The 72,089-nt window shown below is 35.1% G+C and overlaps 1 protein-coding gene across 1 annotated transcript; it reads right to left on the reverse strand.

Moving 5' to 3' along the window:
- Window positions 1–14,991: 14,991 nt before the first annotated feature.
- Window positions 14,992–17,301, reverse strand: LOC145040388 (uncharacterized). Its single transcript, XM_078988326.1, has one exon. It carries the CDS (start codon window positions 17,299–17,301, stop codon window positions 14,992–14,994), a length of 2,310 nt encoding a protein of 769 aa, XP_078844452.1.
- Between the last annotated feature and the right edge of the window lie 54,788 nt (window positions 17,302–72,089).

A 72,089-nucleotide genomic window follows, 5' to 3' on the forward strand; every position in this document is an offset into this window, starting at 1 on the left:
CAGACTCAGCGAGTCTAAGGCAATCTCCCAATCTTTGAAGATAGACTCGACGAGTCGTACATACAACTCAACGAGTCATAGACTGAACGTGTTCATATGAGGGAGATTAACTCGACGAGTTGTTCATACAACTCGGCGAGTCAGATGAAGGCTCATTCGGAGTTATTTTAGAAGGAGAACTCATCGAGTCGTTTTCAAACTCAAGGACTGGAGGCGTGAAGAAGGACAGATGAAAGGATAGGGACTCGACGAGTTGGCGGCCTAACTCGACGAGTCGGTTCAAATAGAAGTTGACTTTGACTTTGACTTTGATGTAGTTAAGGGTAAAATAGTCATTATACCCTAAGAGTAGTTATCGGTGTCAGATTAAGTGTTTTATGGATTAGAGTCGGAGGACCGCCAGAGCAGCAGTCAGACATCTGCATATAAGCTTTTCAGCAGTCAGCCTTGCGAGGTGAGTTACCTTCCAGTAGCGGTGGGTCTACGACCACAATATCGGTCCACCAGTACGAGTTGTATGTTAGATGATTGTCTTTGTGATATCATTTAGGTTTGCTACTACCTGATATGTTATATGCTGGCATGATATGTTATATGTGATAGTAGTAGAGTTCGGCTGTTAGGACCGAAGGGTAGGTCAGGCACCCCAGATATGTCTGATAGTATGTGATGATATGTTTATATGCTGGCATGATATGTTATATGTGATAGTGGTAGTAGGAGGGGAATAGTCCCCAAGTTCGGTTGTTAGGACCGAAGGGTAGGTCGGACACCCCATGTATGTCTGACAGTATGTTTATGTTATGTTATATATAATAGTAGCAGTAGGGGGTGAAATAGTCCTCGAGGTTCTGTTGTTAGGAACGAAGGGTAGGTCAGCACCCCAGAAGGGCTTGGGTAGGTCGGCACCCCAGAATGGCCGTATCGGGTAGGTCAGGCACCCTAGAATTTCCCGACAGTATGCATGCTACGTGATTGTATGGTATGTGGTACGTTAGGGGAACTCACTAAGCTTCGTGCTTACAATTTACAGTTTTGGTTTCAGGTACCTCTTCAACGAAGCGGAAGGAGATGGTGCGGTAGCAGCACATCATACACACACGCATTGGTTTTCCACACTTGAGATATTCTAAGATTGTACTCTGACATGTTACTATTTAATGGGTTGGGTTTTCAGACATGATATATTGATCTACGAAATGATATATTTTTACGAAATTTTCTTATGGATGTTTTTATAATCAGTTAGACAAAAATGAAATTTTTGGACTCGAAATTTGGTATGTTACAGAGAATACATGGTTAAGAAAGATGTTTGGTTTGGGGAGACTGTGGATTCCTGCATTCTTCAACAATGTTTCAATGTCCGGTTTGATGAGAACCACGTCACTCTCAGAAAGTCAAAGCTGGTCTTTTCAGAACACTACACTATCCAAATCATATGTAACAACGTAAACTTCAAAACAAAATTTTCATTTTTCATTAACCAAGTTCATATAAAAACATTCTCAAATATTTCCAATATTAGTTTTTTGAAACATAACATATCCCATGATCATAAAATCAAGCTCTCTCTCTAGTGTGTACGAATCATGCCGGCACCTTCCCACGGTCCTTGCTAGTACCTGAAACACATAACACAACAACTGTAAGCATAATTGCTTAGTGAGTTCCCCAAAATACTGCATATAACACATACACCACTCGAGGTTATAATACGACCCTCCGATCGATGTGTTTCAGCGGGACCCTCCAGTCCCGTAGCTCGTTGGACCCTCTGGTCCGGTCATAGCTCGTTGGACCCTCCGGTCCGGTCTATAACATCATACAACATACATATATCACATAGCACATAATCTCATACGTAACACATAAGACCCTCTGGTCAACACATAATACCACTCTAGGTAACGTATGGTGAGAAGACTCACCTCAAGTGTCTCGGCAAGTCTCTGACTCGGTAAAAATGTGATCTAGCCTCCGCCTAATCACATAAAGTAAATACTCTCATAAATATAACTATACTCAAACCTTTCTTAACACTCTCAGAAGAGTAAAAGACCATTTTACCCCTCTCTTGGCTTAAAGGCCTCACTGTTGACCAAGCCCTAAAAGTCAACAAAAAGTTAACGGTCAAACTCTGACCCAACTCGTCGAGTGCACTTGGGCAACTCGGCAAGTCTACACGTGTCCACTGACTCTCTTCGTCCCTCTTGGGATGTCGAGTCCTTCCCCTTACTCGACGAGTCACACCTGGCATGAATCGCGGGGCCACCCCGACTCAACTCGCCGAGTCTCAAGAACAACTCGACGAGTTCCACCTTGAACTCTAGTCTCCTAACTCTACCTGACTCACCGAGTTATTTCCCTAACTCGGTAAGTCTACTCACGGAGTGATTTACGGGAAACCCTCATCCAACTCACCGAGTCTGCTCTTCGGACTCGGCGAGTTCATGCCATGCACAAACTCCATAGGCCTCCTAAGGTCAGATCAGTTCCTTAAATTCATAGATCTGGCCTTCCCAAGCATGATAATCACGTAAAGTTCAGACCTTGAAACTCATATAACATCTAAATGGTCTAACTTGGTGATTTAGCCCCAAAAATGACATCCTAAGCTCATGGCTCCCAAAATAACTCATAAAGCTCCAAGGGTTAAGGCCTCTGGACCTCTTTGGGTCCAGATCCAAAGCATAGACTCGAGAAGGGACCAATTGCTCCGCATATTCATCCTCTAAAGGGGCTAGAAAACCCTAACTCTAAGAATCAACACCAAAACTGAAAAAGGTCCGAGAAAATACCCCAATATGATCTCTATGAACTCAGAAGTCACCAAAATCGCACTCCCTTCAGCCTGCTCTTGCCTTTGTCACTTCCTTCTTGCAAATACACCAACAAAAGGATCAAGAATGGCCTCTCCTTCTTCACAAACGCTATAGATCTCTTAGGGTTTCTCTCTGGGGTTTGGTAGCCGCAAATGACAGCCTTAAGGGCCTTTAAATAGGTCCCAAACCCCAGAAATTAAGGTGTCATTAAACAGCGTGGACTCACCGAGTCCACTCATGAACTCACCGAGTCCGACTATGAACCCGGATACAAATTCGTGACCATACTCGGCGAGTTTAAACACCAACTCGCTGAGTCTCCTCACTACATCCAAAATAAAAGAATAAAATATTATACCTGGGAATCCGGATGTTACATCATATATTGTCAATTTTATGATGGCATTTGACTTGGTCATGGAAAGACAGAGGCACAATCAAAATTCTTCGGATTTCACAACTACAACAACATTTTCGAAGAACATTACATATATTCCTTATGAACCACACACAACAAAGGTTTACACCAGAAGAATATTTTATCAATTTTAGGAAAAGATTTTTGAATCTGAAATATCATGCTTTATCACAAAAGTCGTATCTGATTCTTCTGATGGTGTCGACATGTTTGATGTCATGGAGAGAAAGAAAATTGTTAGCACACGGAAAAAGGAAGTTGTCCCCGACCAACCTGAGGAGGAAGAATATCATTTTGATAGTCTTGTAAAGGAAAAAGATTTTAAGGTATGTTTATATTTATATTTTTTAAAATTCACATCATAGAAATATTAATTAATATTGAAATTAATTAAAATTTCACCAATAAAATGTATGTTACTCACGACAATAGTGAAGGATCCTTCTTGTGTACATGCATGCATTTTGAACATGTTGGAGTTCTATGCAATCACATATTTTATGTTACGAGGTACTAAAATCTTGAAAAAATACCCGAAAGATATATCTTGAAATGTTGGTGTAGAGACATAATTCCACCAGAATTATTGAGGTGGCAGTTTAAGACTTTTCAAATGGACGGAAATTTTGACAAGGCAGCAATCGACATCTTTTCAAATGTTGATCATTGTGTATCATTTTTGAGTCATGATCTAGTGAAGCTGCATGAGTAATTTGAGGAGATAATAAGTTGAGAATGAAGTATTGCCTTTCATCTTCGTCTGATAATTTGGTTAACAAGAATTATTTTGAACATATTATAGGTGTTACTCTTCCAAAGGAACGTGAAATTGAGAATCCTTCTATAATCAGCAACAAAGGTTCTGATAGTCGTGGAAAAAGACTTAAAAGTAAAAAAGAGATGTTGACAAATCAATGTTAGAAACCAAAGAGAATGTGTAACTCATGCTAACAGAAGGTTAATCATGATAAGATGAATTGTCCCTTGAAGGCTAAAGTAGTGTAGTCTTATTTTGTCCTATTAATGCAACAAATGATTTAAACAACTTTATGTTTTCATTTAATTCCCTTTTCAATAAATATTACGTGTTATTTGGATTGTTATAAATAGGTAAGTACTCATTGTTATAAGTAATTAAGTACTTTATTCTTTGTTTTGTTATTTTACCTTCACCTGTTCTAGTTTATTATTCAATACAGAATCATTTTTAAAACAATAATTTAAAACTAATTCTTTTAGAATATATACTATCACAAGCTATTCTTGGATTTATTACATGTAAATGTAGCATACTTGGGAACCATTAGTTACACATAATACCAAACAATTTTTTTCTAAGAATCTATTACAAATAACGAACATTTTTACATTCATGTTTTTCTTATTTAATACCAAAATATTACAAAAATATCTACTAGAATGTCCAGGTAAATGTAATTAAAATTATTATTTAATACCATATTTAAACACAATATTCTTAGAGATTATCCATGTAAATGATATATATTTTTACAAACTATTATTACTGATTGTCCATGCAAATGGTACATTCTAGGAACCACCGATTTCAATTAATGTTTAGTCATATTTCTAATGAATCAACCATATAAAAAATCATATTCCACAAATATTTGTTTGAATCACCAATAAAATTATATCTTAATCATATAGGAGTTCAAAAAATTGTCACCACCCAAAACCTTTAACTTTTATTTTAATCATAACTTCCATAAACCATCATTTTTTTTCATAACTTAACTTCAAAATAAAAAGAGGTTCCATTAACCAAAGACTGACAAAAGTTAAAACAAACGACATACAAAAACTTAAAGCAAACCAAACAATATAAAAACTAATGTTTTGCAAACCAGACATTCAAAACACTAACATTCTTCTATAACCATAACCTTTTCAACCACTTTTTCCCATTCCTTTCTTTTTATTAAACTTTTTTCTTTTATTCTTTGCCAATTCCTTCGCATCATCAAACAAAATACATTTCTGCAATATATCTAGCTTTGAAAACTTATCAACTTCTTCCAACAACATGTGTTTCTGCAGGTTGTGATCTGAGGTCATCAGTCTATACATATATTTGTACCTTAGTCTTGATAATACCGCAAGATCACTATGTTTTATTCCTTTAAATCCTGTCTCCCACTTCCCTTCTAAATCTCCCTTACATCACTCCATGTGCCTCATCAAATATAGACCACAGTCAGGACCAATATCAGGGACTTCCCTATAACGCCCGTAGATCAGGGCTAGTCAATTTAGAAACAATAAGCGTCAAAAAAGACTTTTTGATAGAAGATTATTTAGGATGAATAATCCTAACTAAGTTGTAGTATATGTTACAAGGTTTCCGTGCATATAATGAACGCTAAAATCCGAGTTATAACGAAGAAGTTATGATTTGTTAAAGTTTCGCGACAGAACCGGCACAACGCTGAATGACGTAAAAAGTAAATTTACGTTAGAGTGATATTTAGCCTTAGCGATCTAAACGAGAATCGAAGATCTCGTTGTTAGTAGCGAAACGACGAAAAGTTAGGCAAGAACGGACGTCGGACGAAGAATTTATGAATTTATAACAAAATTTTCTGTCCTGGCCTATTAAAAATAAATAATAAAAATAAAGTCAAAAATTAGCCGACGGAATCTAAACGAAAGTTGTAGAGCGTAGTCTCACCTTCGCGTGGATATAAAGAATGTCGAAAACGGAGTTCGTATGAAGGAGATATGAATTTCCAAAGTTTATTAAATATTAATAATTAAAATTAATTATTAAACCCCGACATTATCCGAAGAGGAGTCAGCGGTCCGATCCGAAGTACGCCCCGCGTACAGCGAAGCATGACGAACTTCGCACTCGAGTTCTTCGGATGACGCATGCAGTGACGAATTCGGACGCGTACGCCCCAAGTACGCCTGTACGCCCCGCGTACTCCGAGGCTCCAGCCTCCTATAAATAGGATGCGAGGGCAGCCGGCTTCTTTGCTATTTTTCTCCATTCTCTCTTCCGTTTTGCCTCGATTTGCGTGCCAGAAATATCCCGAAGCCCCGGTATTATTCTCGAGCCCCGAAGCAAGTCCCGAGATCCCGAAGATCTCGAGAAGTGCAGTTCCCGAGCTGAAGCTCTGCCCGCGAGAAGCTCGATTTTTGTGGAGATCTTCCAGATCTACCGGAGAATACTACTTCTGCAAGTCGTAGTGCTGTACGATCATCTTCTGATCAAGTGAGTGTATACTACCTTTCATAAACACGATAATAATACAAGTATGGTTTGAGTGTATTAAGTTTATTGTTGTTTATATGTGTGAGTGTGTAGTTACTTTCTTCTAACATACAAATATGACGTATTTTCTATGGAATACGTGCTATGTGTTTATATGTTATTTGTCTATTTGAGATGGACATGGAAATTTGGAGTTTTATATAGGTGTTAAATGATTTAAACTGTGTAAGTATTTATATCTACAAAATTGTTGGGTAGAACATAGGTAGATGGAATAGTTGGTGACTATGGAGTTAGCGCCTATTGTATAAACCTTGGCGACGATGTGGAGTAACCCTTGGCGACTATGGAGTTAGCGCACGTTGAGTAAACCTTGGCGACTATGGAGTTAGCGCTTGTTAAGTGAACCTTGGTGACTATGGAGTTAGCGCCAGATAACTATGGATTTAGTACTTGATAAATAAGCTTTGGCAGCAATGGAATTCGTGCCAAATTCCTTACGAATAAATGAATGAAGGATAGTTGGTTCTTAGGGTAAAACCTTAAGAAGATAATGGGGATGGGTAATTGGGTTGATTGTTTGCTGATTACATATAATAATTATATTATTGTGGGTTGAAAACCCTATATGCTCACCAGGCTCCCAAGCCTGACCCACTCAGTTTTCTTTTCATTACAGGTAATGGCACAAGGGTATAAGTTGGGGGACTTGACGAGAGATTTTGGATTATAGATCAGTAGTTGAATAACTATTGTAAGGTCTATTTTATATTGTTTATGCTTTTGGTCTGTATCGAACATGACATCCCAAGGTTTTATTATTTAATGAAAATACATTCTTTTCGAGAAATGTTTTGACAAATGGTTATCATATTTTATACTGGGAACAAATTCCGCAACTCTTTTAATCAAAAGATTACTCTGATTTTATAAAACAAAGCATAAACAAATCGGTCTTTTCTGGCTGTGAAATTGGGGATGTCACAGTTGGTATCAGAGCATTAGTTTAAGCGAACTAGGAAATTGTAAGAAATTTCTAGACTTAAACTTAGAATGGTAAGCAATGATTGTGAGTTGAGTGTGTCCATTATATTTTAGGTAGTACACCTAAATTGACGCAGGCACTATTTTATTTTAGGAAAATTGCCTAAAATGCTATTATGTGTTAATTGTTATATGTTTGCCATATATGATGTTAATTGTTCGGATCTATGGTCTGTTGCCGACCGGATCTGGAAACCTTATGTGTTTAGGATTCTAAGCGTGTGTCTATGATATTAGAACTAACATGTAAACGTTTCGGAGTGATAAGGATGATTTGAATATCTATCGTGACTAAGGATCTAATTTCACCTTATTCGGTGTATAGATCAAAAATGGTGAGAACGAGGAGTGGAGTTGGAAATGCTGATGAAAACAGGAATCAAATACCAGTAATTGAACAAATACCTGTTGTAGCAGCAGTGCCTGAACCAATGACAATGGCCGGAGTTCAAGTGATGATCCAGGCAATGTTGAATAATCAGATGGAAGAAACCAGACGTCTGATCAGGCAGAATCGCGAGGAATTGTCAATTCAAGTTGAAGAGCCCGAAGTAAATGGAGGGCAGTCTGAAGGAGGAAACTACAGTGGGACCGTTGGTCAAGCCAACCCACCAATAGTTCGCCAAAACAACCAGGATAGAGGAAATGATGGATGTGGATGCAAGTACAAGGATTTCATGGCATCCAAACCACCATGTCTTTCTGGGAGCCCGACACAGGTGCAGGTCATGGACTGGATCTCCGAAATGGAGACAATGTTTGAAAGTTGCGAGTGTAGCAACAGATAGAAGACCGCTCTTGCAATCCCTCTGTTAAAATTTGGAGTATTGAGCTAGTGTAAGTTACTGGCTGGTTCGATGCCCAAGGGGGAAGCTAGCAAGATGTCATGGGAAGAATTCGTGGTGCAACTGAAATTGCAATACTGCTCTGAGCAAGATCTTCTGGAAATCAACAATGAGTTCCAGAATCTGAAGAAAGGAAAATTGAGCGTTACTGAATACGCTACGAGCTTTACGGAGAAGATGAAGCTTATTCCACACCTAATTCCAACTGAGCTTTCCAAGGTCAACATGTTTGCCAATGGATTACCAGCGAACTTTGGTCCGATAGTCAAACAAGCAACCACTCTGAAGGCTGCCATCTGGGCAGCCAAGAATGTTGAGACCCAAATAAAAGAAAAGGGTCTGGAAAGGGTTGAAGTTGGAGAGAAAAGGAAGCATGAAGGATCTTCAATAATCGACAAAGAAAGTAAATTCTCGAAATCTGGGGGAAGAGATGAAGCTAAGTGGTGTGAGAAATGTATGAAGAAACACTTCGGGAAATGTAGCGAGGAGATGACTTGCTACAAATGTGGGAAGACAGGGCACTACGCCTACAAGTTCGCACCTATCAAGAAGGTGTGCTATAGGTGTAACGAAGAAGGTCATATTTCTAAAGACTGCCCACAGAAAAACACGCCTCCACAGCCAAGGGCATTCAACATGTTCCTCAACGAAGCAGAAAAGGATGGGAGGTTTAAAAGATGAAGACTTCATATTAATATATAAAGTCTGTATCAGGAAGCATAGCCTGTTAGAGGCATAGTATATGGTGAACTTGAACTTTTGTGTAATAGTTTCAAGATTTAATATAAACCCTGGTTTTGTTATCTGATGTGTTGAATGATTATATGATTTATGTATGGTGACTTGGTTAACTGCGAGACAATACTTAGGACGAGTATGAGTAGGTGTGAATGGTAGTAGAGATCTATACTACCGGAAGCACAGGACTCACGCTTGGATCAGGGGAAGTCACAAGATTATCAAGAAGCTAGTAATTGATTTCGTTTTATTCAAGTTTGTCATTTCCCTTGTTTCGGAAATGACTAATAGGATGATGGTTATTCCGACCCTAGTGGTCATATTAATTGAGTCCGACCGCGATGAGAGGTCATCGGGGCACGACCCATCGGTTAGTTACAATAGATAAATAAACGTATTTATCCTTAGAAGAAGAAGGAGTCCACAATAAGGATTTATTTTGTAACTTAAAGATGTCGATCTAAAGTCCAACGTAGTACGAAGAGCAGATGCAGGGTTGAGCATCAAGGTTATTACTTAGAATGGAGAGATAACTTATGGATTCAGTATACAAATCCTAATTTCGTTGATGATTCCGGGACGTAATCATCCTAAGGGGGAGATAATTGTAACGCCCGTAGATCAGGGCTAGTCAATTTAGAAACAATAAGCATCAAAAATGACTTTTTGATAGAATATTATTTAGGATGAATAATCCTAACTAAGTTGTAGTATATGTTACAAGGTTTCCATGCATATAAAGAACGCCAAAATCCGAGTTATAACGAAGAAGTTATGATTTGTTAAAGTTTCGCGATAGAACCGGTACAACGCTGAATGACGTAAAAAGTGAATTTACGTTAGAGTGATATTTAGCCTTAGCGATCTAAACGAGAATCGAAGATCTCGTTGTTAGTAGCGAAACAACGAAAAGTTAGGCAAGAACGGACGTCGGACGAAGAAGTTATGAATTTATAACGAAATTTTCTGTCTCGGCCTATTAAAAATAAATAATAAAAATAAAGTAAAAAGTTAGCCGACGGAATCTAAACAAAAGTTGTAGAGCGTAGTCTCACCTTTGCGTGGATATAAAGAACGTCGAAAACGGAGTTCGTATGAAAGAGATATGAATTTCCGAAGTTTATTAAATAATTAATAATTAAAATTAATTATTAAACCCCGACATTATCCGAAGAGGAGTCAGCGGTCCGATCCGAAGTACGCCCCGCGTACTCAAGACGCCCCGCGTACAGCGAAGCATGACGAACTTCGCACTCGAGTTCTTCGGATGACGCATGCAGTGACGAATTCGGACGCGTACGCCCCACGTACGCCTGTACGCCCCTCGTACTCCGAGGCTCTAGCCTCCTATAAATAGGATGCGAGGGCAGCCGGCTTCTTTGCTATTTTTCTCCATTCTCTCTTCCATTTTGCCTCGATTTGCGTGCAAAAAATACCCCGAAGCCCCGGTATTATTCTCGAGCCCCGAAGCAAGTCCCGAGATCCCGAAGATCCCGAGAAGTGCGGTTCCCGAGCCGAAGCTCTACCCACGAGAAGCTCGATTTTTGTGGAGATCTTCCAGATCTACCGAAGAACACTACTTCTGCAAATTGTAGTGCTGTACGATCATCTTCTGATCAAGTGAGTGTATACTACCTTTCATAAACACGATAATAATACAATTATGGTTTGAGTGTATTAAGTTTATTGTTGTTTATATGTGTGAGTGTGTAGTTACTTTCTTCTAACACACAAATATGACATATTTGCTATGGAATACGTGCTATGTGTTTATATGTTATTTGTCTATTTGAGATGGACATGGAAATTTGGAGTTTTATACAGGTGTTAGATGATTTAAACTGTGTAAGTATTTATATCTACAAAATTGTTGGGTAGAACATAGGTAGATGGAATAGTTGGTGACTATGGAGTTAGCGCATATTGTATAAACCTTGGCGACGATGTGACTTCGTGCCTATTTGAGTAACCCTTGGCGACTATGGAGTTAGCGCACGTTGAGTAAACCTTGGCGACTATGGAGTTAGCGCTTGTTGAGTAAACCTTGGCGACTATGGAGTTAGCGCTTGTTAAGTGAACCTTGGTGAATATGGAGTTAGCGCCAGATAACTATGGATTTAGTACTTGATAAATAAGCTTTGGCAGCAATGGAATTCGTGCCAAATTCCTTACGAATAAATGAATGAAGGATAGTTGGTTCTTAGGGTAAAACCTTAAGAAGATAATGGGGATGGGTAATTGGGTTGATTGTTTGCTGATTACATATAATAATTATATTATTGTGGGTTGAAAACCCTATATACTCACCAGGCTCCCAAGCTTGATCCACTCAGTTTTCTTTTCATTACAGTAATGGCACAAGGGTATAAGTTGGGGGACTTGACGAGAGATTTTGGATTATAGATCAGTAGTTGAATAACTATTGTAAGGTCTATTTTATATTGTTTATGCTTTTGGTCTGTATTGAACATGACATCCCAAGGTTTTATTATTTAATGAAATACATTCTTTTCGAGAAATGTTTTGACAAATGGTTATCATATTTTATATTGGGAACAAATTCCGCAACTCTTTTAATCAAAAGATTACTCTGATTTTATAAAACAAAGCATAAACAAATCGGTCTTTTCTGGCCGTGAAATTGGGGATGTCACATTCCCAAACTACTCTCATGAGTTTGGCTTCCTTTGAGTATAATTCAGCATGCATTGGATGGTTTTGTGTGATCAAGTAGTTGCAAAAGAACCGTTGTTGCAGCCAAAATCAAATACATAATGTTAACCATAGGTTATTTATATATAATTTCCATATTTGTTAAAATATAATATACTATTATTTCTTACAAGTGCTCTTCGTATTTTTCCATATCTACTTTCAACTGTACCGATATGTTTCACATGATCAATAATCAAATATCTTCCCCTATTTAAGTCGAAACACAACAGATAATACTTGTCAACATCAACTATCAGGAAGAAAACTTGCACAATTGACTAAATTTATTAGCATGCTATTTATATCAATGTTTTTGAAATTTGTATGTTTCATTATAAAAAAAATACAAGTCCTACATCACTTAAGTTTGTTTTGATATCCAAATTTCCAATGAATATTTCAAGCATTAAAGTGAACTCCTTAAGTCTAGAAAACTCAAGTTCTATTTTGTCCACCACTAATTCGTTCTGCAAGAATCAGTTAACCAACAGTTAACATAATAATAAATTTCATTTATAATGAACTTCAAATATTAAAAATTTTCTGCATACCATAAAATAGGTAGTAAAGTATACTCTTGTTGTTGTTCCTAGTTCTCTGTATCATTCCATAGTGTTTAACAATGTTGCCCAACAATTAATTATCGATCTTTGAATGAACATTTTGTCTTCAAAGAAATATACATCACCTTGAAGAAGGCTTTCTCCTTCATCGAAATTACTGGCAACGTTGGATCGACAAAATCATCATCGTTGTGAATCTGAAGTAGCGCTGATGTTGTGTTTGTGAACTTCGTTTTGAAGTTCTCTCTTAATCTTGAGCATGATGGGCTTCTCATTGTTCGATTCTTCAGCTAGTGGTCGATTCTTTGATTTGAATGTAAACCCTGTATTACTCCTCTTATACGTTAAGTCGTCTACTGTATTTTTGGAATTGGTGATACGATAACTTTTACAAAGTGGATGATTGATTTGTTTTGAAGGAAATCGTATATTCATTTCTTAATATCATACACATTCTTGCCTAATAATATTGGATAATATTAATCTGTGGAACGAAACAATCGGGTTATACGAACGTAATATTTCGACTTCCTAATTTAAAATCCTACAAAAATACTGAATTACCCTTATAACAATATTATTATCGATTTAATTTAAAAATTAAATCAAAAAAGTAAGAAAATCAACATTAATTCTTAATCACACGATGCTTTTCATCCGATGGACCAAATTTAATCTTAGATTCACACTATATTTTTCATTCACATTTAATCTTAACTATATATATATATATATATATATATATATATATATATATATATATATATATATATATATATATATATATATATATATATATACACACACACACAAATACACGTACACTTTAGGTATACAATCATTATAATAATAAATAATTATAATAAACCTAATATTAATAACAAAACGTATAATTATAGTGTAATAAATATATTTAATTATAATAAATTTAATAAGAAAATTATAACAAAAATAACCAAATAATAGTAATAATAATTATATTTATATGAATAATAATTATTATATTTTTTTTTAAAATGATATGAAATAATAGTTTTTGTAATAATAATAATATAAAATAATAGTAGTAATAATAATATAAAGAGTAAATTACACGAATGGTCCTTATGGTTTGGGGTAATTTGCGTGTTTGATCCCTAACTTATTTTTTTAACTCGGAAGGTCCCTATAGTTTGTTTCTGTTGCGCGTTTGGTCCCTATATTTCCTAAAAAGACTATTTTCCCTTGGTTTTTTTAATTTATTTAAATAAACACACCATCAACCCCACTCCCCTCACCCTACCTTACCTACTCTGTCATTTTTCTTTATTTAAATAATAGTTTTTTTTTATGTAAGACAGGGAACAAACGCGTAACAAAAACAAACAGTAAGGACCAAGCGCGTAACAAACACATACATTAGGGACATTCCAAGTTAAAAAAATAAGTTAGGGACCAAACGCACAAATTACCTCAAACCATAGGAACCATTCGTGTAATTTACTCTAATATAAAAGAAAAGGCGAGGAAAGGAAAAGTAAATTAATAAATAAATAAGAATAAAAGGGGGGGGGGGGGGGGGGGAGCTAAAAAGAAAATGATGCACTTTTTGTCATTTTCTATGAATTCCAATAAAATTGTATTTTTAAATATTATTTAATATTTAGTAGGAATTGTATTGGAAATTAGTTTTCCAACAGACTTTTCTTGGTTTCTAATTACGTTCGTATTTTATCAGAATTTTGTTGGAAATTTGATGGAAATTACCTACAAAATATACTTGTAGGTAACCTTTTGTAGTTAAACCCTAGTTTCCTAGTAGTGAATGTTAATAAAAACAAACAACATACAATACTTAAAAGGGGAGTTACAATGACTTTTTACATACAATAGTTGATAAAAGGGAAGTTACCAATGAGTTTCTTAGAATCTAGTTGTACATATATCCGTTAAATACAAAGAAAAATGAATTTAAAACAACCGGCGAGTCATATAATTGTTGAAGTTCTTATAAGGGCATCTACAATGTATTCTTGTAAGAGCATCTACAATGTATTAAACTTGTTATAGTTTAATAGATTGACATATTATCATTTTAATTGCTATGTAACGTTATATTAATTTTCCTACAATGCATTGAGCTCAATAGAGTTCAATAGAATATATATTTAATAGTTAAAATGTTTTTTTTTCCATTGAAAAATTTAATGGTCATTGAACTTCATATCCATTGAATACCAACATGACATCCCACAATAGTAGAATCTCATTCAACTTTCCCATTAAACTATTCATTGTGGATGTTCTAAGTTGAACCAACCTATCATAGGTAGAAAAATTATAACTTCTTCGCAAACACTTCAAACAACATGATAATGTCACAAAAGGGTTCCAGCGAACGTCTTAATAACAAGTATCCAAGGAAATCACATGCCTCATAATTAATCAGTTGGAAAGCAAATAAATGTGTCTTAAAAACAAGTATCCAAGGAAATCACATGCCTCGTAATTAAACAGTAGAAAGCAAATAAATATGACATAATTCACTCTTTAGGAACACAAATATACAAATTACATATAAATATTTATAAAAGTACCTAGTTACATGAAAAACACAAATGATTTATTAAGGACAAGGATCCATTAAGTAAGAACGCCACTTGTCAATAAACGCCATGTCGTTTGGATTCAAGCTTGGAAGTTCTCGATCTTGAAGGGTGTAAATTATCTGCATAGTCTCACCAAGAAGTTGGGCTGCAGCACGCACACTTGCCTCCCTTTTCTCTATGGCACTTGTGTGACATTTCATTGCTATGACTTGGGGTAAGTTTGTGAGACAAGCTGCCAAAATGTCAGAAATCATTGATAATAATTCTGCAAATAGTTCTTCCTGGCTAACCTGACTTATGTTCTCATGATAGGAGCACAAAATTGTTTCACTGATTCGATACATTGAATTAGCAGAAATAGACTTGCATTTGGAATTACCATTTGGGACTCCAGTATGATCCGTCCTTTCCATGTCACTAACAATGTTTTTACCTGTATCCCTCAACCATTGAAGAATCTGTTCAGCTGTATTTGCTTTTGGAGTAGGTTTTAGTAGCTTGTTTCCTAACCATTTGTGGTATACTTCAACTTCTACCCACAAAGTTCTAGCCGCCTTTTGAATGCTTGCATGATCATCGGTAATATTAAGGCTTTCTTCCACAAGTGTAACATATACAAGACCTTCACTCACACCACTCAACAAGCAATCGACAATGTTCTTTTGGATGTTAGGAAGAGACATGGCAATGGTTGTCAGAGTTACCAGGGGCAAGCTCCAACAACGGAGATATTCTTCTGAAAGTAAAGACGGAACATGATGGCTGTCGAACTTTTCAACTCCTTCAAAACCTCTGGATTCTGTTAGAAGCTTCATAAGATTCTTGGGCTGTTGTTTTTCAGCCTTTTGGATTAAGCGGTTCACAGATTTTGAAATTTGTTTTAGTGTTCTCTCAGCAAACTCCATATCATCTTGAAGTTGCAAAACATATCCGCTAAGATCATTATCTTCTTCTAGTTGCTCAGTATTTTGTACCAAGTTAATACTCGAGGCACTGAACATGTCCTTTAACAACTTCCAACAACGTAGACAGTACACCACACATATGACAAAGAAAATTAGAATTACTCTTATCATCTTGCATGCCACCACGACTGTTTTCTGGAATCCAATACAAATGCTGAGAAATAGATTTTTCAAACTTTGGATGACGAACTTGCATTTGCGGCTACTGTATGGGAATGGTATGCTACTCTCTTTCCAATCATATAACTTCTGAGTCCAGTAGCTCTCCACGTTAGACACCTTGATATGGTTCACAATCCATTTTAGAGACACCTTAAAGCTTAAGGCTGCAAAACATCTAGAAAGTGGGGCAATTGTACCCAATATGATTCCGATGAATTGAGTAATGAGAATCACTGACAATGACCACTTATAATCCGACTTAGAGGTCCTTGGAGCTGGAATACTGAAAAACATAATAACAGTGTGGAAGGCAGCGCTTAAGGCGCATATTGCCCCAGAAGCAGAGGTTGTTGCTGAGGAAACTATCATGAACTGGGGGTTTCCGGTTCCTGCCATGATCCAGTAGTTGCTCACATGCTGCTTTAGCTTCTCAATAGTTAATCTTCCTGGGTGTTGGAAGTCGTCATTGATCTTTAAAGCTTTCTGATGAGCCACTTGGTATTTCGATTCTAGAATCTGTTTGGATTTTAGAATTGCTAAAGATGAACATGCATATATTATAAGCAACACGAGTAACATACCCACATAAAGTGTTGCTATGAATCCATTACCCGCTGTGTACATGGAATAATGTGAAATTCCTGCGTGATCGGTGTTATAAAAGAATAGATCATCGTCTTCATAATAGGAGATAACTCCGGTGTTAATTTGAATGCAGACGTTCACAACCAAGGTAATTACGAGGACAGCTAAAGCGATGGTGTTTGATACAAGTTCCTTGCTGCTCATGGTGGCTAAAGAAGGCAATAAATTAGCCATCATAGTGCACATAAAGGAGAGGCTTCCAAGCTTTGAAGCCCGGTCTGGCATCAGATTAGTTAGATCCATGGGTAGCTTTATTGCAACAGCTATCACAGTGAGAGAAGCAGCATTCAAAGTGAAATATTTACATGGAAACCAGAATTTTCTGTTCCTAAAACCATGTAATAAATCAGCCACCATTGAAAGGATGCAAAACAGAGAGGCGAAGGTGATATAGATCCCAATCCATGGCATAGGTTCGCTGAACTTGTTTTGCTGTTCTGACCGATATATGAACACGGCGTATGACTGCAAGGAATATATCAACGTTTTTGGAACATTACTGTATGATTTTAGCTGTTCCAAAATATGAAGATATTCAAATAGGCCGGAACCCATACTTATGTTCCTCTCGCGGATAGAAACTGATGATCTTAGATAAACAAATTAAGATGGGTGTAGGAAGATGGTTTAAATATGCATGCAAGATGTGTTCAGAATGACGTAAAAAGGTTTAGTTGTAGTTCAACCGAAGGAGTGGCCAGAAATATGGAACAATTTAAGGTAAGGAAGTCAAAGAGGAAGAACTTCATATAGACAGGTTATGAACAAGCGGATTCATGTTAATGTTGTGTAGTTCTTAAGCATCCGCTTAGTCAATGACAAGGATGACTTTTGTTTGTTTCTGGATGAGGTCCTTGTGGTATCTAAAAAAAATAAAAAAGGTCCTTGTCATATTAAAAAAATAAAAACAAAAAGACATAAATAAAATACTTAATAAAGAGGGAAGAAACTATCAGTGAATTTCTTGGAAGCCGGCAGCAAATGCATCGGTAAAAACTCCAAAACTCCAATAAAAATAAATTTAAAACAACATCTTAACTTTAAAGCTCTTGAAAAAATCAAGTTGATATGGGTTTCAGACTAAACATTAACATTGATGTGACTGTTTTCTTTGTTTAGGGCATCCATAATGTAATATTTAATGTTTTAAAAACACGTTCATAATCGTTTGACCGGAAATCAATGAAAGAAGCAACTCAACTAGTACCGATTTTATTTCTATTTATGAACCGAAGTGAATTGGCCGACTTTTATAAAAAACAGATCGAACAGATTACGAATCGACCAGGTTTTATAAAAAAAAATTTCACTAGGTTAAAATGAACAAAAACAGATGAAATGACGCATTTTGGATAACAAAATTTGGTGGTATTTTCACATATATTTGGATTTCTCTTAAGTTTAATTAAAACGAGTCGAAATTCTTATTAAACTATTTGATGTGTTTATTCATATAAAACTATATTTTATTTCGTACTTATACTTTATTTTGTTTTTTAATTTATGTGAGTTGATATAAAACTTATGGTTATGTTACTTTTTTAAAGGTTATTGGCACAAAATCATCCCAACTTACACAAAATGTTTGGTTATCCTTGATTTTTGTTTTTGGGTACGTTAATACCTCATATTCAGAAAAATTTGTTCACTTACGTTTTTACCTTATACACCCACAAACCCTAGTGTAACATACCCTAGTGTAACATACGTTGACCGGGGAAATTACTATTGACGTGGCAGCCGATGTGGTCACCATGTTGTTGTGTCTTTGCATTTCTTAAAAAGAATTTATATAAAAACATCAGTAGCTTTGCAAACCATTTGCAAGGCCACTTCTATCGAAAGACTTGCAAAAGCTTTGTGTTGCTACTTTCATTAACATTGCAAACCATTTGCAAGGCCACTTTTATTGAAAGGCTTGCAAAAGCTTTGTGTTCCTACTTTCACTAACAGTTAATATTTTTTAATGTTTTTATTTAGTTAATTAATTTTTCTTTTTCTCATTTTAATATATATATATATATATATATATATATATATATATATATATATATATATATATATATATAAAAGAAGATAGGTTGCTTCTCAACTTTCTTCTTATGTTCTCCATGCTTCTAAAAGGCTACCAATACTTTATGTTATTGTAATATACATGTATGTATTTATATGGGTATCTATGTATGTGTATGTGTATGTATGTATATGCGTATTGTATGTAAATGTATGTGTAAGTATGCCAGTGTATGGTTAAGAGTTTGGTATTTAGGGTTTAGCGTTGAATATATATGGGTTTAGAGTTAAGTGTATGAGTATATGGTTCAGTGTTAAGTGCATATATTTGTATGTTTAAGTATGCAAGTATATAGTTTTGAGTAAATTGCATGTATATGTATAGATAAGTATGTGTGTATGTAAGGGTACGTGTATATGTATGTATATCTTATGTATATGTATGTGTAAGCATGTGAGTATAGGGTTTACTGTATATATGGGTTCATGGTTCATCGTTTATGGTTAAAAATTTAGGTGTATGTGTATGCATGTGTATTTACATGGGTATATATATATATATATATATATATATATATATATATATATATATATATGGGTGTGTGTGTGTATATGTATATGTATTGAATGTATATGTAGGTGTAAGTACGCAAGTATATAGTTTAGGGTTTGAGGTTTAACGTATCTATTGGTTTAGGGTTAAGTATAACTATGTGAGTATACAGTTTAGGGTTAAGTGCATGTATATGTATGTGTACGTATGCAAGTGTGGGTGTGTATGTAAGGATAACTATATATATATATATATATATATATATATATATATATATATATATATATATATATATGGAAAAGTGAATATACCATTAATGGTATATAAGCTTAGGTACCCAAACTCACTATATTATGTCGTTATATATCATATATACATTGTAATCGTCCAATGTTCTTATAATTCAACTTCTACCTTAATTTACTTCCAAATTTTTTATAAATTTCACATTTATCTTCCTCTAACATAATTTTTATTTTTAACAACAATCTATATACCAAAGTAGGTGTTTGGCAAAAAGATGTGATATAAGAGGAAGATAATAGTGAAATTTCAAAAATTTTGAAAGTAAATCAAGTTAAGGGTCGAATTTAAAGAACATAATAATGAATATATCAAACAAAACGACGTATTATGGTGAGTTTCAGTACCTAAGTTTATATAACCTTAAGGGTATATATATATATATATATATATATATATATATATATATATATATATAGTGAGAGAGAGAGAGAGAGCGCTAGGTTCAAATGTTTCAAACAACTATTGTGTGCATGTGTACACCAATGAGAATTCAGGAAATAATAAATCATTAAATAAATTTAAAAATGGTATAATGGTAAACTTAGTATATCTAATTATGGTAAAAATAATAAATCATTTAATGCCTCCTTTAAATAATGGAAATCAGTTTAAAACCCTAGATATCACCCTCTTTTTCGTCATCACCATCGTTACAGGTCGTCGCCCAATTCTTATTCCTTAGAAAACTTGATTTCATGATTCTTCTTTATTTCTTCTACCCACTAATCTCTTGCACCATCGTACTCCTCCACCACCGGCGTCACTTTACTTCTTCCTTGTGGATACATATGCTACCATCTTCTTGCTCATAACTATAATAAAACCAACGGAAACCGCTCAAAGCTCTGTATAATTTATTGGTTTTCGGTGATCAGTAGGTCATGGAGAACCTGCAACCTACGATATGGAGACCGGTGCTGTGATTGTTGTCGGAGGATCTCAGTGGCGCCACCCTCCTCTTTTTCTCCAAGCATCGGGCAATTCATTTTAAATAATTTTTGTTCACCTTTTTTTTTTCCCAAAATTCTAATTTATGTTCTTGCATTAATACCACCTAATGTAATTAATTTCACCAAAAAGTCTAGGTTTATTAGTATCAGATACCAATCATAGGGATAATATACGTGTAAAGTGGGTGAGGTGAGTGCCTAAGTGGGATAAACATCATCACAGGAATTTTATAAATTCATTTGGTGTGGTGTTAATGCAAGAAATGTAAAAGATGGTCAATGGACAAAGCGATTCATTCTCATCCTAATTGATTTTTCTTTTAATAAGCTACAAATTAAATGAACCATGAAAGCATTCCATGATCAGCTTGGTTCTTTCATAGATCATCATTTTTCACAACAAAAAACTTGTGAGCCGAAGATGCTTTATATATTCTAGTTTTTTTTTTTCTTAGTCACCTTATATGTTAACATGATCTTTTCATGCATTTATATTTCAAATGTCTTGTTCGTTAGGTATATGCTTGATAATACAAATGTTTTAAGAATATTCAAAACCATTATGCAAGAATAGATTATTCTATAAGAATATTATTATTGTATTCTGATAGAATTATAGTTAATTAATTATATGTTTATTGTGCAGTTGTTACAAGTGTATCACTACAAAATATTTGGTAATGAATTTGTGATAGAAATGGCTTGAAGAATGACTTGAAAACCTGATGGGAAAAGCTTGAAGAATGAATCAAAGAATGATCACTCACTGTTTAAGAATGTTGTTATTTTTTAAGAATTACACTAGTTATTCTTTCAGAATATTGTTATTATTTGATGAATCACAATCATACAATATAACTATTTGGTATATTATAAGTTCAATTTTGTGTATTATTTCAGAATATATTTAATAGTTTATGGTTGACATTCTGTTATTCTAGCAGAATGAAATCGAAAAATATATTTACTATTTTATGGTTAAAATTCTATCATTCTGACCGAATAAAATCGGATTTTTAATTTTAAATTAATTTAAAATATTCAGATTTTTAAAAATAAATGAATTAACTATCCCTAAAAATCCAAAATTTTCCTTTTTTAATATAGGTTAATTGACTAAAATGCCCTTTTGTTCAAATTTTTGTAATTATGTGGTACATGTTATCCTATTCTACTATCATAGAACCTCAGATCATGACCTTTGATTATATTACATCCAATGATCCAAATCTATGCATTCTGACACATAATAGTTATTAGAAACAAAATAACCTAACCCTATATATATATATATATATATATATATATATATATATATATATATATATATATATATATATATATATATATATATATATATATATTTGTGTATGTGTAATGTAACATCATGATTTTTCACCATTTTTTTTTATTTTAAAAATATTTATTTAACAAAATACGTTAGCGGAAGTCTTATTTTGAATTTTATGAAAACATCAACAATGTTACTTTTATTACCAAAAACATTATTCTTGAAAATATTAATATTCATAAACCAAATCAAAACAAGTTCTATAAAACAAGTGTTAAGAAAACTTCTCAACATGTCCAAATGGTATCAATACTAAGACATAAATTGGAAGGTAACTAACTAAAATCTCCATCCTCACCAAGCCGTCAAACTATGTTACATGTACCAGTGCAAGGCAATAACAAGAAAAGAAACAAGTGTCAGCAAATGCTAAGTGAACCATAAGTACAATGTTAAGAAAACACACATAGCATATTATCACATATATCTCATGCATCACCATGCCACATATACACCACATATATCACACACTATATGTTGGATTAAGTGTCTAAGCCCATAACTATAATTGGTATGTACTTGACCCGAGAGTAGCATGGTACATTTCGGGTTGCATATCACCAAGACAATTTGATAGGATGGATATTTGAGTTAGAGGTTATTTATGATTTACTAATATATTATAAGTATAATATATTAATGGAGAAAGCATAATATATAATTAGTATTGATCAATAATTAATTTAGTGATCAAAAGGGACTAATTAAATTAACGGGAACTAATTATGTAGATTAGTGATACATATGGCATGGGCTTTTGATCCATGGAGGACTAAGTTTATTTAAGAATCTATAAAGAGTTATGAGTTATGGATCATAAGCCTATGTGTATGGATTAGGGTTTACCCATGACCCTTGGAATCCTACACTATATATATATATATATATATATATATATATATATATATATATATATATACATATATATATATATATATATATATATATATGTTATCGCATAGCCTAAAATCGGATCTAGTGTTCTTGGAGTTCATATAGCCGATTTTGTGCCTAGTAACCTCTCTCTCAAGTCCTCCATTTGTTAATGGTGTGTTGTGAACCGTTTGAGGCATCACACTTGGGGTGCTAAGTTCTTAAATGCCAAAATACAACAAGCTACAAAAGGAGGTAATTTTCTGACTAGTTTCATTTATGATTCAAATATCAAATTGTATGCTAGTCGTAGGCTTCATGCTTTGGAAAAATTTACTGCATGTAGAACTAGAGAAAACTTAGATCCAAAGCATTAAGGTTGTATGTGCACCATAGGATTGTTGTAATACATAAAACACAACAGTGGTAACAGAGCCATGGGTTGTTTTCTGTTATATTGATGCATGCTTAATTGTTCAAAGCTAGAAAAGTCGAAAATCTGTACTCTGCAAAGGGGGACTCGACGAGCCCACTCATGAACTCGAGGAGTTCATAGTGAAGTCGACAAGTCCACAATCTGACTCGACGAGTCGGATAACCTAATTGTAGTTTTCGGAGTTTTTGGCCAGAATTGGATTTGGATCATTACCTTAAACTATTTTGTATCATAAAATCTGTTGTTTATGATATGGTAATGGCTATCCTCGTCCAATTAAAAGATAGTTGTCAAATTTTTAAGATAATTGTTAGTTTGAAACTATATTGCTATATGAGATGCATTAGGTCAAAGTTTTAAAAGATAAAGAATATATGATTACTTTTATTTGTTTTAAATTTGATTTAAATGTTTTGAAGAGTTACAAAACTTGTCATCAAGTTTTGGAACCCAAAAGTTTTTAAGGAGTTACAAAAATAAGTCCATAAGTTATGGAATCAAAAAGTTTTCAACAGTTTCATAACTTGTCCTTAATTTATGGATAATGAGAAGCCACATTCATGAAAACATTAACTCTTGTAATTGAAAGACTTCATAAGATGCAACTCTTAGGTTCATAACTTAAAAAAATTAATTAAATAGTTTTTTAATTTTGAATTTTTATATTTAGAACATTGATGCTTTGAACAGTTCAATTACACCTTATGAACTTTATTAAATTGATTAAATTATTTAATTAAAAGAGAATTAATATATCCATAGTCACATGGTTCAAGTTTCATTAAATTAAGAGTATAGTTTAATTAATAGGTTAAACACAAAGTATTTTAAAAGATTAAAATACACCTTTATACTATATAAAATTAAAAGTTTAATATATTATATATGTATAAGTAAAAGGTCAGTCTTACCGTTAGTAGGTCTCATTTACAAAGCCGGTCTATAAGGGAGTATAAGGTTACTACATATAAAATGGTGGTTTAATGTGTGTCCACTCTCGCCCACCGCTTTCTTGACTGGTGGAGGGTCCTTAGGCGAACGGGTAGGATATGACACTAAACCCTCATTAAAAGTATAATAAATTATAAAGTAACTAAACCCTTATAAATTCCCAATATTAGTTACTTTAGGAAAAATGTGAATTTGATGCTAACTCATTAAATTGCACTTTGCACCTTGCCAAGTCATTGGTGGAGCGTGTGTGGTTAACCGGCACACTAACTTGGACTAGTAAGGGTGGCAAAGGGTAGCTCGATGTTTGTCATAGATCAATGGAATATGTGTTGTTAACCGGAAAATTGATCCTCTATTCTAATAAAACAATACATTTATGCCACGTGGCATTTTCTGAGCCCTTCCTAATGTTTTTTTCCAACCCAAATTTATAAAGTGAAATTATGATTTCACCCTCCCTCGTGTTCTACACTCTAATGACATAATCTGGGATTTTTTACGATTCAATTTCAAATTAGAAGTAATTGATATCCCAAATAATTAGAGATTTTGTTTCCTTTTCAAATTCCATTTCAGAACGAATGTAAATCTTCTCCAAATATGAAATCCATTGGCTAGGGCTTCAAGCTGCATATATCTAATGCGTACTCGCTATGTATTTCATATACATCTCCATCGAAACCATCTCCTTCACCTTCGTCTCTCTCATCCCAATATACTCCCCCGGTTCTCACATCTTTGTAAGTGTTCCTGCCACTAACACTCTATTTTGTCCTAACCACTTCATAAATAAACTCTAGTAAGCAACAAAAACTGTAAACCTCTTCTTGATTACAAAAATAAGAGCTCCAATCTGAGGAGGTATGTTTCTCCCTGTAATGTCAACAATCATTTTATTTTTTTATTGGTGTGATATTTGTATTAAACAAATTTAGGAATCTTTGATTGCAGGACGTGGTGGAAGCGATGGTTTCTCAGGTTGACGTGGAGATGGAGGTGATAGACGAGGTTGAATGAGATGAAGTTACTGGTAAACTTTTGCTTCTTTCAACAATTGCTAAATAAGTAAGATATATTTTTTAGTGGTAACCTTTCTGACTCCTAATTGTATGATAAACTTGGTTTATTTTTTTGTGCATAACAAATGTTCGATGAAATGTCTCACAACCAATTCTATTATTTTACATGTTTTTGTTAAGAATTTTTTATGAATATGTGATGCCTCCTAAGACTGATCACGAGCATTGTGTTTATTCCGATTCCAGGTAAGGATTGTTTGATAAAGATGTAGTATAAGTATAACAACATATTGTTTGATAAATTTATGGATTTTTTTTATATAAAAATGTTAATTTAACTTAAATTGTATTTTTTTTCAAGGTAAGGATTGATGGAATTCTACCATTTTATGAGGGTGATGACAATGAAAACATTAATATTCTATGTTATAGTTTGAGGTCATACTCATTTACAACTTTGAAGTCGGTTGTTGTCAGGTAATAGTTTTACAATATTTTTTAAACTCCCTTGAGATATATTAGTTTTATTTGTTTTTGGTAACATATGAAATATAATAATTAACTTTTTACACCCCATTACTTTATGTCATGGAGAATGAGTCGTGAGCTTTATTTAATGGAGCGATTTGGACCAAATTTTCATCATGATCAAAGTGGGCATGAAATCTTAATTTTTTGTATTGCCAAAGGTTCTTTCCCTCTTTTTCACCTTTTTGTGTGTGTGCATAGACATTGTATATAGGTTGTGTTTATTAATTACATTGGGAGGACATTATTTCTTGTACGCAAAATCGTTATTAGTCTCTATCATTTATTTTTTTTATAGAACAAAAAATAAAAAAATTTGTTTCGTTAGATATGTTTGGACAACATTCTAGAGTTTTATTTTAATTTTAATTTTAATTTTAGTTTTGATGTTTGATCAAATAGATATGTCAGGATACCAATCTTTATGTAATTTTAAAATCTCAATCATATAATTTGTGTATATCGAAATTTATAGAATGCGGATCCTTATTTAGAAAGATAATGGCTTGAAGTAGTATCAACGATAAATCAATATTGATGAGTCATGGAAATGATTTTTATACTAGATTTTGATTCTCTTTTCCTATTATAGCATCATGCTTTCATGTTTTACGTAGAACTGAAAGTGTGATGCTATTTCATGCATAAACGAACATGATAACTCACAATCAAGGGTTGCTTTCACATTTTAGCATTCCCATAATTGATACTTTAAAAATGACCATTTTGTCCTTGGACTAAAACTGTAACAAGAAAAATACTATAAGGATCAAATTTCTAAATTTTTCATATTTTTTGTTTTAAAACATATTATATGATATCATTATTGGTCCTCAAGTTATCTTGCTATTTGATACATATCTTTTTGATCATATGTGTGTTGAAGTCTTCTGATACTGCTTATGTTCATTGAATCTCTATATATTTTAACTAACAAATTTTACTTATTACAAGCTTACATTGGGTTGACAACATGCAGGGTTCGAGCTATAGATGCAAAAAAGTGTTGCAACGATGGAATTATGTATGAAAGAAATGGGTATTTTTCTCCTCCAATTCATTATTTTATAAGGATTAAACCAAAAAATAGCATCATACTTTAACCTGTTTGATTTTTGTAATATCTGAGTTTGTTTATTAGATCTTCCTTAAGAACTATTGCTTACCTAAAGATTTCCAAATAATTAACTGTGACATCCCCATTTTCACGGCCAGAAAATACTGATTTTGTTTATGCTTTATAAAAATCAGAGTTCTTCTTTTAATTAAAATGTTGCAGAATTCGTTCCCAGAAAAACACGATAAATACGTTATTAAAACATTTTCGAAGAAACGTATTTTATTCATTTTAAAACGTTTGGGATGTCATCGTCAATACAGGAACATAAGCATAAACAGAACTTACATTTGTTTACACTCGTGATCTACATCTCTTTAATCTCTCAGTGTAATGTGACTTCATATCAACACCTGTGATATAAATAAACTGAGTGGGTTAGGTTGGGAAACCTGGTGAGTACATAGGGTTTCCAACCCACAATAATATAAATATTATGTTTAAACAATCAAACAATCAACCCAATTACCCATCCCCATTATCCTCTTTACTCTTAAGGATTTATCCTAAGAGACATCTATTTTGCATTCGTTTATTCCGAAGTCCCTTACTTCCAGGGTTATCGGACTGGCACTAAATCCATAGCTACCAATGTTCGTTCATATAACACTAATTCCATAGCTGCTATAGTTTATTCATCGGGTACTAAATCCATAGCTACAAGTGTTTATCTAATAGGTACTAAGTCCATAGCTACCAATTCCTTAACAGGTACTAATTCCATAGCTATCGGTGTTTGTCCAATAGGCACTAAGTCCATAGCTGCCGATGTTTATTAGTTAGGCACTAAGTCTATAGATGCCAATGTTTACTCACATCATCTTTTATCTCTCATCATTCATCTATCCGTATCATACCCAACATATTCGTGTATATAAAATACGTATACAGTTTAAACCATCTAAAACATGTATAAAAACGTTAATCCAACATAGACAACAAGCATACAGATAATATGCACACATAACACGTAGTTTATATAAAATACTTCATATCAATGTGTAAGATCAAAGTAACTATGCACTCACAACACGTAAATTATATGATAAATACTTCATATCTATGTGTAAGATGAAAGAGACCATGCACTCACTTGAAAATGTGGTGATTCCGAACTCAGACAACGCTTCACTTCTTGAAAAAAAAAAATTCCTTCGACGAAACCTAGTATTATTACCACTAGAGTTTAGTCTATTATTCACCGAGACTAATTAATAGTCTAGCTATTATTACTATTATATAACCATTAAATAATACTTATATAACCCATAATAATAGCCCAATTACTTATTATATGTTCTTAATAACGTTAATATAATTAAATAAAAACTATATTAAAAATAGCGTAGGCGTAGCTCACTTACAGCGGGTTTTATAGAAAACCAGTCTTTGCTTGGAGTAGCATTCTCATGCGGAAAATCTCTTCTTCTCGGAGCCGTCGAGCACTTAGGGGCTTCCACCTTGTGCTAGGGAGGTTCCCTAGGCTTTTCAGGGGGTTTCGGGGGTAGAGAGAGGTTCTAGAGAGAGAGAGAGTAAAGAGAAGAAAGAATGAGAAAGGTGTGAAGAAAATGAGGGTGGGAGAAGTTCTATTTATAGGATGAAAATGTCTGAACTTGGTGCCACATGTCACCATCTAGTGGCAAGACTTGGGGAGAAAGCAATGGCCAAGATTGTGCCACATCACCCATTTTCGCACAACACACTTCCGACTATTAAAACCCGTAACTTTCACATACGACCTCCGTTTTTGATGTTCTTTATATCCACGCGTCAGTAAAAATAATATCTACAACTTTCATTTTGACTCCGTCGGCTAATTCTCGACCGATCTTAAATTTAATAGTACGAGGCGTTTAGACTGTTAAATGACCGCGAAGAATTCGTAACTCCTTCATACGAACTCTGTTTTCGTCTGTCTTTTTACTGTTAAGTTCCTATTAATAAGATCTTCAACTCTCATTTAAGTCACGTAAGCCAAAAACCGCTCGAACTAAAATTCGAGTTTCGGGTCGTGCACTGCTAAGCCGAATCTTAGAAAAATCATAACTTCTTCATACGAAATCAGATTTGGGCGTTCTTTTTATGGATTTTCTCAGTTTAACATATTATAAGACTTTCGTTTAGATCACTAAGGCTAAAAAGTCCTCCATCGTAAAATCACTATTTACGCTTCCCGGTGTCGTGCCGGTTCCGTCGCGAAACTTCAACGGGTCATAACTTCTTCGTTATAACTCCGATTTCAACTCTCTTTATATGTACAGAAACCTTGTGACATATTCTACAACTTAGTTAAGATTATTTATTCTAAATAATCTTTTGTTGAAAAGTCATTTTCGACCCCTATTACCTCTAAATTGACCAGCCCGGATCTACGGGCGTTACAATTATCTCCCCCTTACGATGATTACGTCCTGGAATCATCAACGAAACAGGGCTTGTATAATGACTCCATATGTCATCTCTTCATCCTAGGTAATAATTGTAACTTCTATATTCCTTCAAGTCTATCTCTTAGACTCATTGACTGTAAGCGGCACTCGATCGTGCACCTGCTCTCTTCCTCAGGCTAGACTCCAAATTATGACCTTCAAGTCACAATCTCGATCCTTAATGGATACGAACTTGAGATAAGTTCTTTTATTACTACTCTGGATCTATGTGTCATATTCTAATGACCTATCATCGTATGTTGCAAGGCTTTAGACTTAGGTCTCTTAGAGTCAAACTCCAAAATAGAGTATATCTTCATTCATGTTCTAATGTGATACAATCACATTTTAATATGTATCATTTCTAGCTACCAACTTCTTTAACAATCATCGCGATACTTCTACTGATCGCCTTGGGTTAGCTTTCATTTCAATCTTTTGGTTTAAGTTAGATGCTACATCGAACTTGGTTCTCTGAACCACGTAACATACTCATCGTATTCGGACTCAATTTGATATGACCACTAGGGTCAGAATAACAACAATCTTCTTAGTCATTACCGAAATGATGGTAACTACATGCTTGAATAAAATAGACTCAATTATTGGCTTCTTAGTAACCTTGTGACTTTCCCTGATCCAAGCGTGAGTCATGTGCTTCCGGTAGTATATGCATCTACTATCTTTCACACCTACTCATACTCGTCCCAAGTATTGTCTCGCAGTTTTCCAAGTCACCATACAGGAAAAATCACATAACAGTTTAACACATCAGATAACAAAACAAGGGCTTTATTATTTCTCGAAACTATTACATAGGTGTTCAAGTTCACCCTAGACTATGCCTCTAAGAGGCTACATCATGTGGTTTTATCTATTGGCTACCTCGTAACTCGATCTTCGGGTATAGATTCCTTATCCTTGGTTTCTCGCATTGTTTTCCGCTTCGTCGAGGATCATGTGGAATGCCCTTGGCCTTGGTGGCGTTTCTGGTCTTGCTGCTTTATTTTTCCTCGAGCAGTCTCTGGACATGTGCCCCTTGCCTCCACATCCATAGCATACTTTATCATTATGTGTGCAATCCTTGGAATAGTGTCCAGTGCTTCCACACTTGTAACAAGTCACTTCTTCGTTGCACTTCCCACAATGATTCTTCTTGCATTTATCACACCATCTCGCTTCACCTCCATTTCCTCCTCCAAGCTTAGAGAATTTGGTTTCCTTGTTGGACCTTGAAGGTCCTTCAAACTTCCGCTTCTCTCCTACCTTATCTTTTTCTAGACCCTTTTCTCTTATTTGGGCCTCTACGTTCTTAGCTGCCCTAACAGCTGTTTTCAAGGTAGTTGCCATTTTGACCATTGGGCCAAAGTCTGTGGGTAATCCGTTAGAAAACCTATCAATCTTGGAGAGTTCAGTAGGCACCAAGTAGGGGAATAGCTTCATCCTCTCAGTGAATGCGGTGGCATACTCATCAACACTCATCTTCCCTTTCTTCGGGTTCTGAAACTCGTTGTTTAGGTCTATCAGATCTATCTCCGAGTAGTACTGCATTTTCAACTGTTCCACGAACTCTTACCATGATATCCTTAAGGCTTCTCCTCGTGGCATCGTAACTGCCAATAGCTTCCACCAGCTCAAGACTCCATTTTTTAGTTGTCTTACAATGAAGACGGTTTTCTGTTTCTCGCTACAGTTGTAGCTCTCAAACACCATCTCCATCTCGGAGATCCAATCCATAATCTCAACCGACTTCGGGCTTCCTGAGAGACTCGGTGGTTTCGCACCCAGGAAATTCTTCTACATTCGCCCATCCTTGTCGTTTCTCCCCTCCGGGCCTTCCTTTCGTTCGCCTTGAGTCCCCACTTGACTTGCTTGGCGGCTGTAGTTCCCTTCCTCAGATTGTTCGGGAATTGGCTCGGTCGGCTCAACATGTATGGTAGGTTCGTCTTTATTTTCGTGGAACATCTATCTCATTTCTTCCCTTTGTTCATCTAGCATAGCCCGAATCATGGCTTGAACTCCAGCCATGGTGACTGGCTCAGGTGCAACTTCTTCTACAACAGGTATTTGCTGAACCACTGGGGGTTGAGGGGGTTGGTTCCTATTTCCATTTGCGTTCACGTTTCCACTACGGGTCCTTGCCATCTTGATCTATACACCGAATAAGGTGAATCTAGATCTTTATTTAGGATTGACGTTTAAATCATCCTTATCACTCCGAAACGTTTATATGCTAGTTCTAATATCATATTCGTACGTTTAGAATCCTAAACACATAAGGTTTCCAGATCCGGTCGGCAACAGACCATAGATCCGATCAAACTATAGCATAACACATCATTTAGCACATAAAAGCAATTTAGGCATCATTCTTAAATTAAGCTAGCGCTCACACCTCACAATCATCGCTTAGCATTCTAAGTTTAAGTCTAGAAATAAATCCATATTCCTAGTTCGCTTTAACTAATGCTCTGATACCAACTGTGACATCCCCATTTTCAAGGCCAGAAAAAACCGATTTTGTTTATCCTTTATAAAAATCAGAGTTCTTCTTTTAATAAAAATGTTGTGGAATTCGTTCCCAGAAAAATGCGATAAATACGTTATTAAAACATTTTCGAAGAAACGTATTTTATTCATTTAAAAACGTTTGGGATGTCATTGTCAATACAAGAACATAAGCATAAACAGAACTTACATTTGTTTACACTCGTGATCTACATCTCTTTAATCTCTCAGTGTAATGTGACTTCATATCAACACCTATGATATAAATAAACTGAGTGGGTCAGGTTGGGAAACCTGGTGAGTACATAGGGTTTCCAACCCACAATAATATAAATATTATGTTTAAACAATCAAACAATCAACCCAATTACCCATCCCCATTATCCTCTTTACTCTTAAGGATTTATCCTAAGAGACATCTATTTTGCATTCGTTTATTCCGAAGTCCCTTACTTCCAGGGTTATAGGACTGGCACTAAATCCATAGCTACCAATGTTCGTTCATATAACACTAATTCCATAGCTGCTATAGTTTATTCATCGGGTACTAAATCCATAGCTACCAGTGTTTATCTAATAGGTACTAAGTCCATAGCTACCAATTCCTTAACAGGTACTAATTCCATAGCTATCGGTGTTTGTCCAATAGGCACTAAGTCCATAGCTGCCGATGTTTATTAGTTAGGCACTAAGTCTATAGATGCCAATGTTTACTCACATCATCTTTTATCTCTCATCATTCATCTATCCGTATCATACCCAACATATTCGTGTATATAAAATACGTATACAGTTTAAACCATCTAAAACATGTATAAAAACGTTAATCCAACATAGACAACAAGCATACAGATAATATGCACACATAACACGTAGTTTATATAAAATACTTCATATCAATGTGTAAGATCAAAGTAACTATGCACTCACAACACGTAAATTATATGATAAATACTTCATATCTATGTGTAAGATGAAAGAGACCATGCACTCACTTGAAAAGGTGGTGATTCCGAACTCAGACAACGCTTCACTTCTTGAAAAAAAAAATTCCTTCGACGAAACCTAGTATTATTACCACTAGAGTTTAGTCTATTATTCACCGAGACTAATTAATAGTCTAGCTATTATTACTATTATATAACCATTAAATAATACTTATATAACCCATAATAATAGCCCAATTACTTATTATATGTTCTTAATAACGTTAATATAATTAAATAAAAACTATATTAAAAATAGCGTAGGCGTAGCTCACTTACAGCGGGTTTTATAGAAAACCAGTCTTTGCTTGGAGTAGCATTCTCATGCGGAAAATCTCTTCTTCTCGGAGCCGTCGAGCACTTAGGGGCTTCCACCTTGTGCTAGGGAGGTTCCCTAGGCTTTTCAGGGGGTTTCGGGGGTAGAGAGAGGTTCTAGAGAGAGAGAGAGTAAAGAGAAGAAAGAATGAGAAAGGTGTGAAGAAAATGAGGGTGGGAGAAGTTCTATTTATAGGATGAAAATGTCTGAACTTGGTGCCACATGTCACCATCTAGTGGCAAGACTTGGGGAGAAAGCAATGGCCAAGATTGTGCCACATCACCCATTTTCGCACAACACACTTCCGACTATTAAAACCCGTAACTTTCACATACGACCTCCGTTTTTGATGTTCTTTATATCCACGCGTCAGTAAAAATAATATCTACAACTTTCATTTTGACTCCGTCGGCTAATTCTCGACCGATCTTAAATTTAATAGTACGAGGCGTTTAGACTGTTAAATGACCGCGAAGAATTCGTAACTCCTTCATACGAACTCTGTTTTCGTCTGTCTTTTTACTGTTAAGTTCCTATTAATAAGATCTTCAACTCTCATTTAAGTCACGTAAGCCAAAAACCGCTCGAACTAAAATTCGAGTTTCGGGTCGTGCACTGCTAAGCCGAATCTTAGAAAAATCATAACTTCTTCATACGAAATCAGATTTGGGCGTTCTTTTTATGGATTTTCTCAGTTTAACATATTATAAGACTTTCGTTTAGATCACTAAGGCTAAAAAGTCCTCCATCGTAAAATCACTATTTACGCTTCCCGGTGTCGTGCCGGTTCCGTCGCGAAACTTCAACGGGTCATAACTTCTTCGTTATAACTCCGATTTCAACTCTCTTTATATGTACAGAAACCTTGTGACATATTCTACAACTTCGTTAAGATTATTTATTCTAAATAATCTTTTGTTGAAAAGTCATTTTCGACCCCTATTACCTCTAAATTGACCAGCCCGGATCTACGGGCGTTACAATTATCTCCCCCTTACGATGATTACGTCCTGGAATCATCAACGAAACAGGGCTTGTATAATGACTCCATATGTCATCTCTTCATCCTAGGTAATAATTGTAACTTCTATATTCCTTCAAGTCTATCTCTTAGACTCATTGACTGTAAGCGGCACTCGATCGTGCACCTGCTCTCTTCCTCAGGCTAGACTCCAAATTATGACCTTCAAGTCACAATCTCGATCCTTAATGGATACGAACTTGAGATAAGTTCTTTTATTACTACTCTGGATCTATGTGTCATATTCTAATGACCTATCATCGTATGTTGCAAGGCTTTAGACTTAGGTCTCTTAGAGTCAAACTCCAAAATAGAGTATATCTTCATTCATGTTCTAATGTGATACAATCACATTTTAATATGTATCATTTCTAGCTACCAACTTCTTTAACAATCATCGCGATACTTCTACTGATCGCCTTGGGTTAGCTTTCATTTCAATCTTTTGGTTTAAGTTAGATGCTACATCGAACTTGGTTCTCTGAACCACGTAACATACTCATCGTATTCGGACTCAATTTGATATGACCACTAGGGTCAGAATAACAACAATCTTCTTAGTCATTACCGAAATGATGGTAACTACATGCTTGAATAAAATAGACTCAATTATTGGCTTCTTAGTAACCTTGTGACTTTCCCTGATCCAAGCGTGAGTCATGTGCTTCCGGTAGTATATGCATCTACTATCTTTCACACCTACTCATACTCGTCCCAAGTATTGTCTCGCAGTTTTCCAAGTCACCATACAGGAAAAATCACATAACAGTTTAACACATCAGATAACAAAACAAGGGCTTTATTATTTCTCGAAACTATTACATAGGTGTTCAAGTTCACCCTAGACTATGCCTCTAAGAGGCTACATCATGTGGTTTTATCTATTGGCTACCTCGTAACTCGATCTTCGGGTATAGATTCCTTATCCTTGGTTTCTCGCATTGTTTTCCGCTTCGTCGAGGATCATGTGGAATGCCCTTGGCCTTGGTGGCGTTTCTGGTCTTGCTGCTTTATTTTTCCTCGAGCAGTCTCTGGACATGTGCCCCTTGCCTCCACATCCATAGCATACTTTATCATTATGTGTGCAATCCTTGGAATAGTGTCCAGTGCTTCCACACTTGTAACAAGTCACTTCTTCGTTGCACTTCCCACAATGCTTCTTCTTGCATTTATCACACCATCTCGCTTCACCTCCATTTCCTCCTCCAAGCTTAGAGAATTTGGTTTCCTTGTTGGACCTTGAAGGTCCTTCAAACTTCCGCTTCTCTCCTACCTTATCTTTTTCTAGACCCTTTTCTCTTATTTGGGCCTCTACGTTCTTAGCTGCCCTAACAGCTGTTTTCAAGGTAGTTGCCATTTTGACCATTGGGCCAAAGTCTGTGGGTAATCCGTTAGAAAACCTATCAATCTTGGAGAGTTCAGTAGGCACCAAGTAGGGGAATAGCTTCATCCTCTCAGTGAATGCGGTGGCATACTCATCAACACTCATCTTCCCTTTCTTCGGGTTCTGAAACTCGTTGTTTAGGTCTATCAGATCTATCTCCGAGTAGTACTGCATTTTCAACTGTTCCACGAACTCTTACCATGATATCCTTAAGGCTTCTCCTCGTGGCATCGTAACTGCCAATAGCTTCCACCAGCTCAAGACTCCATTTTTTAGTTGTCTTACAATGAAGACGGTTTTCTGTTTCTCGCTACAGTTGTAGCTCTCAAACACCATCTCCATCTCGGAGATCCAATCCATAATCTCAACCGACTTCGGGCTTCCTGAGAGACTCGGTGGTTTCGCACCCAGGAAATTCTTCTACATTCGCCCATCCTTGTCGTTTCTCCCCTCCGGGCCTTCCTTTCGTTCGCCTTGAGTCCCCACTTGACTTGCTTGGCGGCTGTAGTTCCCTTCCTCAGATTGTTCGGGAATTGGCTCGGTCGGCTCAACATGTATGGTAGGTTCGTCTTTATTTTCGTGGAACATCTATCTCATTTCTTCCCTTTGTTCAGCTAGCATAGCCCGAATCATGGCTTGAACTCCAGCCATGGTGACTGGCTCAGGTGCAACTTCTTCTACAACAGGTATTTGCTGAACCACTGGGGGTTGAGGGGGTTGGTTCCTATTTCCATTTGCGTTCACGTTTCCACTACGGGTCCTTGCCATCTTGATCTATACACCGAATAAGGTGAATCTAGATCTTTATTTAGGATTGACGTTTAAATCATCCTTATCACTCCGAAACGTTTATACGCTAGTTCTAATATCATATTCGTACGTTTAGAATCCTAAACACATAAGGTTTCCAGATCCGGTCGGCAACAGACCATAGATCCGATCAAACTATAGCATAACACATCATTTAGCACATAAAAGCAATTTAGGCATCATTCTTAAATTAAGCTAGCGCTCACACCTCACAATCATCGCTTAGCATTCTAAGTTTAAGTCTAGAAATAAATCCATATTCCTAGTTCGCTTTAACTAATGCTCTGATACCAACTGTGACATCCCCATTTTCAAGGCCAGAAAAAACCGATTTTGTTTATCCTTTATAAAAATCAGAGTTCTTCTTTTAATAAAAATGTTGTGGAATTCGTTCCCAGAAAAATGCGATAAATACGTTATTAAAACATTTTCGAAGAAACGTATTTTATTCATTTAAAAACGTTTGGGATGTCATTGTCAATACAAGAACATAAGCATAAACAGAACTTACATTTGTTTACACTCGTGATCTACATCTCTTTAATCTCTCAGTGTAATGTGACTTCATATCAACACCTATGATATAAATAAACTGAGTGGGTCAGGTTGGGAAACCTGGTGAGTACATAGGGTTTCCAACCCACAATAATATAAATATTATGTTTAAACAATCAAACAATCAACCCAATTACCCATCCCCATTATCCTCTTTACTCTTAAGGATTTATCCTAAGAGACATCTATTTTGCATTCGTTTATTCCGAAGTCCCTTACTTCCAGGGTTATAGGACTGGCACTATATCCATAGCTACCAATGTTCGTTCATATAACACTAATTCCATAGCTGCTATAGTTTATTCATCGGGTACTAAATCCATAGCTACCAGTGTTTATCTAATAAGTACTAAGTCCATAGCTACCAATTCCTTAACAGGTACTAATTCCATAGCTATCGGTGTTTGTCCAATAGGCACTAAGTCCATAGCTGCCGATGTTTATTAGTTAGGCACTAAGTCTATAGATGCCAATGTTTACTCACATCATCTTTTATCTCTCATCATTCATCTATCCGTATCATACCCAACATATTCGTGTATATAAAATACTTATACAGTTTAAACCATCTAAAACATGTATAAAAACGTTAATCCAACATAGACAACAAGCATACAGATAATATGCACACATAACACGTAGTTTATATAAAATACTTCATATCAATGTGTAAGATCAAAGTAACTATGCACTCACAACACGTAAATTATATGATAAATACTTCATATCTATGTGTAAGATGAAAGAGACCATGCACTCACTTGAAAAGGTGGTGATTCCGAACTCAGACAACGCTTCACTTCTTGAAAAAAAAAATTCCTTCGACGAAACCTAGTATTATTACCACTAGAGTTTAGTCTATTATTCACCGAGACTAATTAATAGTCTAGCTATTATTACTATTATATAACCATTAAATAATACTTATATAACCCATAATAATAGCCCAATTACTTATTATATGTTCTTAATAACGTTAATATAATTAAATAAAAACTATATTAAAAATAGCGTAGGCGTAGCTCACTTACAGCGGGTTTTATAGAAAACCAGTCTTTGCTTGGAGTAGCATTCTCATGCGGAAAATCTCTTCTTCTCGGAGCCGTCGAGCACTTAGGGGCTTCCACCTTGTGCTAGGGAGGTTCCCTAGGCTTTTCAGGGGGTTTCGGGGGTAGAGAGAGGTTCTAGAGAGAGAGAGAGTAAAGAGAAGAAAGAATGAGAAAGGTGTGAAGAAAATGAGGGTGGGAGAAGTTCTATTTATAGGATGAAAATGTCTGAACTTGGTGCCACATGTCACCATCTAGTGGCAAGACTTGGGGAGAAAGCAATGGCCAAGATTGTGCCACATCACCCATTTTCGCACAACACACTTCCGACTATTAAAACCCGTAACTTTCACATACGACCTCCGTTTTTGATGTTCTTTATATCCACGCGTCAGTAAAAATAATATCTACAACTTTCATTTTGACTCCGTCGGCTAATTCTCGACCGATCTTAAATTTAATAGTACGAGGCGTTTAGACTGTTAAATGACCGCGAAGAATTCGTAACTCCTTCATACGAACTCTGTTTTCGTCTGTCTTTTTACTGTTAAGTTCCTATTAATAAGATCTTCAACTCTCATTTAAGTCACGTAAGCCAAAAACCGCTCGAACTAAAATTCGAGTTTCGGGTCGTGCACTGCTAAGCCGAATCTTAGAAAAATCATAACTTCTTCATACGAAATCAGATTTGGGCGTTCTTTTTATGGATTTTCTCAGTTTAACATATTATAAGACTTTCGTTTAGATCACTAAGGCTAAAAAGTCCTCCATCGTAAAATCACTATTTACGCTTCCCGGTGTCGTGCCGGTTCCGTCGCGAAACTTCAACGGGTCATAACTTCTTCGTTATAACTCCGATTTCAACTCTCTTTATATGTACAGAAACCTTGTGACATATTCTACAACTTAGTTAAGATTATTTATTCTAAATAATCTTTTGTTGAAAAGTCATTTTCGACCCCTATTACCTCTAAATTGACCAGCCCGGATCTACGGGCGTTACAATTATCTCCCCCTTACGATGATTACGTCCTGGAATCATCAACGAAACAGGGCTTGTATAATGACTCCATATGTCATCTCTTCATCCTAGGTAATAATTGTAACTTCTATATTCCTTCAAGTCTATCTCTTAGACTCATTGACTGTAAGCGGCACTCGATCGTGCACCTGCTCTCTTCCTCAGGCTAGACTCCAAATTATGACCTTCAAGTCACAATCTCGATCCTTAATGGATACGAACTTGAGATAAGTTCTTTTATTACTACTCTGGATCTATGTGTCATATTCTAATGACCTATCATCGTATGTTGCAAGGCTTTAGACTTAGGTCTCTTAGAGTCAAACTCCAAAATAGAGTATATCTTCATTCATGTTCTAATGTGATACAATCACATTTTAATATGTATCATTTCTAGCTACCAACTTCTTTAACAATCATCGCGATACTTCTACTGATCGCCTTGGGTTAGCTTTCATTTCAATCTTTTGGTTTAAGTTAGATGCTACATCGAACTTGGTTCTCTGAACCACGTAACATACTCATCGTATTCGGACTCAATTTGATATGACCACTAGGGTCAGAATAACAACAATCTTCTTAGTCATTACCGAAATGATGGTAACTACATGCTTGAATAAAATAGACTCAATTATTGGCTTCTTAGTAACCTTGTGACTTTCCCTGATCCAAGCGTGAGTCATGTGCTTCCGGTAGTATATGCATCTACTATCTTTCACACCTACTCATACTCGTCCCAAGTATTGTCTCGCAGTTTTCCAAGTCACCATACAGGAAAAATCACATAACAGTTTAACACATCAGATAACAAAACAAGGGCTTTATTATTTCTCGAAACTATTACATAGGTGTTCAAGTTCACCCTAGACTATGCCTCTAAGAGGCTACATCATGTGGTTTTATCTATTGGCTACCTCGTAACTCGATCTTCGGGTATAGATTCCTTATCCTTGGTTTCTCGCATTGTTTTCCGCTTCGTCGAGGATCATGTGGAATGCCCTTGGCCTTGGTGGCGTTTCTGGTCTTGCTGCTTTATTTTTCCTCGAGCAGTCTCTGGACATGTGCCCCTTGCCTCCACATCCATAGCATACTTTATCATTATGTGTGCAATCCTTGGAATAGTGTCCAGTGCTTCCACACTTGTAACAAGTCACTTCTTCGTTGCACTTCCCACAATGCTTCTTCTTGCATTTATCACACCATCTCGCTTCACCTCCATTTCCTCCTCCAAGCTTAGAGAATTTGGTTTCCTTGTTGGACCTTGAAGGTCCTTCAAACTTCCGCTTCTCTCCTACCTTATCTTTTTCTAGACCCTTTTCTCTTATTTGGGCCTCTACGTTCTTAGCTGCCCTAACAGCTGTTTTCAAGGTAGTTGCCATTTTGACCATTGGGCCAAAGTCTGTGGGTAATCCGTTAGAAAACCTATCAATCTTGGAGAGTTCAGTAGGCACCAAGTAGGGGAATAGCTTCATCCTCTCAGTGAATGCGGTGGCATACTCATCAACACTCATCTTCCCTTTCTTCGGGTTCTGAAACTCGTTGTTTAGGTCTATCAGATCTATCTCCGAGTAGTACTGCATTTTCAACTGTTCCACGAACTCTTACCATGATATCCTTAAGGCTTCTCCTCGTGGCATCGTAACTGCCAATAGCTTCCACCAGCTCAAGACTCCATTTTTTAGTTGTCTTACAATGAAGACGGTTTTCTGTTTCTCGCTACAGTCGTAGCTCTCAAACACCATCTCCATCTCGGAGATCCAATCCATAATCTCAACCGACTTCGGGCTTCCTGAGAGACTCGGTGGTTTCGCACCCAGGAAATTCTTCTACATTCGCCCATCCTTGTCGTTTCTCCCCTCCGGGCCTTCCTTTCGTTCGCCTTGAGTCCCCACTTGACTTGCTTGGCGGCTGTAGTTCCCTTCCTCAGATTGTTCGGGAATTGGCTCGGTCGGCTCAACATGTATGGTAGGTTCGTCCTTATTTTCGTGGAACATCTATCTCATTTCTTCCCTTTGTTCAGCTAGCATAGCCCGAATCATGGCTTGAACTCCAGCCATGGTGACTGGCTCAGGTGCAACTTCTTCTACAACAGGTATTTGCTGAACCACTGGGGGTTGAGGGGGTTGGATCCTATTTCCATTTGCGTTCACGTTTCCACTACGGGTCCTTGCCATCTTGATCTATACACCGAATAAGGTGAATCTAGATCTTTATTTAGGATTGATGTTTAAATCATCCTTATCACTCCGAAACGTTTATATGCTAGTTCTAATATCATATTCGTACGTTTAGAATCCTAAACACATAAGGTTTCCAGATCCGGTCGGCAACAGACCATAGATCCGATCAAACTATAGCATAACACATCATTTAGCACATAAAAGCAATTTAGGCATCATTCTTAAATTAAGCTAGCGCTCACACCTCACAATCATCGTTTAGCATTCTAAGTTTAAGTCTAGAAATAAATCCATATTCCTAGTTCGCTTTAACTAATGCTCTGATACCAACTGTGACATCCCCATTTTGAAGGCCAGAAAAAACCGATTTTGTTTATCCTTTATAAAAATCAGAGTTCTTCTTTTAATAAAAATGTTGTGGAATTCGTTCCCAGAAAAATGCGATAAATACGTTATTAAAACATTTTCGAAGAAACGTATTTTATTCATTTAAAAACGTTTGGGATGTCATTGTCAATACAAGAACATAAGCATAAACAGAACTTACATTTGTTTACACTCGTGATCTACATCTCTTTAATCTCTCAGTGTAATGTGACTTCATATCAACACCTATGATATAAATAAACTGAGTGGGTCAGGTTGGGAAACCTGGTGAGTACATAGGGTTTCCAACCCACAATAATATAAATATTATGTTTAAACAATCAAACAATCAACCCAATTACCCATCCCCATTATCCTCTTTACTCTTAAGGATTTATCCTAAGAGACATCTATTTTGCATTCGTTTATTCCGAAGTCCCTTACTTCCAGGGTTATAGGACTGGCACTAAATCCATAGCTACCAATGTTCGTTCATATAACACTAATTCCATAGCTGCTATAGTTTATTCATCGGGTACTAAATCCATAGCTACCAGTGTTTATCTAATAGGTACTAAGTCCATAGCTACCAATTCCTTAACAGGTACTAATTCCATAGCTATCGGTGTTTGTCCAATAGGCACTAAGTCCATAGCTGCCGATGTTTATTAGTTAGGCACTAAGTCTATAGATGCCAATGTTTACTCACATCATCTTTTATCTCTCATCATTCATCTATCCGTATCATACCCAACATATTCGTGTATATAAAATACGTATACAGTTTAAACCATCTAAAACATGTATAAAAACGTTAATCCAACATAGACAACAAGCATACAGATAATATGCACACATAACACGTAGTTTATATAAAATACTTCATATCTATGTGTAAGATCAAAGTAACTATGCACTCACAACACGTAAATTATATAATAAATACTTCGTATCTATGTGTAAGATGAAAGAGACCATGCACTCACTTGAAAAGGTGGTGATTCCGAACTCAGACAAGGCTTCACTTCTTGAAAAAAAAAATTCCTTCGACGAAACCTAGTATTATTACCACTAGAGTTTAGTCTATTATTCACCGAGGCTAATTAATAGTCTAGCTATTATTACTATTATATAACCATTAAATAATACTTATATAACCCATAATAATAGCCCAATTACTTATTATATGTTCTTAATAACGTTAATATAATTAAATAAAAACTATATTAAAAATAGCGTAGGCGTAGCTCACTTACAACGGGTTTTATAGAAAACCAGTCTTTGCTTGGAGTAGCATTCTCATGCGGAAAATCTCTTCTTCTCGGAGCCGTCGAGCACTTAGGGGCTTCCACCTTGTGCTAGGGAGGTTCCCTAGGCTTTTCAGGGGGTTTCGGGGGTAGAGAGAGGTTCTAGAGAGAGAGAGAGAGAGAGAGTAAAGAGAAGAAAGAATGAGAAAGGTGTGAAGAAAATGAGGGTGGGAGAGGTTCTATTTATAGGATGAAAATGTCTGAACTTGGTGCCACATGTCACCATCTAGTGGCAAGACTTGGGGAGAAAGCAATGGCCAAGATTGTGCCACATCACCCATTTTCGCACAACACACTTCCGACTATTAAAACCCGTAACTTTCACATACGACCTCCGTTTTTGATGTTCTTTATATCCACGCGTCAGTAAAAATAATATCTACAACTTTCATTTTGACTCCGTCGGCTAATTCTCGACCAATCTTAAATTTAATAGTACGAGGCGTTTAGACTGTTAAATGACCGCGAAGAATTCGTAACTCCTTCATACGAACTCTGTTTTCGTCTGTCTTTTTACTGTTAAGTTCCTATTAATGAGATCTTCAACTCTCATTTAAGTCACGTAAGCCAAAAACCGCTCGAACTAAAATTCGAGTTTCGGGTCGTGCACTACTAAGCCGAATCTTAGAAAAATCATAACTTCTTCATACGAAGTCGGATTTGGGCGTTATTTTTATGGATTTTATAGGTTTAACATATTATAAGACTTTTTTTTAGATCACTAAGGCTAAAAAGTAGTCCATCGTAAAATCACTATTTATGCTTCCCGGTGCCGTGTCGGTTCCGTCGCGAAACTTCGATAGGTCATAACTTCTTCGTTATAACTCCGATTTCGACGCTCTTCATATGTATAGAAACCTTGTGAAATATTCTACAACTTGGTTAAGATTATTTATTCTAAATAATCTTTTGTCGAAAAGTCATTTCCGACCCCTATTACCTCTAAATTGACTAGCTCGGATCTACGGGCGTTACATTAACTACGTTTGGACCGAATGTTACTTTTATGTTTTACTCGTGTCATAGATAATTTAAAATAGCAACTTACTTTCAATGATTTATTACATAATCAATTTTTAATTCAATTTAAAATTAATACCCATGGGTTCCACGGGTTTTAACCTAGTTAGGTGATAAATGACTTTGAGAGTACCAAACTAATTTGCATGGTTATTCACACCTTGTTTGTGATCCTCGGTATCGCAGTCACAAAGTTGAAGGACATAATCAAGATTAAACATTCCATTGAAAAGTTCAATGAATCTCAAAAGATCTAGGAGTTTCATTTAAAATTTAACTCGTTTAAAATTTTCGTTTTCTTGGTGAAATTGGTAAATCGTCATTTACCTACTGAAAAATAGTTTGCAATTGGATTACGACATCCTCTTCTAAATTGTAAATTATTGTGTCGGGTCCTAGCCTTAATATTTCATTTGGGTTTTATATTAACGACTTAAATCAACTAAACTTGAATTTCTCCCTTCTAGATGTCTAGTTTTGACAACTATGGTCTTCCCGAATCTTATGGAAAAAGCTTTCCTCATGAAGATGATGTTCCCAAAAATCATACTTCACTTCCTCCACCTCCTATAATAATTCTCCCTGACCCACATGTTCATCAACTTGAAAAGTTCAAGGTCACTCAAGCCCTATTGGCATGAAAACACCAAGATGGAAGGTCTGTGTGTGCACATGTCTTGGAGATGAAGTCACACATTGATAGGCTGGAAATGTTAGGAGTCGTTGTGTCAAGGAAGTTGGCTGTTGACTTGGTTCTCCAATCACTTCCTGATTTATATAGTAAGTTTGTTAAAAATTACTATATGATAGATCACAACGTGACCATTATTGATCTTACCTATTTGCTAATTGTTGCTGAGTCAACAATGATTTGGCGCACTGGTAAAGCAAATTTGATTGGAAGATTTACTTCCTAAACTTCCATGGACATTGATGATAGAAACATTGGAAGTCTATAAAAGTCTTCTCTTCCCAATGGAAATGGATTCGCCATGGTCGAACCATTAGATCAAATGGTAAAGAGAAAAACTAAGTCTTAGATTGTCCCGTGTGGCATTCCAAAAACATGTTTGCTTCTATTGCCAAGAGAAGGGGCATTGGTTGCGAAGCTGCCGTATCTACCTGAAGGACCACAGGGATGGTAAAGTCAAAGTGCTTGACTCTACTCCAGGTAAGTCCATTATCTAACTTTATTAAGTTCCTATTTGAAGATTCTTAATACATGATGTGATGAAATCACATTTTGATGTTTTGTAGGATCGAAGACAAGAAAGGAAGCTTAAAAGAAGAGTAACCTGAATCTGATCGCGAAGAGATGGATTTTGATCGCTTGATTCGATGATTAGATTTTTGAGCTCCTGCTTAAGATTTATGATAGATTGCGTAGAAATACTTTGGAACATAGCTTTCATTTGTAATTGCATTGTAAGGACAAGATTTTCTGCAATTTTTTATAAATAAAGTAAAATTTTGAAATTTATCTTATTTTACATTTCCTTGCAATGACATTTGTGAAAATTAATGTTTGTATGTTTCTAATGTTAGCCATGTTGAAAATGGATTTGATTTTTTGATGTGTCGTAGTGTCAGAAATTTACCAAATAAGGAAAGATTCTCATCAACCAAGTTTCGATCGGACAGAAACTTGGAATCATGCAACTTGTATTGTATGATGAATGAGAACTTTTGTCTTTGGGAAAATAAGACTAATTCCTTGTTCACATGTATATGTGAGTCAAGTGAAGGACTAAGAGATCTAGTACACATCATTATGCACTAGTCAGGTCCACCACAAAGAACAATAAGACTATTTGTTATGATTTACAAAAAGTTTGGTAAATATGGTTATGCGTACAAGATTAAGTGTGATTCTGACTCATTGGAAGAGTTTCAATGTATAGTAGAATGAATAAAAGGAATCAAATTAGGCACAAAGATAAAAGTTTCTCCAATCTAAAAGGAAAGGAGCGTACTTTAGTATTGTGTGTTTATGATCATCTTAATGATTATGAAAATCATATCATAATTGATCCTCTAAGGACACATTAGTACATTTGCATGGCTAAGAAGACGTATCAAGAATTGTTGAAATGGTTAAACCAATTAAGGAGAGTCATACTTCGTTCCAAAATTGAGACTTAGAGTCATTCTCCAAGATTGTAACTTGGGTGTCATATCTTAAGTAGGTTTATAACACATTTGTAATTGGTAAGTTGTGATGTTTTGGAAAAAACAAATATCAACTAAGACCGATTGTCAGAAGTGTTTTTCTTGATAAGAAACCACACTAACTTTTAAATATTTTTTTTGTCAAGTAATGTTTCTTGACAAAGAGAGGCTTATGTGTCAAGACGTCAGTAAGAGTCTTAAGGATCTTGAAAGTTTCAAGAACTAATCAAGAGTAAACCTATTGTTAATCACTAGCACATGAATTGAGGTTTGTAACCTATCGTGTTGACATATTCTTATTTTTGTGTCCTTTCCAGTTGGTTGACTATTCATGTGAGTTCTATGAGTACTTAATTGTTTACATAACAACTTAGAAGCAATGGTCGACCCTTATGCTACCAGGCGGCAAGAAATTATGATTGAACAAGTGCAGTCCATATGAGTTTGGATTTGTCACTAACCTTGTCTTATGATTATGGTTATGACAAATTCACATGGATAGGAACACATACATCATAAAATCTGAGTGTCATAAGGTTTCTCTCCAATTCATGAAAATGATTGTGAGGAAACGCCTTCACTAAGTAGATTTTAAAGAGTTAGCAATTGTGATATTTGCATTCTCAAATTAGATTATGATTACGACATCCCTCTTCATAGTTCGAATTGTGAGAAATGAAAAATAGTTTGAGCATTCGGGACTTATTGTTGTAAGTTCTGAAATAGTGTACACACACATATAAGCTTTCTTATAAAAGGTATATAAGATTAGATAAAGACTTATCGAAGCTACTCATATCAAAAATATGATTTTTTGGTAAGAAAATCAATAAGCATTGTTTTCTAGAAGACCAGTTTATTCTTCGGTACATGTCAAACCTAGTGGGAGCATAAGTGCTATGCTATTAAAGAAACGATTGATATGCTTGTGGGATCATAATCATTAGAGTAAGTGTTGCAAGTTAGCAATGTTAATTATAGAAAACAAAAGTTTCAATTCACAAAGTTGTAGAGTTTGAAAAGTTGTTTTGCTATAATTAAGGGAGAGAAACTCATACTTCATTTCAAATCTAAAAATCTAGATTGAGATTTTAATCAAATTTAGTCAAGGATATATATATATATATATATATATATATATATATATATACGAATACCATTTTGGAATGCTTCAACATTTGAAATTGTATATATAGAAATATTATAGCAAAAGACTAGTCAAGTATCATGTCTTTATGTAAGACATTATGAATAGTATCCCATATGCTTCGGGTATAGGATCGATTGCATATGCTATAATATTTTTGTGTTCTGAATTTTCAAATGTGTAGGGAATTAAGAAGGAAAATCGACTAGAACCGGATATGACTAAAGTTGTTAAAGAAATTCTAAAAACAATCTAAGGTTCGCCAAAGATTGGTTGCTTTTGGGAAATTGGAAGTATAGTAATGGATGAACCATATTGAAATTATTATGAATGGATAAGATTCTATTTATAATGAATTGTCATATGGGATATATGGAAATGTTTCCATAATGGTAGATGGATATTAAGAAATCTATATGTAGGATAGAAACTTTTATGCAGGAAGGATGTTCAACGGAATGTACTTTGAATTTGAGACTTGACTTCCTTGGAATTTTTTTGTTATAGATCTCTAGTGGAAAGTTTTGTAATTTCATTTTCCAAGTCTCTATGACTTTAGTGCACTGACATTACAAAATGATCATTGCATAAAGGTTATAACCTAACACATTCTAATAGTGGAAAGAATTTGGCATTCCTACGCTTGTGATAAAGATTTGGAATTATGAAATGAGTTCCATTGAAAAATATGTTCAATCTATCTATTTCACAAATTAAGGACCATAAGTAAACATAGTGTGCATGCTTGGAGCATGGGAAAACTATTGTTTTAATTTAAGTATTAAGTTGATTAATCGAAACATTATACAATGAATGATGTGTAATCAATATGGTGATTAAATAAAAAGGTGTTTTATTTTATATTCATAAGTTCTACGACCTATTGGATTCAATTATTCTTGTGTTTCACTTTGTATGTTTTGGCTTCCAGAATAATAAGATTATTCGAACTGTCCACAGTCGATCATACTTTGGTAGTAGGTATTGAGGCAAGAATGTCATGAATCTGACTGTAGATTGTCTAGGTGTTTTAGACATAGCACAAGTTTGCTGAAGTAATCATGAGTACTCCTGTAATAAGATTTGAATATTAGACTAAACCCACGCTCATTTGAATCACTTCATGGATTTTATCACGAGTGATCGTGAGGCGATAATATCTTATATACTTGAAACGGAGAGATATGAGTTGTAGTTTACAAGTCGGTTGCACATTGATGATATGTAAACACACCGCTAACTCGATGTTATAAAATGTATCATTGTGTGTGATTTGATGAGTAAATAGAGCAAGCATATAAGTTGAAGTTTATCTGTTCCTTTTACCCTTAGAGGGATAAAAACGATATCTGTAGGCCCCTTGATGATTTGGTGATGACAACCTAAGTGCTTGGCCAAGCCTGGACTCATTTGATTTGTTCAATTAGTCGGTCATCTTAAATCGGAAATCAGGAAACAATAAATGGACATAGAGAATGATTATAATCCATGTCTCAGTCCATACAATATCTAGAATGGAGGAATATATGATCCCTTATCTAATGGACGTGTCATTGATTAGGTCATTTTGGAGTCATAATTTCAATAATAGTTATTAGACTTATCCAAGGAGGAGACTGTTGGATTAGGTGTCTAAGCCCATAACTATAATTGGTATGTACTTGACCCGAGAGTAGCATGGTTCATTTCAGGTTGCATATCACCAGGACAATTTGATAGGACAAATATTTGAGTAAGAGGTTATTTATGATTTACTAATATATTATAACTATAATATATTAATTAAGAAATCATAATATTTAATTAGTATTGATCAACAATTAAATTGGAATTAATTTAGTGATCAAAATGGACTAATTAAATTAATGGGGACTAATTATGTAAATTAGTGATACATATGGTTTAGGCTTTTGATCCATGGTAGACTAAGTTTATGTAAGAATCCATAAAGAGTTAATCCACATGAGTTATGGATTATAAGCCTATTTGTATGGATTAGTATTTATCCATAAGCCTTGGAATCATACACTATATATATGTTATCCCATAGCCTAAAATCGGACATTAGTGTTCTTGGAGTTCATATAGCCGATTTTGTGCCTAGTAACCTCTCTCTCAAGTCCTCCATTTGTTCATAGTGTGTTGTGAACCGTTTGAGGCATCACACTTGGGGTGCTAATTTCTTAGAGGACAAAATACAATAAGCTACAAAAGGAGGTAATTTCGTAACTAGTTTTATGATTCAAATATCAAATTGTATGCTAGGTGTAGGCTTCATGCTTTGGAGATTTTGAGTGCATGTATAAATAGAGAAAACTTAGATCCAAAGCATTAAGGTTGTATGCGCACCATAGGATTGTTGTAATACATAAAACCCAACACCATATACATCATATACATTGCATGTTCCTCACTAGAGTATCATTAATATCTACAGTTATTATTTATCTTTTAATATTAGATAATTAATAATTATTCCTAGCCCTGTTCCATCACTAACCCGTAAGGAAGACTCCCCACACATGGGTCCATCACTTACCCGTAAGGTAGACACCCTGCGTATAGGTCCATCACTAACCTCAAGGAAAAATCCATTCACTACTAAGTGATCGACCGAACTCTACCCTACTGGGTCGATCAGTAACCCTAGGTCTATCACTAACCCAAGAGGTAATAACCTCATTCACTACTAACATGAATGACTCGAGCTAATACACTACTTGAAGCGTGAATCTCACTCGTAACATTGCTCCCGGTTCGTTGTGTTTGCTACTCCGACATTGCACATAGAAGTATGTGTGTTGTCGTTCGATAGTGGTACTTGTCATTGTTTCCCATCATTAGAAACTTCCCATTCAAATGTGATATTTGATCCAACATCATCATTATGCCAATATCATTCCATTCCTCGAACACCTTAGTGTCCATGAACCATGTCCTGAGTAGTGATCTAGCAAACCTCTCGGTGTCACTATTAGCTTAAGCCATTTCCCTTTAGATACATATTCAACCTATAAGGCCCTCACAAGTATATGGATAGGGTACATATACGTACATCTAGGTTGCTACCCTTTACGACCCACTAAGTGTTCCCCCCCCCCCTTTTAATTAATAAATTATTAATTCATCACATAAGGATTACACTACAAACCTACTTAAGTAATCATACTCAATTTTAATTAATAATATTATATGGCATACTACTTTCATAATTCACATTATGTAAAAATGCAACAAGGTATCACAAGTTAAGGCATTTTACATCATTTATATAATCATGCTCATATCATCACTTTATCAATAAGGTATATTCTATCACTAGCATGCATTGTCTGTCACACCCCCAAACTGGAACGACAGAAATGTTCGGGGACAGAGGACGTCATGTACAACATCATAACAATTATATAATAGGAATCAAAGCAACCATATTGATAAAGTAGAGTATTTACATCTGTTCAATACAGTGTTTGTACGACATCAAAATGAGTAACAAAATATAAAAGATGTGAGACTAGAAGGCTCCGTCTTCTCAAAATCTTGTGGGTGTACCTGTCTTATTGGTTCCCTGAGAATACAAGTGATTTTAAATGTGTATCAACATTTAAGCTGGTGAGTTTATAAGTATGTTTTAGTGCTGGAAAACTTTTCTTTGTACTTTTAAAATACTAGTGTGCTTCTCAAGGAAATCCCATATTTTATATAGTGAATGTAGTGAAATCATGTATGTTCCTTTCATTTACATACTGTATTAGTGTACCCTTTGTTAGAAAACAGTGTATTGTATCTGTATTTGTACGAAAAACCCTTGTTTGCATTCCCAGATACCACCAGTTGTAGTGAAAGTAGTGTATTGTATTAGCGTTTGAATAAAACGTTAATATTAATGCCTGAAATCGCCAGTTGTAGAGTAAAGTAGTGTCCCATACTAGTGTTTGCATGATAACCATGTATGAATGTCTGTTATTACCAGCTGTAGTGTAAATTAGTATACCATAATTTTATTAATGAAAATAAAACCAATGAAGTAGAGTAAATCCCGTAAACATACTTGTTAGTTATATTGTTGTGAGTTTCATATAACCATGCTAATATGACCTAGTGGCCTCTACGACGTTCTTCAGGGGTTGGTAATATGACATTTGTCACCCCTAAGCATGCCTGCCTAACTGTAGCTAGCAGTTTGGGTGTAGGATTGTCAGTCTCGTATAGATCCATACAGAAACCTCACGCTCTCCATACGGGAGACTTTGGTTATAATTTATAGGACTTGAACTTGTATCCTGATGGGTATCGAAGTAGTGTGTCACAACCCTGTATTAACTAGTTTACGTGTAGTGTTATAGTGTTCTCTTGTAATTGAAACTGTATGTATTACCTTGTAGTGTAAAATAATTATTTTAGTAGCGTATCCTTGTAGTAGTGAAATCGAGTAGTGTTTCCCAAACTATACCTATGATAGTTTGAATAAATGTTTTGTTTCTGTGTATTATTCTTAGCAAAGTAATGTGGTGAATCCCAAACTAAACCAGTTATAGTTTATTCGTAATGTTCTGTAATGTACATTACTAAAAACGTGAACAATTTATTTGTATGAAAGTAAAATACCCTTATGCTCAACATATTACAAAAGGGTTGAAATATATAAAATATTTTTAGAAGTGTAGCGAATACTCGTTATGATACAATTGCAAAGGTTTTTAAATATTTAAAAATATTTGTATAAACACAGTAGTCCATGTGTTTTACTTGTATTCACCCCTCCTTCTAAAAATATTAAAAACGTTAAAATGTAGGGGGTATGAACTCACCTCGTATGTGTGTTTGAGTTTTGGATAGCGAAGCCGTAGAGACAAACCTTGAATCGTTGTTGTACGAGCGAATGACGTTACCTTAAAATAATTATTTTCGACGTCGTATTTAAATTAATAAGAATATTAATTTAAATAAATGGTTAACTAATTAATTAAGTAAAAAGGGGACTTAAAAAAATTAAATTGAAATCGTTTGGAAATGTGGAATTTGGAGTTTTTAGATGAAAATAGGGGTTTATGCTTGAAGGGAATGAATTCACGTTTATATCATATGAACTTATAAAGATTTAAAGGCAACTTGAAGATTTCAAGATGACTTTGAATGTTCTTGATAAGAAATATGAAGGTTTCAAGATTCTAGGTGAAATCCTTTATAGAATTGAAGGTTTATGGATGAATATTGAGAGGATTTTGAGAGAGTTCACGGATGCAAATGAGATAAATGAATGTGTTTACACCTAGAACACTTATATATAAGAGGTGTTTATGGATTGCAATTTGGTCCATGACTTGGTTTTATAGTCCACAATTGGGCTTGAAATGGTTATTAGCCCATTAAGGGGGTGTTCACGGTCATAAAGCAACCGTGAACACTTGTTTCCATTTTTCCTAGACCATAAACACATCTTGGAATTACTTTTGAACCGTGAACCCAATACTTCCTTTGACTTTGGATTGTGAACTATCATTGACCTTTGAAATTGGACCATTAACCATCCCTTTTGATTTCATTTTGGCCGTGAACTCCTTTAATGAGTGTTTCCTTGGCCGTGTACTCCTTTAAGGAGTGTTTTGATGATTTAAACTTTGAATTAACTCAAATATGGCCCCTTAACTTTGAACTAGTGTATGTTTGACTTATTCAAGTGTGATTTTATGTTAAGTGTTTAGCCTTAGTACCTTTCTTTACCATGATTTTCCAAATATTTGTATATAAGTTAGATAAACACACATGTAGTTTAGAGTTTTATTAAAAGGAAATAACGGTTGTCACATCATACCCCCATTAGAGGGAATTTCGTTTTGAAATTTTTTCTATAGAGTACAATCATGGACTAGGAAAAAGATGCGAGTACTTTTGTTGCATCGGATTTTCTCGCTCCCAAGTGAATTCAAGTTCCCGCTTAGCATTCCATCGAACCTTCACTATCAGTATGCGACTTTGTTTCTTTTGTTGGACTTCACTATACATGATCTCTATTGGTTCTTCCACGAAGTTAAGAATCTCATTTATCTCGATCTCATCGATTGGAATCATAAGAGTCTCGTCAGATAGATATTTCTTTAGATTTGACACGTGGAAGACAGGATGTACGTTGCTAAGCTCTTGTGTTAATCGGAGTATGTAAGCTACGGGGTCGATCCTAGCGAGGATCTCGAATGATCCAATGTACATTGGATTAAGCTTCCCATGCTTTCTGAAGTGTATCATGCCCTTCCAGGCTGAGACATTCAACAGAACACGTTCACCAACCTGGAATTCCAAAGGTATTCGTCTCTTCTCTACGTAGCTCTTTTGTCTATCTCTTGAGGCTTTCAACCATTCTCGGATTTGTACGATCTTTTCCGTGGTTTCTCGAATGATTTATAGGCCAGTGAGATTCCTATCATGAATTTTCCCTTTAGCTAGCTGCGTTTCACCCACCTCAGCCCAACACAGAGGGGATCTGCACTTACAGCCATAGAGGGCTTCGATTGGAGCAACCTTGATGCTAGTGTGATAGCTGTTGTTATATGAAAATTTGACCAGTGGTCAATGGGTGCCCCATGCCTTACCTAATTCGATCACATAGGCTCTTAGCATGTCTTCTAGCGTTTGAATGGTTCTCTGACTCTGCCCGTCAGTTTGAGGATGATAAGTTGTGCTCATGTCCAGCTTAGTTCCAAGATCCTTCAGTAGGGACTGCTAGAATCGGGAGGTGAATCTACTATATCTTTCCGATATAATAGATATGGGAACACCATGCAGTCGTACTACCTATCAGATATAAGTTCTCGTTAGCTTCTCCATTTTATCTGTCTCTTTGATTGGCAGGAAGTGGGCGGACTTATTCAATCTGTAAACGATTACTCAAATAGTGTCATGACCACCCGACGTCTTGGGCAACGTGGTAATGAAATCCATTGTGATCCGCTCCCACTTCCACTCAGTTACTTCTGGTTGTTGAAGTAAACCTGAGGGCTTTTGATATTCTACCTTGACCTTGGTGCAAGTTAGGCACTTGCCCACATAGGTAGCAATCACTGCTTTAATGTTTGGCCACCAATAGAGTTTCTTTAGATCCAGATACATCTTATCTGAACTTGGGTGGACGGAGTATCGAGTTTTGTGGGCTTCATCCATGACAACCTCCCTATAACCGCCGAACTTTGGGGTCTAGATCCGGTTCATGAAATAACAAATTTCGTCTCCTTTGGTCTCAAAGTTCTTCTCCATTCCTCGTAAGGCTTCACCTGCCACATTTTCTGGTTTAAAGGCTTCCTGCTGAGCCTCTTTAATTTGGGTGGACAGGTGGGAATGGATTGCCATGGTTAGTTCCTTCACCTTATAACCTAAGTATTCCTTCCGGCTAAGGGCGTCAGCTACTACATTGGCTTTACCCGAATGATAGTGAATCTCGCACTCGTAATCATTGAGTAGCTCTACCCATCATTGTTGTCTCATGTTGAGCTCCTTATGATCAAAGATGTGTTAAAGGCTTTTATGTTTGATTAAGATAGTGCACTTGGTACCATATAAGTAATGTCTACAGATTTTTAGGGCAAAGATCACTACTCCGAGTTCAAGATCGTGAGTAGTGTAGTTGACTTCGTGTGCTTTAATTTGTCTCGAGGCATAAGCAATAAATTTCCCTCGCTACATGAGCACACAGCCTAGCCCCTGATTCGATACATCGCAATATACAACGAATTCCTCTATCCCTTCTAGAGGAGAAGTATAGGTGCGCTGCATAGGGCATGTTTTAGTGTCCGGAACGCAGTGTCTTGCTTCTCTCCCCAACTAAAAGTCACACCCTTTGGAGTCAGGGTGGTAAGTGGTTTAGTAATTCTGGAGAAATTTTGTATAAACCTGTGATAGTAGCCAACTAGACCCAAGAATTGATGGATTTATGTGGGTGTTATCGGTGTTGACTGTGACAACCTGAAATTTCCATTTGGTCAAACCCTAAAAGTCAACCCCTTCTTATCATAAGTTAATGTAATTATTTCTTATTTTTAAGAAATTTAATGTTCACGCCTTTGCCTTGCCACGGTCTCCTGAAGTACCTGAAACATTTAAACCATAACTTTAAGCTCGAAAGCTTAGTGAGATACCCCCAAAATACCAACCACATATACCATACACATAACATGTCATATCATAACAGAACACAGAATATCCATGCACTTCGAGTCTATTGTGTGACTGGTCCGCCATACCGGGTCTTCAGTCCACCTGGTCCACCCTCCAAGTTTAGCCATATAAATCGAGTCTACAATGTGATTGGTCCGCCTGCACTAGGCCTTCAATCCACCTGGTCCACTCTCTGAGTCTACAATATGACTGGTCCGCCCGCACCGGGCCTTCAGTCGGCCTGGTCCACTCCCCGAGCCTCGGCACGTCTAGTCCGCCCTCTTGGGGCCTACAGCCTATCCGGACCGCTCGTTGGACCTTCGGGATAACCGGTCCACCCTAGGTATGTTGGCCTACAGCACAAAGCAGGACCCGCCTCAACCCAACCCCAGTCCAACAACCATGTGCACATAAACATACAATCATATAACAATTCACATCCAATCAACCGATCTAGCAGATCACATAACATAACATCATCCTAACCAGGATACCAACCTAACCGATCACTAGCATAGCATCATCCTATATACTAGGATACCGACCTTAACCAGGTCTCTAACATATACCATCCTAACTACCAGGATGCAAACATAGCAAATCAATAACATAACAATGATACCCGGATTACAATCCGATAAAGGGTCGACCTTGGTGCCTTAGACCCTGTCGATATAGTGAGGATAACTCACCTCGCAACTGTTGACTGAAAAGATAAGATCATGCTGCTCCAACCACCGACATGAACTCCACCACTGATAATACCAAAAGACTGAACTCAATAAATACCAATAATTACCAAAATACCCCTGGAAGTCAACTGGCCAACTCTTGGTCAAAGTCAAAGTCCTCTATCAAAGTCAACCTTCTAGACTGACTCTACTCGCCGAGTTAACCCACTGAATTGTCGAGTCCCTATACTCAGAATTCCCAGTCCACGACTCAACTCGTTGAGTCACCCCAAGATTCACCGAGTCCAACAAACTCTGAGTCCTTTCTCGCTTAACTCACCGAGTCGTCCCTCGACTCACCGATTCACAGCTCAACCAAAAAGTTTAGGACCTTACGACTAGACTCGCCGAGTCCAAGAACCGACTCGCCGAGTCCAAGGTAATCTTCAATAGACTCGCCGAGTTGTTCTTCCAACTCGCTGAGTCCATGCACATAATCATACAACTCGCCGAGTGCACCCATGTGACTCGCCGAGTCCAGATGTGACATCTTCATCCAGACGATTTCAGGCCATTCCAATGCTTCCAATACATAGATCTGGACTCCTAGGGCCAAATTCACACGTAAAGTTTCCAACTTGTTGGGTTTTGAGCATTCTAACACTCCTAAGTGTACATGCAACCCTAAATACCTTGGATCTATGTTTTCTCTATTATACATGCAAATAAGAATATCCAAGGTATTATCCTAATCTAGCATACAAAACAATGAGTGTAACAAGATAGAATACATACCTCTTTGATGTAGAAAGTCTTCATGAAGCTTGAGTGCCTAGCCCCAATAGTGTGGAAGCCTCAAATGGAATCACAATCATCAAAACACTTAGAATAACTTGAGAGAGTTCTACACTTCATGAAATCGGCTATCCCTTTTGTTACTCTCACTAGTGGCCGATTTTTGTCAAGAATAATATCATTATATAGTGTTACAATTAGGGTAAATCCTTAATTGTCATGGCTTTCCATTTCCTTGGATCCATGGGTTCAAATACACCATGGAGCATCCATGGACCATCCTATGGGTTTTAGCCCAACTTGATTATCCATGGAGCATTAGCCCACTATATAAATATGGATGATTTACACAATCAACCCATATATTTAATTAGTCTTCTTTTGATCACTTAATTAATCCTAGATTAATTCTTGATCAATACTAATTAAATAATCTTATTATTCTTATTATTAATACACTGGAACTTATAATATATATTAATAACCATAAGTGTCTTATTTCTCTCATTATAGTCTATCCAAGTGCATGATGGTATGCAACCCAAATGGACCATGCCGGGTCGGGTCAAGTCTTACCAATTATAGTTATGGACTTAGACATTAATCCAACAGTCTCCCACTTGGATAAGTATAAAACTATTATTGCGTATGACTTCAGGAACCAACTGGCAATCGTAGCTCTCAAAAGCTTCTGTCGAACTCTGACCTTGTAGATGAACTCTGATCTTGTCAATGACTTGTCCATTAGATAAGGGATCATATAATCCTCTGTTCTCATGATATCAGCCAGACAAATACATGGAACAACGTCGTACTTATTGTCCAGCAGTTTGTTTCTCGATTTTCGATTTGTTTGACAAAGAACTTAATCGAACACATCAATTCAGTTCTGACCGGCCGGTACATAGGTCACAACAAAATCATCGAGGGGCCCAGATATCGCTTCTCTTTCTAGAAGGAACAGATAAACTTCGACTCATATGCTTGTTCTACTACTTGTTGAATTGTACACAAAGGCACGTTTTATAACATCAAGTTACTGATGCGTTTACGTGCAATCAATGCACAACCAACTCATAGGTAACAACTCATATCTCTAGGTTTGAAGATTTATATGAGCACTCATGAATGTTGTAGCAACCATTGCTATGACTAAACCCATTTAGCCATCTACAAACCCGATTCATGATAGTCTTGATTCATACCTACTTCCAACATATGAACGACTGTGGAGTGTTTAAATAACTTAGTCATTCGGAAAGAATAACCTAGCTATTTTGGAAGTCAAAACATGCAAAGTGAAACACAATAATAATCGAATCTAATATGGTCTCAGAACCCTTTTGAATATAAATAAAACCACTTTTTATTTATCACTATATTGATTACACATTATTCAATGTTTCAAATAATCAACTTAAGACTCAAATAAAACAACAGTCTTCCCATGCTCCTAGCATGTACACTTTGTTTTCTAAACAATAGTTATGCCATACCCCAAGTATGCGCACTATGTTTGTCTATGATCCTTACATTGTGATGTAGATCAATTGAACATGATTCCAATGATGCTCATTTCACAATCCCAAATCCTTATTGTAAATGCAAGAATTCCAAATTCATGTCATTTACTGAAATCTGTTAGATTCTAAACTTATATGCATTGATCCTCTTGTAATGATTATGCACGAAGTCAGAAAGACTTGAAAACAACCATTACAGAGCATTCCAAAGGAGATCAGCTCCTTGGGAACATCCTTCTTGCATTAAGTTTCCTAATCTTACATAGATTAAATAACTTCCACCTATGGAGACATTTCCATAGTCCCATTTGACTATCACTTCCGAACAAGAGTTACCTCTTTTCAGAAAATGTCAATATGGTCCTACCAAAATTAACACTAGACTTCCAAATGTCCCTGAGCAACCAATCTTTGGCGAACCTCAGATTGTCCTCGACAATTGCTTAATCACTTTAGTCATATCCAGTTCTAGACTTTTCCCTTCTAAATGCCTTAAGCATTTGGAAAATTTAGAAAGGATAAATATTATAGCACGTGAAATCGATCCTATATCCGAAGCATATGGGACACGATTCATGATGTTTCACATAAAGACATGATACTAGACCAGTCTTTTGCTACAATATTTTTTATTTGCCATGTTTTCAAAATTTAACTATGAAGAGGGATTCCGTAATCATAATCGAATTTTGAAAACGCAATATATATAGAATTTCTTCAAGTTGAACCATTCCAACACAAAATTCATATATATTCTTGACTAAAGATGATTAAAATCTGAATCTAAGCTTTAGAATTGAGAATCTAAGCTTTAGAATTGAAATGAAGTATAATTTCCTCTCCCTTAATTATAGCAAAACAACTTTTCAACCCCTGCAACTTCACGAATTGAAACTTTGTTTTCTATAATTAACATTGCTAGCTTGCAATACTAATCATAATAATAATCATGCTCCCACTAACATGATGATTATCAGCATAAAACTTATGCTCCCACTAGCTCTGACATATTTTCAGAAATCTGCTGGACTTCTGAAATTTAGATTCATACACCCTTTCTTAGATAGCTCACATGTGTGTCTAAACAATTTCCAGAACTATGAAAAGGGATGCCGTAATCATAGTCTCAATTGCTTAGGCATTTGCCATTTCTCACAAGTCCATGTTAGTGTGCCGGTTAACCACACGTGCTCCACTAACGACTTTTGAAAAATGCAAATAACACAATTGCTATCTACGTAAAATCTACTTAGTGAAAGCGTTTCCTCACCATCATTTTCATGAATCGGAGAGAAACCTTATGACACTTAGATTTTATAGTGTATGAGTTCCTATCCATGCGAATTTGTCAAAACCATAATCACAAGATAAGGTTATTGACAAATTCAGCCTTACATGGATTAAACTTATTCAATCTTACTTTCTTGTCACCTTGGTAACACAAGGCCCACCAATGCTTCCAAGTTGAACTCTGATAACTCACATGTAAATTCAACTTATTTGAAGTAGGTACAGAAATAAGAATTATGTCAACACGATAGGTTGCAAACCTTAAGTCGTGTGCTAGTGATAAATTACAGGTTTCACTCTTGATTAAATCTTAAAACTCTTTCAGGATCTTTAAGGCTCCCACTGTCCCCTTGACTTATAAGTTTTCCTAGTCAAGAACCATTCCTTGACAAAACAAATATTCAAGGGATAGTGCGGATTCTTATCAAGACTAACACTTCACACAATTGGTCTTAGTTGGTCTTTGTCTCATCCAAGACATCACAACTTACCAATCTCAAATGTACAAGAGTAGAAAACATTTTACACTACATTTGATAAGTGTTTTAAACCTTACTTTATGTCACTCAATGTTACAATCTTGGAGTATGACTCTAAGAATTGTTTTGGAACGAAGTATAACTCATCTTCTTGATTTTAACCAATCCAACAATTCATGACCTCTCTTCTTAGCCATAACAATGCACTAAGACATCCTTAGAGTATGAATTTGTGATATGGTTTCTAAATAATTAAGATGATCATAAAACTGATACTAAAGTACTCTCCCATCTTTTCAGATTTGAGAAACTTTTATCTTTCTGCCTAATTTAATTCTTCTCATTTGTTTTGTCATACATTGGAACCTTTTCAATGTTACAGAATTATACTTAACCTTATAAGTGTAATCATATTTACTAATCTTTAGTAAATCACGAAAAATCAATCTTTGTGGTGGACCTTGACCAGTGCACACCCAGTGTACCTAATTCCTTAGTCCTTCAATTGACTCACATATACATGTGATCAAAGAATTAGTCTTAATTTTTCAAAGATGAAAATTCTCATTCATCATACAATACAACTTGTATGATTCCAAGTTTCTGTCGAATTGAAAGTTGGGTGATGAAAAACTTTCTTCATTTGGTAAATTCAGACACTACCACAAATGAAGAATCAAATCCACTTTCCAATATTGCTATTACTGGAAACATATAAGCAACAATTTTCCACAGATGCCATTGTAAGGATATTTTAAAAATAAATAAAATTAAAACCCTTTTTTTTCTTTTTTTTTAAAAACTTTGTGGAAAAACTTATCCTTACAATCCACATGGAAAACTTGTTGTTATCTATTCACAAGCAATAAATTATAACTCCTAAGAAGTAGCTCAAGAATCCGATCTTCAAACTACGCGATAGAAATTCATCTACGCGATCAGATTCAGCATATTCTTTCTTTAAGTTTCTTTACCTTTTCTTTGATTCTTAAAACATCACCATGTGACCCAGTCACATCATGTATCAAGAATCTCAGAATAGAAACTTAATAGAGTTAGACAGTGGACTTTACCTAAAGTAGAGTCAATCTTATCGACTTTAACATCCTTAGGTAAATTATGGCAGCTTTGCAACCAATGCCCCTTTCTTTGGCAACAAAACACATGTAGACCCTTTGATAATGGTACACGGGACTATCACAGACTTAGTTTTTCTCTTTACCATTTGGTCAACCGAGTTGACTATGGCCGATCCCTTTCCATTGGGAAGAGAATGCTTTTCTGGATTTTCTGTGTCACTATTATCAATGTCCATCAAGTTTTGAGGAAGTTGATCTTAACAAATAGATAAAATCATTAAGGGTCTTGTCATAGTCTTTTTCATAGGTGTTCCAAAAGAACTCACTATGTGACTTAGAAAGTGATTGAACCACCAACTTTCTCAAGACTTTGACACCCAACTCTCCCGGCTTGTCAATATGTGACTACGTCTCCAAGATGTGACCACACCAAGACCTTAACTTGCCAATAGGGCTCGAGTGACTTTAAACTTTTCAAGAACTTGTGGGTGAGGGAGAATAATTGGAGGAGATAGAGGAAGTGAAGCATGATGTTGAGGAACATCATCTTCAAGAGATTTGGGAAGATCATAAATGTCTAAACCAGACATGTTTTGGGAGATATTCAAGATAGTTGATTTAAAGTCCTTAATATTACACCCAATATGAAATATTAAGGCTAGGACCCAACACAATATTTTATAATTTGGAAGAGGGATGCCGTAATCCAAGCTATAAAATATTTGAAGGTAGGCGAATGACGATTCACCAATTTCCACCATGAAAAACGAAATAATTTATTAGGTTTTAATTGGATTTGAAATTCCTAGATCTTTTGAGATTCATTGAACTTTTCAATGGCATGTTTCAATCTCGAGTGTGCCCTCTCAAATTTTGTGACTGGGATGCCGAGGATCACAAAACAAGGTGTGAATAACCATACCAATTCACTTGGTACCCTTAATATTATCACCTAATCAATGTGCCGGTTAACCACACACGCTCCATTGATCTATGACAAACATTAAGTCACCCTTCGTGGTCCTTACTAGTCCAAGTTAGTGTGCCGGTTAACCACACACGCTCCACCAACGACTTGGTAAGGTACAAAGTGTGAATTCCATGGGCTAGCACCAAATTCACATTTTTCCTAAAGTAACTAAGATTGGGAATTATTAAGATTTTAGTTACTTTAGTATTTATCATTAATACTTTTAATGAAGGGAGAATTTAAAGTCATTGTCCTACCCGTTCGGCTAACGACCCTCCACCAGTCAAGCAAGCGGTGGGTGAGAGTGTACACCCATTAAGTCACCATTTTATAGGCAACAACCTTATACCCACCTTATAGACCGGTTTCGTGAATGAGGCCTACTAACGGTAAAACGACTTGTTCTTATACATACATATATATATATATATATATATATATATATATATATATATATATATATATATATATATATATATATATAATTAACCATTAATGTTATAAATAGTATAAGTGTTGAATTTTAACTCTTTTAAAATTCTAAGGGCTAACTTGGAATTAAAGTATTCATAAGAGAAAACTTTTCAAATTCCAAAACTTGAGGGCAAGTTTTGAAACTATTCAAAACTAATTAATTCCATAACTTATGTGTCTAAAGTAGTTTTAATCCAAAAAACTCTTCAAGTTCCATAACTTATGGAAGACTTTAAACAAATAAAAGAATTAACTTTTCTTTATTTTTTATAAGTTATGGAATTAATTAAGGTTACACTTTATTTATTTATTTATTAATGAAGTGACTCTTGAATTTCCATAACTTGAGGACAAGTTATGGAGTCATAAAAAAAATATTCAATGACACAAGACTCTTCATTTTGTAACCATTACCAACTTTTATGAGTTTTATGAGTCTTTAATGTGACTCTTCATGTAACTTGAGGAAAAGTTACACAAACACATTTTATACTCAACTCTTAGATTAAAATGGATTGAAAACAACTATTTCAATTAACTTTTCTATTAATCTAAGCAACTCATAAGAACAAGATAATTCATATCAAACTTCTTCATGTAATTAGTCTAAACCTTAAACTAATACAAAACATTAATCTATTGACAATTATCTTTGAAAATGGATTAGCATGAACATTACCACATTAAAAAACAAGTTTATAAGTTCAAAAACAACTTAGGGTAATGTTCCTAGTCCATTTCCAGCCAAAAACCTCGAAAATATGCTGTATGGGGTCCAAGTTGTCGAGTGCATGAACATAACTCGGCGAGTTGGATGCATTTTGCCTTGGACTCGTCGAGTCCCTTCATGGACTCGGCGAGTCTGCTGGGCTGACAGCATCAAAACTCGATTTTTCAGCTCCATTTGCAAGTATAACAAGAAAACAAGCCTAGGCTCTGATACCACTGTTGGGTTTTGAGCATTCTAACACTCCTAAGTGTACATGCAACCCTAAATACCTTGGATCTATGTTTTCTCTATTATACATGCAAATAAGAATATCCAAGGTATTATCCTAATCTAGCATACAAAACAATGAGTGTAACAAGATAGAATACATACCTCTTTGATGTAGAAAGTCTTCATGAAGCTTGAGTGCCTAGCCCCAATAGTGTGGAAGCCTCAAATGGAATCACAATCATCAAAACACTTAGAATAACTTGAGAGAGTTCTACACTTCATGAAATCGGCTAGCCCTTTTGTTACTCTCACTAGTGGCCGATTTTTGTCAAGAATAATATCATTATATAGTGTTACAATTAGGGTAAATCCTTAATTGTCATGGCTTTCCATTTCCTTGGATACATGGGTTCAAATACACCATGGAGCATCCATGGACCATCCTATGGGTTTTAGCCCAACTTGATTATCCATGGAGCATTAGCTCACTATATAAGTATGGATGATTTACACAATCAACCCATATATTTAATTAGTCTTCTTTTGATCACTTAATTAATCCTAGATTAATTCTTGATCAATACTAATTAAATAATCTTATTATTCTTATTATTAATACACTAGAACTTATAATATATTAATAACCATAAGTGTCTTATTTCTCTCATTATAGTCTATCCAAGTGCATGATGGTATGCAACCCAAATGGACCATGCCGGGTCGGGTCAAGTCTTACCAATTATAGTTATGGACTTAGACATTAATCCAACACAACTTTACGTGCATGCAAGGTTCAACAAGCTCTAAACAAGCTAAAATGAAGGTTTAAGGCAAGGACACTCTCAAACAAGCCCCAAAGCTATCACTTTCCAGATTCATGAGTCAAGACCGGTCTAGATATATAGTAGCAACCACATATCTGAACCCAAAACTCGAAAAGTGACTCATATATGACAATTTGGCCCTAAAACTTCATTCATGAACAAACTAAGCACAACCAATCCAAGGCAACAACTTTTTACCTTTAATCTGATGCCAACAAGCAAGGAAATCAGATCCACTTCGCTCCTCTATGATCCCACCAACTCTTGCTTCAAGTATCCTTCTTCTCCAAGCTCCACAAAACACTTAAATTCCTCTCACTCTCAAATTAGGGTGTGAAAACGATAGGGAAAGCTTTTGGACATCAAAGGGGGGTGCTAAAGAGGCTGGGGTGGGGCTTAAGTTTCCTTATACAAGGTGCAAACCCCAGGAATTAGGGTTTCTCATTCCAGCACGGACTCATCGAGTCCAGCCTCTGACTCGGCGAGTCCGGTCACTTAACATGTGCCTGACACCCGCTTATACTCGACGAGTTGAAGCTCCTACTTGTTGAGTTCCTTTCTTCCAACTTACACTTTTACCCCCCTGAACTCTTGATTCTGACTTTGGGGTGTTACAAATAAATAATGCAAAATTATTATTAGTTTAAAATTGTAAATGTAATATTTATGTACACATTAGTATCTAATGTAATTATTCGACAATTGATTAAATATGGGTTCTCGTTTGTGGTCATATGCGTTTAGTTTCTTAAGTAAACCTCACATGTGTTGAATCACATTTTTTTAAGATTATTGATAAGGATTAGAGAACTTACTTATTGCATGTAATGTTTGGTAATTTAAGACATCTAATTTCACATTTTTTTTCATTGTAGATTTTGTAGAACTTGTGAATTTTTTCCATTAAATCTCTATGCTTGAGTTTCTCATTCATTTTAAAATGTTTTAAATCTTCTTTCATTCTTGGAGTTTCAGATTCTTCAACAATTGTGGGTATACCTCCTGTTCTTGCATTCTTTAGTAAGATTGGAACAAATATAGTTTTGGAAACGTATCTGAAATGCAAAGGTTTTGATATTCTATCTTGAGATTTTAACTCCGGTAGAAAATATTGCCATCATCGACCAATGAACAAACAACTTGGATTCATTTCTAAGGTATAGTATTAAGCTTTAGTTCATCCCTAATCCATATTATCCTATAACACCTACCATATATTTATAATCCATTTAAATTATTTGAAATTGTACAAACTAAATGAGTGAAAGTTATGAAATTAATGATATAAAGGGATTTAATTACCATGCAGTAGGAGAAAACTAAATGAGTGGAAGGTATGAAATGAATGATATAAAAGATTTAATTACCATTCAGGAGTAGGTTTTGTTTCGTCATTCTTGCCAATTTTTCATTTGATAACATATTTATAAGTATGTATGAGTAAACTCAATTGTTCATTCATATCATGCTCTAAATTCACCATCAATAGTTCCATTTATATCTTCAAAATTTTAGTTATATAAAGTGTGTGATGTGTTATTAATTACTTTGAAGGTGAAAATGTATTGGGGTTTCAAATGCATGAGGTGTTTGGAAAATTTTGTGGGGGTTTCAAATGCATGGGGTTATTGGAAAAGTTCTCCTTTATAAGTATATAATGACTAGACGAATGCTCGCGTGTTGCGCTGAAACACATATATAGTTGAAATCTTTACAAATATATATATTTTTTAAATATAACAATAGCATTGTTGATAAATTTGATATAATTATTTGTATGCTAGAATTAATAAAATATTTTGATTATTTTGAATTATATGATAATATATACATCTATTATAACTACATAATCTCAAACGTTTGAATGACTTCTACCCGCGAGTTACTCATGACTAAAATTAAATGTAATATACGTTTAATGTTATTTATATTTGTTGTTATTTTCAATTATTTTTTTTTAATTTATTTGCTTAACGTTTTAATTTCTATCGTTATAATTGTTTAAAACACGAAACATTGTTTTTTGATTTTAAAGGTAACAATATAATCATTTATGTAGCATTATTTTTAACTATTATTATTGTTATTTTAAGCTACTTATTTGAAAACTTTTAATGATTATAAAAATATCTTTAGGAAATATTTTAGTTAAATTGAGATTACAATTTAGTTTTTACATTTAGGACTACAATTTATCTGTTTTAGCTATTCATAAAATATTCTTTGGGTTTTTTAGGTGGAATGAAATTTATATTTAAGTTGATATTGTAATGTTATATTTAAATTATCAGTTTAAGTATTTTATCTAAAATATTTAAAAGTTGTAACTTTAAACTGATAATGGTTTCCGTACAACAACATATTAAATCTAATAAATTAAATATAATATATTAAAAGTTAAAGACATCACTTTATAAGTAGAAGTAAATATATTATTTTAATATGAAATTTAGTTTATTTATAATTACACTTTAGGTTTGATATTTATTTAACCTTATTAACCAACTTATAATCATTATTAGAACGACTCTACAATTTCTAACTTTTAACTATTTAAAAAATATTCTTTGGGTTGTTTAAGTTCAGCTAAAATTTATGTTAAGTTGACTCTATAATGTTATATTTAAAATAATAATTTAAGTATTCTATACAAATTGTTCAAAAGTTGTAGCTTTAAAATGATAATGATTTACATCCAACAACATATTAAAACGAATAAATTAAGTATAATATGTTAAAAGATAAAAAACATAACTATATAAGTAGAAGTAAAATATATTCTTTTAATATTGAAAATTTAGTTTATATATGATTATACTTTAGGTTTGATATTTATTTAACGTTATTAATCAACTTATAATCATTATTAGAAAGAAATTGAAAAGTTATCAGAGATTAAAATGAATGTGCTCGAAGAAAAAATATTTCTTTTATAAGTATATATAGATATAGATAATGATATATGCCAGGTTTAACATGTGTGATTAAATATTATACTCCCTCCGTCCCAAAATTATAGTCCATCTTTCCTTTTTGGTTTGTCCCAAAATAATAGTCAATTTCTAAAAATAAATAACATTTTTACCAAAATATCCCCCTCATGATTACTTAACCAACTAAGCATTTAATGGAATATTAAATGCAAATTAAGGACAAAACTGTCATTTTATTATATAAAGTTAAAGGTAATTAATGTTTTTCTTAATCTGTGTGTGTTTTGTTTGTGGACAATAATATTCGGACGGAGGAAGTATATAATAAGTGGACAGAACAACATACTTTTAGTTTAATAAAAAATTGTTTATCAAAATGACACCAATCGTTGTCATAATAGAAACCCATACCAATGTTTAATTGGATAAAACTAATAAAAAAAGATGGATGAAACAACTTACCGTAAAAAAACGTATTTGCCGAAATGAGAAAAGAAACAACAAGCCGAATGAATATAATCCGTGAAAAGAATGTAATCCCCAAAACAAAACAACGTGCCTAAATTCATAATCACTGATACAAAACAACACTTTGAAAAGAATATAATCGCTGAAACGAAACAACTGGCTGAATAAACTATTCTTCACTGCCGTATCGCGCGGACACTCTATTAGTATGTATATATATATATATATATATATATATATATATATATATATATATATATATATATATATATATATATATGATATAAACTCCAATCATATGAATTGTAGACTAACAATAAATAGTTTATATAAAAGAAAAGATGGTATGCACATGTATTTTCCCCTAAAACATAAATGTTTTAAAATGGGTCATAGAATTCACCCTCGAAGCGTGTGAAATGTTCGTTGGTGAGATCGGGTTGTTTTGTTTTTTTAGACTTTTGATCGAGAAGTTTTTGTGCAAACCGACTCCATAGGTTTGCAAATCTGGTTAATAGGAGCCCAAAAAGCTACTTTTCTCGACTAACGGAGCTATAAGAACAGTCGTCCATGGTTAATGGAGCTCCGTTGGTCACGACGACAAGTGGCTGGCTAACGAGCCTCTTTGGCTATTTTGGAGATCGTTGGTAGCAACACTCATCGGTCTTGTCTTAATCAGAGCATAACAAATGACATCAGGAGGATAGGGAGTTTATGAGGTAGATAACGACGGAGGATGGTGGCAGAAAATAAAAATAGATGACAAAGGCATTCGAACTTCTAATTCGGTAATTTTTATAGTTTCCTTGTTACAGTTGTTTTTATGAAGTATTATGAATTCGAGCAAAAAATATACCGAATATGAAATCAAATACGAGCATATTTCCTGAGTTCAAAAACAGGCTCAAAAACAATTGTTGAAATGTGTAGTTATCCCCACATACTCTTGCCTCATAAGACATTTTTCATAACATAACTTTGATAGATATAGTTCTTGTTTCATAACATACTATTATTTTGGTTATTCTTTTCTCAGAGCCAGATTTCCAATATCAGTCAAACCAGAATAACCAAAATAATAGTATATACGAGTAGCAGCAGCAACAATCTAGATCTCTAAATAAACAAAAACAATTAGACAAAACAAAACCCTCGAAATTGACGAAATGAACAAATCAAATCAAACAGAATACAAAAACGAGCAAGAAAACCATATCCAAAATTGTGAAAATATAGATGATCAAACTGAGCTCTGATACCATGTAAACTATCAAAACATAAAATGGATAGGGTTTTATATCATTATCAAATGAGAAGTACAAGATACAATGAAAGGAAAAGACATAATATATAGACTAGGCAATTAGGGTTTTATAGCTAACGGGCCAACATAAGACCCAAAGCAAAATAAAGCCACAAATCTTATTAGGCTAACATCTGTATTGACATATATTGCCAAAGAATCCCTTAAGAATTATTGTTTATCCTGAAGATAATCCTTAGGATATGTCCCTTAAATTAGAGGATTTAGGGGCAGAAACTCAGGATAACAGGAATGTGTAATCGGGTTGAATGATTTGATGAAAATATATATTTAAAAGAATTTAATTATTATGGGTTGAAAACCTTATATGCTCACCAGGCTCCCAAGCCTGACCCACTCAATTTCTTGTATTACATGTAGTGGCACAAGAGCACATGTATGATGATCAGATAAGGGTTTTATGCATCATATCCTAGTAGAATAATAGATGTTTGTAAGGCTTGTATAATTAAAATAATTTTCTTCGGAAATGCTTTGATAATATCTTTATCATATTTTTGGGAACAAATTCCGCAATAATATTTTTCAAAAAGGATACTCTGATTTTAAATAAATCTAAACAAATCGGTTTTTTCCAGGCCGTGAAATTGGAGATGTCACAGTGTTTTATGACAATGTGAGTACTATGTATATAGCCTCTAACCAAGTTATATAATAACAAAAAAAAAAAAAATCAAACATGTGACAATAGACTTAATTTTGTTAAGGAGCAAATTTCTATTGGTCGGGTTTGCGTGTTGTATGTTCCATTTGCTCAGTTTGTTGATATATTTATAAAAGGACTTCCTAAACAGTTATTCTTGACTTTCAGAACAGTTTAAGCATTTGTGAACCTCCCGCTCAAACAGAGGAAGAGTGTTAGTTTATATTTATTGTCTACATATAGGGTTTTATTTTCTTTGTATAGTATATGTTCCTATGTGTATGTACGTTATACTGGTTGTACTATTAAAGAAATGGAATACATCATAAACACAAACCAAGGCTTAGGGGGTGTTTGGTATGCATGAATGAGTTAAGGAAAGGAATGATGCATTGAGGGAGAATGACTTTGTCCATGTTTCGTAGCTTTAAGGAAAGGAAAGAAGCATTCCAAATGGAATCCCATTCCCTCAAAAAGCATCCATTTCATTATTGGCTCCTACCATGTTTTGAGTTCATTCCATTCCTACCATTAATAACAAGTTCCAATTTTACACTCTATCCTCATGAAAATCACTGTAGATAATCACATCCTCTCCAATATTTCATAAGTCAGCGACTTTGAATGGTTTGTATAATAAATCAAAATACACTAATCGATTTTCCAGTTACCAATCATCTCCATAGAAGTTCTTTTTTTCAAGATTGATTGTTGAAGTTGTTACCAGAATCTAAAATTTCAAGGTCAGAATTTCATCCGAACACAACTATGTAACAACCAAAAGCCTACATCATCTTCCTTGTTATCGTGTTACCAAATCTCCATCTTCTCCATCCGGTAACCTAGTTAAACGCATCATGATCTTTTGGAAATCTGCATATCTCAATGATCTATAAATCCTAGTGCTTGAATCGATCAATATTACCAAGGTTTTAAATAACGTAAGGTGTGACTTGGCGGTAATGTCAAGCCTCAAGCTTTTCCGAGCCTTGGCGAGTCATGGCGTTTGTAAGGCTCAGGCGGCAATTTTCTATATAATTAATATTTTTATATGTATTTTCAAATATTATTCATTTTTATACACATATATGAGTTAAGGCGGCGTTTTGGCAAAGTTTGGTGGTAGGTGCAAGCTTTGGAGCTGTGGCGCGCCATGGTGAAGCCATGTCGAGCTTTTAAGAACCTTGAGTATTACAACTTCGAAGCGCTCTACATTTTTTCAATTTGCATTGTTCAACGTATCATCATTTAACATCTCTTTCATGCTCGATTTACCTTTCTTTGTTTCTATTTGATTTTTTGGGTTATTGTTTCCATTAATTTTTTGTGCTGTTGCTTGATTTTTATGTTTGTCTTTTTTAATTATAAAATTCTGCAATTGAGTTCCTCTGCTTTTACAACACACCTACACAAAGCATGTGACCTCAAGCTAAGTAATGTTGATTGATTATAAATACATGCAAGTACAAGTTCTCCTTTTACTTTAAAAATTACAAGTTTAAATGAAAAGAAAGACATCCTTCATATTTTTATATTTGTTTTTACTTCAATCCATACACAATAAAACAAAACATGGTGGATGTTGTACCAGATTCTAAGTGTATAGTTATCAATTAAGATGAAAATAATTTGTGTTTAAAGATCAATAACGTTTGAGTGACCATTGTTGTGTTATTTGGAAGCAAACGAAGAATGTCGAGAAAAAGTTTGTCTCTATCACTGTTTTATTTACTAGTAGATTATAAATTATGTACATTTTTTTTTATTTGTGTCATCTATATTTAGGAGCAGATTACGATTTAAGCCAAGCAAAAAAAAAGTATCCGTGGAAGTATTTTTGTCATTTTTAATTAAATTCATTCCATTGATTGGTCCATTCATACATATCAAACAACTTTGATTAATGGATAATTTCATTCTTACAGAGCAACCAAACATGACAATGGAATCGTAATGATCCGTTCCATTACTTTGTCTATTCCATTACTTCGTCCGTTTCATTCTGTCGTCATTTCATCCCTTCATTCCAAACAGACCCTTAGTTATTCCAACGTCCATATAAATCCAAGGGGTGCAATGTTTAGCAAAGGTTACAATGGTTTGAAGGTGTGTGATGTGGTTTTGAAGGGATGCATTGGACACCTTATGTGTATATTATTGTAATCATATCTAAATTTATTCTTGGTGAATATAATAAAAGTCTTTTTTTAGAATGCAAGAACCATCTCCTTTTCTCATTCGTGTATATGTTTTATGGGTTATTTTCAGTGTTCTAAAAGGCGCGCCATGGCGTAAGGCGTGACTTCGCCGTTACGAAAAGCTTCATAACGTTGCTATTAGGCGTGACGCGTGGTAAGGCGTGATATGGCGCGTTATGTCGCGTGTTTTTTCATTTGAGACAGTTTTTTCTCTTTGTT

The sequence above is a fragment of the Lactuca saligna genome, chromosome 4 (genome assembly GCF_052625555.1).
Source record: "Lactuca saligna cultivar CGN05327 chromosome 4, ASM5262555v1, whole genome shotgun sequence".
Lineage (NCBI taxonomy): Eukaryota > Viridiplantae > Streptophyta > Magnoliopsida > Asterales > Asteraceae > Lactuca > Lactuca saligna.

What these genes read in the sequence shown, in the direction of transcription:
- LOC145040388 (XM_078988326.1), bottom strand. Translation starts at nt 17,301, where the DNA reads ATGGGTTCCGGCCTATTTGAATATCTTCATATTTTGGAACAGCTAAAA.